Source organism: Dendrobium catenatum, unplaced genomic scaffold, assembly GCF_001605985.2.
Source record: "Dendrobium catenatum unplaced genomic scaffold, ASM160598v2 fragScaff_scaffold_689, whole genome shotgun sequence".
Lineage (NCBI taxonomy): Eukaryota > Viridiplantae > Streptophyta > Magnoliopsida > Asparagales > Orchidaceae > Dendrobium > Dendrobium catenatum.
The window spans coordinates 400,459-462,629 of record NW_021319151.1 but is presented as its reverse complement, the minus strand read 5'-3'; the positions used below and the strand labels follow the sequence as shown (position 1 = coordinate 462,629).

Genomic DNA, 62,171 nt, shown 5'->3' with positions numbered 1-62,171 from the left:
TGGAAATGTACTACCGTCCGACTTTTCGTACCCGCCTTGTTAGATTGAGTATCCGGGACGGGTCGTGACATCAAGTTCCTACAAAGAAGCTATGCAACAACAACAACATCAAGCTTTTATCCCATTATGTGGGGTCGGCTACTACATGAATCTTTTTTCTCCAATATGTCTTGCTAAGAGTTAAATTCTTATTTAAATCTAATAAACAATTTCATTTCTAATATTTTATAAGTAAAATTTTATAGGTCTACCTCTACCTTTCTTAACATAAGTCAAATTCAATACATCTACTTTCCTAACCGGGTCATTGGAAGGCTATCATTTTATGTGGCCAAACCATCTAAGGCGATTCTCTCTAATCTTATCTTCCACAAGAGCTACTCCAACCTTTTTCACGTATATGCTCATTTCGTATCCTATCTTTAAGAGTAAAGCCACTCATTCACCTGAGCATCCTCATCTCTGTAACACTTAACTTAATATTATGCTTCTATAAAAAACTATGCCGGAAAAAAAGAATGAAGAAATCTATGAATGAGGTGATCAAATCCATAAAAAGGAATAATATAGAGGAGCTTCTCACACTTCAAAAGACCATGAAGCCATTGATATAAAGTGAGTTTTCAAAATAAAAAAAAAATGCTAATGGAGAAATGGAAACATATAAGGAAAGATTGGTAGCTAAAGACGATAAGTAACAAGTTAGCGTTGATTTTGATAAGGTATTTGATCCTGTTATCCGTATGTAAAACAGTAGATTGATTATCTATTGCAACTCAAAATAGATGGAATATTTTTCAAATGGAAGTAAAATTTGCTTTCTTGAATGATTTTCTTGAAGTCTGCATAAAAACCTAAGGAAGATGTACAAGATGAGCATGAAGAAAAAGTGCTTCAGTTGAAGAAGGCACTTTATGGCTTTAAGCAAGTGGCTGGATCTTAGAATAGTCGCATTAATTCTTGTTTCAAAATTAATGGTTTCATTCAATGTTCTTATGAGCATGCTTTATATGTAAAAGAGAAAGTTGGAGATCTATTGCAAATTATGTGACTAATCTTATTTTCACAAGAAGGGATGGCCAAATGTTTGGTGAGTTCATGCAAGACATGACTCAAGACTTCATGATTAGAGACATGGGACTCATAATTACTTACTCTGCATGGAAGTAAAACAAGTGTAAGAAGGTATTGTTGTGGCACAAGAAGCTTATGTAATATTAGTTCTCCAAAAATTAAAGATAGATTATTGCAATCCAATCAGCAACCTCTTTGATTGTGGAGTGAAGTTATCAAAATATGATAAACATGTAACGGTGGATCCTACTCTCAATAAAAACTTGATTAAAATCTTAAGGTACTTGACATGCACATGACCGAATATTCTTTAAGAAGTTGGAGAAGTTGCATATGTACAGAGGATCCAAAGGCAACACATATGAAGACTGTCGAGAGGATTTTTTTCAATATCCAAGGTACTATTTCTAATATAGACTCTTATATACTTCAAATAATTTTCAATTTTATGAGTTTTCCGATATCAATTAGGAAGGACATCTGAATATGAACAAAGCAATTTATTATTAATCATTCAACTTGTAATGCAGAATATGTTGCGGCATCATGCATATATAATATAATTTGATTATGGAGATTACTCGAAGCATATTTGTCTTCCTCAACTTAAAAATACAAAGATCAACATTGACAAAAATTTGACAATCACATTACCCAAGAATCCAATTCATCATAACAGAAGCACAACCGCTAAACTAGTCTTGCAATCATTTCACAGAATCGAATGCAGTAAAAGCTCTCTGCTCCAAATGGCATGTTTAACTAAATATCATTAATTTAAAAGAATGGAAATGAGAAACAAGGAGAGTTAAGCATCATCATTTAAATAAAAGAAAGTCATAAGCTTTAAAGATGTATCTAACTTACAGGCAGAATGATCAAATCGTAAGTATGCTCAGAAGCATCACCAATAGACTTGTCTGCAACAATATTAGTATTTTGAGACGCTACAACCTGTATGCATTTCTCAACAGATGCAACGACCACGTCCACCTTAGCACGCCTTAAAATATCTACCAACATTACTACTTCCATCTCTTCAGAACCATTGGCAATTGGAACAAGAACCTGCTTAGAAGCTATCAGTCAGTAAATTTACATAAATGCAAGTTAATATAAACCCTCAATTAATCAACACAGCTCCTACCCTTACAACACTGCAATTGACAGATGACTCAATCTTCTCATCACAAGGAATCTTTTTTATTTGATAAACACAGCCCATTTCTCATCGCAAGGAATAAAACAGCTTCTCATCACAAGGAATATAATAGCCAGGCTAGTGGGAGTGAGAATTCTTCAATTGCTAAGGGCATTGCACGCTTCAACCAACTAATTGAACTCTTCAATTGCTAAGGACATTGCACGCTCCAACCAACTCATCCCAGCTGTGCAAATCAATTTGGCGGGATGGTACCAAGGCCATTAAGGGAAAACAAAATGCCATATCATTTCCATCCAAAGTGGAATACATGACGAATGAACATGATTAAATCACGTACTATCACAGGAACTGAAAAAGATCCTAATCCGGGCTACGTGGGAAGTAACCCCCCTCCCATTAAAACAAATTCCAACCAGTTCATGTTAGTCTTGATAATTATAATTATTACATGCCCTCCTAAAAAAACTTATAAATAGTGCTCCCACTACCAAATCATCATATTTATCAAAATTATCATTAGCCTCATTCCAACTATTTGGGTTTCAAAGTTACGAATCCTTCTTCATCATTCATTTCTACCAAGTGGTCCTTATAACTTGATGTCAAACTTCATTTACAACATCAAACCAAGTTAAAGAGTGCTCCCCCTCCCCAATCATAATATCGGTCAAAATTATAATTAGCCTCTTTCGAACTATTTGGGGTTCAAATTTATGAATCTTTCTTCATCGTTCATTTCTACCAAGTGATGATCCATGTGGTTACAACTTGATGCCAAACTTCATTTACAATATCAAAACAAGTTAAATTCGGTCTACCCTTTTTTTCCTCTGCTTTTCACATTGATTATATCTCCCCACCTCACCACTACATATTCTACTCTCCAGCCTGTTGAAATCACAAAAGCCTCATAATGTCATCCTCATTAGGTGCTACTCTCATAGCCTCTCTAATACAATCAATTCACAATCTATACTTTGAAGATTATAACACAACCACATAACATTTTAATTTCTATTGCAGCCGAGTTAGATGATCAACATAGTCGAGTTGAGTTTGACTTTTCATAAAATAATTAACTGCTTTCAATGTTTTCAAAGCGCAAAACATAATACAATACGCAAGGGCTCCTTTTTGCATCAATGTGCAAAACACAAAGCAAAGTGGCACTTTTATTAACTAGAGCGCATGTAATTTATATATAATGTATATAAATCATATCGAATAATAATTTTCAACAAATTTAATAATACATTCAAAAATAATTGTTGATATATCATCAAAAAATTATCTTGATCTGGCACGAATCTTGAGGAAAAATCAAGTTGGAAACTTTCGAAATTAAATTTGAGATCATATGAACTCCGATTTCAACAAACTTACAGTCGAACTGAATGCTCATAAATACAAACCCAACGACACCAAATTCGGCTCAATCCGAGCCCAACTGGGTCCAAATCAAAGACCCGAAGCGCTTTTGGAAGGTTCAAACCATAATTTGAATTACCAAACAAACTCCAAATGTAACATGCTTATAGTCGGATCAAGCGGCTCAACGAGGCAAATCCAACGAGCCCAATAACGTTGAATTCTGATATCATTAAGGCATTCAAATATCCAGTAAACAGTCCTCGATCAAGGGAATCAACAACGATCGTCCATTCAAACCCCTCCCAACCTACCATTGATCTTCCTCTTATTTACTGGTCATGTCACTCTAAAAAAATTATAAATAGACCACTCTTTCCTCATGGAAAGGGACTCAAGTGAAGAACCAAGAAAGCGAGGAAGCAAGGAAGAGAAGGAAGACAAGAAAAAAGAGAAACTAGAGTTCTCTTGTCACCAGACTGCTCGATGACCACCGCTGAACTTTCTCCCGACCACTAACTATTGTCAAACTTCTGCCCGGCCACCAACTGACACCGGACTTCCACCCGACCACTGACGGACGTCAAACTTCTGCACATCCACCAACTAACACCAAACTTCCACCCGACTTCCAATTCTTACTGGACCTCCATCACTAGACAAAGGTCTTCCTGACCACTGTAACCCGCCGACTACAGTCATTCAAACCTCCATCACCAGACAACGGTCTTTCTGACCACTATCGTCTGCCGACTATAGTCCTTCCGACATTCATCGCCAGACAACGATCTTTACTACCTTCGTCTCCGCCGACTACAATCCTTCCGACCTCCGTCTCCTGACATCGATCTTTCCGACCTCCGTCACCCGAATACGATCTTTTCGACCTCGGTCGCCAACCAACTATGATTTCAATATTGTGATTTCATATAATATTGCATTTAAATTATTATTTAATTTTCATAACTTTATAAATCTCATAGCTCATCAGTTATTTTATACTGACTTTTGTTACATGAAAAGATAAAGAGAAAGTGGTGACCGATTAGACAAGTGTTGGAAACTTTAGCTTTATGTTTAGAAGTGTTTATGATGTCTTTTTATAAGGTATGCAGGATGTTAAATGTGATGAAACATTATGTTTTTCTTAGTGGCTCTGTAAATATTGTGTAGTGTAGTTGGAATTATTAGATGCTTCCGTACATTCATTAGATGTAATTGTCTGTGGATATTTTATGCAACAATTAAAATGACATAAAAGTATCATATGTTGAGAATGAATGTTAAGTTGTTTTGTGGCATTCTACATTACGGGTAAGAGGTATCATGAGGTGTTACAGAGGAACTCTCAATTCATGATAAGACAAGCATCTAAGACCAGACCGATATTTTGTAATAGCCTCTACTATGTGATTAAAAATTTCCAGCTTCGTTGCAGTGAAAGTGATGCCGACTTGATAGAATCACGCAGCTATGTACTATATAGTTTTATCCCTTATTGCCTTATCTAAGGTTTTTTTATTTATCTTATGTTTTTCCATTTTTTCAATTTCTTTTCCAGGTTCCTGATACAGAATAAACCATAGGTCACAATTTTTTTTCTTTTTTTTATAAGCCATCAGTTTCTCTCTTACACATTGAGATACCTCTTATACTGAATCACATTACTCTTATTAGATCCTCCACATGACCAAAAAGATGCTCCTTGGCTTGAGATATACCTCAATTTGTCTCTTTACCATAATAAATGCATACATGGCAAAGAGTAATTGAATCGAATTTTAACTTCATATACTTCCAAGTTGGATCATTCTTGGATTTGGATTGGCCATGCCTAAATTTCATAACATATATAGTTAAGATCAGTGATCTGGTTTGTACTTGTGGTTGGATTTGACCATGCCTATGGAAAGGCAGGTCCCACTAAATTTATGCAAATATAAATAATTAAAAATTATTTGAAACATATGCATCCTCTAGGTCTCCATTGCCAGTTATAAATAAAACCAAACAAAATACTAATAATATGTTTAAAATTTTACTTGAAATTTTGAAAATAATATTTAATTAAGTTAAAAAAGTAATCTCATAATATTTAAAAGAATATTTATTTCGAGCTATTATATAAGGTGGTTAGAAGATCGCAACTGCTATAGATTGAGAAGAAAAAGTTGAGACGAAGGAGATCGTGTTTGTGTGAGATTGTGAATTCGTGTGAGGTTGTGGCTGCTGGTCAAGGGATCAAAGGGCGAAGATCAGGCGGTTGAAGGTGAAGGTCTAGTGGGAAAATAAGCTCGAAGTTGTTGGTTGAAGGGTCAAGGATGAATGATCAAATCACTAGTCGGTGGCTTGGCTATGAAATAGACACAACTTACATAAAAATCAAATAGGTGTGCAATTGAACCGAGTCAAGCTGATTAAAAATCCATTAACCTAAGTCGCAGCCATCAAAAGCGTTGCTCTTTACGCAAGCTTCATATATGCTTTAGTGTGTGATGGAATAAAACGTCACTTAGTTAACTCACGCCAAACAAGTGATGCAAAGCAAGCAAACCTCGCATTATAGCGCTTTGATTGTAAAGCACATTTTAAACAAGCTTGAGTACTTGTATGTCAGTGACATTTGACTCATTGCCAGCTGCATAATGAAGAATAATATGGCATTACAGCTAAAACACATTTAGAAAAACCTCTCTACAATACAAAGGTAAGAATATCATCCAAGACTCCATTAGCAGATAGCCTCATGCTTAGATACGCCATTTTTATGGTTATAAAATAATAAAGAACCTCATTTTTTTCTTGTCCCCTTCATGAAATTTATGGTAGCATCCTAGGATATTTTATTGGAACTTGAAAGATTAAAAAAATATTATTCAACAAAATTTAAGCATTTGTAACCGTTCAAGTCTAATTGTAAAATAACACCACCAGTTTGGAATGGAGAGCATTTTTTTTTAATATTCATAAAACAATCAGCATAAACTTCAAGTGCATTTGATTAGTAGTGATTGCAAAAAAATTAAGCACATAGTAAACTTAAAGAGTAATTCTGTCCAGTCTAAAAAGTGGTGAGTTTCTTGTTGAGCAGCAATCAGGGAAAAAAATCATAGAAAAACCTTGCTCTTTCACATTACAAGGGAATCACACCCTTTAAACTGCAGGGATACTACCAAGAAGATCAGACCCAGCCTAATTTTTATAAAAAGTGTGAATGAAAATCCAAGTGATTACGTTTTATAATAAATATGATCTTGGAATCTTAGTTTGACTTGAATATGAATATAACACACATTTTATTATATACCATTTAAGAAACTTCTGGTACAAATAAAGAGTAATATTATAATAGAACCAAGGCCATGCCAATTGACAACTCATTATCTAGAATTTGATAATTTTTGTTAATATCTAGTAGCAATAGTAAAATAAGGAATAATGATTAATTCTTATTTCAAAAGTTATAAAAAATTTATTTTCATTCTCAAAAAAAAAAAAGTTATAAAAATCAATTATATTGGAAAGAAAATACGGGTGGCAATTGCTTGTCTAATTGGTTAAAGCGCCATCTATGTTGAACTTTTTTTTTTCTTGTGGTAGATCAAAAACCAAGCAATGAAGTGATTCAATAAATTGTAATAGAGATAAAGATCAATAGCTTTCATTTGTTTCTTAGGAGCAAACATTCAAAGAATTATCATTTTTAAGATTGTTTTCGACCCACCAACTCTTTGTGTAAGACCTCATACCCACCTGTCTCTCATATCTCTCTCTCTGAATCTCTATTTCCCCCATGCTCCTTACATTTTTGTTTCTTCCTACCACAGCCTCCTTCAACGCTATTCCAAGCAGCTGCATACTCTCGATCTCCATACCATTCTCAGTCCTAAACTCCACCCGTCAGATTTCTTCTCAATCGTAGCCTCCCCTAAGTCTACCCATTCTTTTCCACTTCCTGACAGAACGATCAATCAAGTTCAATTACAAGTTGCAACAAGAATCAAAACCTTTTTTCCCTCTGCCATCTCTCCTCTGGAGTCAATAATATTTTAAAAGTTGAGAAGGCACTGCTACTAACCGAAAAAGCACCACATTCTCAAAACAAACATCAAAATGTGTGATGTATTATTTAGAAAGTTAATAAACACCCCTTGATGGTTAGCTAGCTATAGTAATGCAAATACATGGATTCTAGTACTCTATTGAAGTTAAAACAACTTACACGAGGAGTTTGATCAAATGACCAATCAATCTTATTGAATTCTTTCTTTAAATGACGGCCTCCGCCCAATCTCATCATCTAGCAAAAAGGAGAAAGAAAATTATATAGACATTTTTTTATCAAAAAGCTAGAAAAATGCCCTGATAATGAATAAAAATAGAGAGAAAAGATGCAAGAGGAGATTACAAGCAATGAAAAATGTACAAAACACTGACCTTCTATTAACTAATCAGCATGAAAAATAAAAGTCAAAATCAAAAAGTACAAGTAGCAGAAGGAGCTTGAATATCCACTTGAAAAACAAATTTTCATTTGTATAGATGAGAATAGAGTATATGTGTGAGATCCTTTCCTTGAGGAAGAAGCACTTCCACCGGATCTTGAGAGAGGAGGAGGGAGAGAGGAAAGGGGAGGAGTGAGCCAAAAACTCTGTCAACTTTATTTCTTCTTGGCCTTTACCCTAATACAATCTATAGCCTATTAATAGGCACAAAAGCAACATAGCAAGCAACACTATTGGTCATACATGCCAAACAAGAAACCTACATAAAAGCAAACCTAAATCTAGGAACAAATATCTAACAATCTCTACCTTGGTCCTAGATTTTATAAAACAAAAGATAATCACTGTTCATAAAGATCAGCCAAAGAACAACCCTGTCGATCTCCTCCGCCAAAAGCGTCCACCGACAGTTAAAAGATTTCTCAAGAACCGATCAATCAACTTCTTGAGTTTCTAGCTCCACCTCCCGACAGATCTTCACATGTCGCACTGCATCCAACGCAGCCAATCCCGAGCACCCCTAGCCCGACATAGGCGCCCTGTGCATCCACCTGCACCCAGCGCCTCAATGCCCGCACCCTGCGCCTCCAGCCAGCATCCAACGCTTTCAGCCCCGCGCCCGCGCCTTGCACCCATGTGGTCTGTCACCAACCACATCGTGCACGTATCCACCCGTGCAGCGAGCCCTGCGCCTTCACCTACGCTCCGCCCGTCACAAGACCACGCTCCGCACTGCAGCGTTCGGCCAGCACCCTGCGTGTCTTTCACCAGTGCCCCACGCTCCTATTCGGACTCCTCGTGCACCGCACGACCTCGCACCTCAAAGCGCCCCGCACTTTCAACACTGCTCCTCAAGAACAGCCGACACTACCTCAGTGTCTCCCGGACTCCACCTGAAGTCCAAAACTCCACCTCAAATCTTGACCAATCTTTAATCAATAAATGAAAGATCATGCTTCCAAACAGTTCCGACATCCACTACTTGTACTTTCGCCCGCTCACCTCTGTCCGGGCACCTCTATTCGCATGCGTCTGGCCTATTACGGCACCAAGCCACGCCTGAGGCTCCACCTTAAACAAGAACCAGTCGGCAAGAACTATATATCAAAGCCGATATGATCTGGAGGTTTTAAGAATTCTGGTTTGGGGACTTTTCTCGGCTTGCATTAAACACCTTCAGTTCTCCAGCAAGCCAAGCCTCTTTTGCATTTGGCCTGATCTTGCAAACGGAGAAGGGAAGATCACTATTCTACCACACGAGACCAAGCCCAAACCTCTGCCGTGCAATCCTTGCACATGACCCAAGCCTTCCGCCTCCGATTTCTTCTGCCACCGGTAACCCCGCCGAACCAAGTCCGGCCAAGCCCCGATCTGGCTCTGGTAGCCTCCGAATCAGGCAAACCAACCTCCGTCCGATCCGTCTGCGGCAACCCAGCTCTCGTGGATCATCCGCCTACTTGCCTCACGCACACCAGACCACGTGGCCTCCTTCAGGCGAGCCGAAGTCGCCTCCTTCCGTTTCTTTAGACAAGAAACCTTCTCTCCTCCACCTCGAGATCGCCACCACCGTGGCTCTAATACCAGATGTAAGATCCTTTCCTTGAGGAAGAAGCACTTCCTCTTGATCTTGAGAGAGGAAGAGGAGGGAGAGAGGAGAAGAAGAGAGAGAGAGATGCAAATGCAGAAAACTTTATTTTTATTTTTTTTGGCCACTTATTACAACCTAAAAATCCCTATTTAAAGACTCCTACAAGCTATACAAATAGCTACACTATAAGTCATGCATGCCAAACAAGAAACCTACACAAAAGCAAACCTAAATCTAGGAACAAATATCTAACAATATGAAATATACACTTAAAGGAAAATCAACTGAGTTCAATAGAGCATTGTTCACCCACTCAGTTTCCTAGCTTCCTTCAGAGTTGGATATTCTACCCCATCTCCTGCACATTTAATGCCACTAAGTTTCCCGATAAGAACTCTGAAAACATGAAAATTGACCACTTCCTATTAAGATAAGCCCTCCCATCTGTCAGAATGAAGTCATCGCATTTATTAAAGCAGCCGTTGCCTTCTCTATACCCCCATTCCATCACTATATTCCTCACTGAAAAGCTCAGGTTATAAATCAGTTTACAGGAAATAATTTTTTTCTTAGTTAATACAGACTTTTCAATAAAAATCAGCTAGTACCAAGCGCTACTTAGGAATTAAATGTGGCATGCTAAGATAAGCAATTCTAAGTAATACAAGAAAACATCCACAAGCATGAGATAATGCTAAATAAGCTAGTTTCCAAGTAAAAAAGTATGAATGATTTCAAATATACATGTGTGGAACATATGTTGAGAAATATTGCGTGCAATGTCATAACAAAGACATACCAACAATTCTCCAACATCTGCTGCAGATTTATCGCCAAAAAGTTGCTGCACAAATGACAGTGCAAACTCAAAAGTCGTTCCTGGACCACGACTTGTGGTGAGCTCTCCTGAAACTTGGAGGTTTGATTGGACTGCCCAAAAGGTAGGAAGCTTGCTCATAAATGCTGGATGGCAAGTCATCTAGTAACGCAAGCACATCTTATTTGATATCTCCTCTATAGAAATAAAGAATAAGTACAGATCTGCAATGTATATGGTACCGAAAGAAAACAACGAATTACCTTCTTTCTCTTCATTAAACCCCATGACATAAGAACAACAGCTGGAGCAGCACATATAGCACCATACAATTTCTTATCCTCGGCTTGCTTGGTTATGATCCTTCGGAGAACTTGGCAATCCCTTAACCGTGCAGAACCTGGCATCCCTCCCTAAAAATAGCATTGTAGAATACATTTAATGATTTCTGTAAAATGTCTACGTCTGCAAGTTCACATAAGGGACCACATTATAACTATAGCACCCTTGAGGAAAATGTAGTACAATAACGATGAGAGAAGTTTCTGAAAGAAGTTCAGTATTCATCAAGTAGGTAGTTAGGTTTACGGGTTGTTTGGTTGCTTGAAAAAAGAATATAATATAAAAGAAATGCAGTGTGAAAGGAATACTTTGGACTTGTTTGGATGAATGTAAAGGGTTTAATGTGGCATTACTTTTTTTTGTTTGATTTAAAGTAAAGCGCTTGCCTATGATGCACGGACACAGACACGGACACGACGCGACACGGATACGGGACACGGCTTTTTTTGAAAATATAGGACACGGGTACGGCTCGGACACGGCAATACATTTTTTTATATAGTGTATATATATTAATGTAATATCATATTAAAAATGACAAACCCGGTAGCGGTGGCGGTGGCGGCGGCTGAAGGAGGTGGGAGGCCGTGGTGGTTGTTGGAGGCGGTGCTCGACTATGGCTGTTGGTCGGCAAAGGTGGCAAGCAAGTGGTGGCAATGCCCTTGAATTTGAGGTGTATTTGAAAATTGCCCAAATCAGAAGAATTCCAAATACACTAAAAATGAACAAGAATGAATTACACTGCATTTGTTTTACTTTACCTTGAATTTATTTTCATCCAATAAAACACCTAAATTATTAAATCCCTGCATTTGGATTGATGTACACCCTAAATGCAAAAAACCAAACAGCACCTTAATAGTAAGGATTAAAAATTTTAACTAAGATCAACGGATAAAAATCTGTAGTTTGACAAAAATTAAAATGTAGAAGCTGCAATGACCCATTGCTCTTGCATCAAGTGACTTTTTCCTTATAAAGCGGGATGAAATATCAAGCTGATGAGATCAACACAAGAAGTTTAAAATCCATTTAGTTTGAATTGCTAGCTTCAACAATTTAAATTTCTGACAAATATAAGTAAGCTTGCTGACGTTAGGTTTGGGGCCTTTAGGCTTGGTAAAATTGGGTCAAAGACCTGAGCTTAGTGAGGCAATTTAGACTCAAAAATGGGCTTTGATTCTTTCAGGCTAAATCAATCCAATTAAGATAAACATAAATTTCTTCAGCTTGATCAAAATCATGAGCATCGCTTGACCAAATTCCGCTTATAAACATAATTAGATGGGGTTAGGTCAAGTCAGATGGGGTTAGGTCAAGTCAATTTATAATTTCAAGTGAAATTAGTAGCTCAAGCCTAAAAAATAAAGAAGATCGCATTAAGTTCTGAAAATCCTAACTTGGCCCTGTCTAACTATATAAATACTCGTTGAAGTTAGAACCCGGATCAATTTTTCAAATGGCATATTGGATTTTAAGTATTTTTTAGGACAGTAACTCAAGCTTCTTCTAAGGTCTTGGGATCTAGTACTTTGGCTTAGCCAAGAAAGACTCCTTCAACTTGCCATTTGAGCTATTGAGCTTTTTAAAACTTGTTCTCAAAGGGAAAGGTCACCACTAACTTTAGAGTCTGCAGCTTAGCTAGTTCATTAAGATTTTGGGCTCACAACTGAACATTATACCTCCGGACCTACCTCCGTCATAGATTACTTTTAGATGGAGAAGCCATAATATGATGTCTTCATGGAGGAAAAGGCATGAATTTAAGAGTTGTGTATATAATAGATAGCACAAACAGGAATTACAAGTGTGTGTTTTACATAAAATTGGGCTATGTACTCACATATACTATCACTAAGTACAAAGTTGTATGGCTAACTAAAATATGTGTTTATATGAAATTGGGCAATATAATTCACATATGCTTTTTTAAAAGTGTCTAGCAAGTTACTTCACATATATTGCTTTTTAATGCAGCACCTTCCTAGGCAATACTGCTGTAATATCCAGAATTTTTAGGTATGACAATTTAATTTAAATTAATTAAGTAATTACATTCTAAATTTTATTTAAAAGTTTAAGGTTAAATGGATGTTAAATTAGTATTGACATTTAATTACTAATAGTTAAATAATAACATTACTGCTAAGTATTATGGTTTATATTAAGTGAAATCAAGCAAAGCAAAGTAGGCATCTTTTGGCTTCACCCTTTCACGTTAATAGCAATCTAACAGAGAAGGGTTCAGTTATCTTCCCAGAGTGAGAAACAGAAGACTAAAGCGGCCCTTTGGAAGCAAGTAATGCTGGGCTTGTGAGTTCCGTGTGAGTGGGCGTAGCAAAGGACGGTGGAGATCTAGGGAGCGGCTCTGCTAGAGTGGAAGTTTGCTTCAGCATTTGAAGTAGATAATTCCAGTATCTGTTTTGCTTTCCCGGAGGACATCAAACCGAAATCCTATAGTGAGTGTCAGCCAGTGCATAGAGAGAAAGTTGGCTACATTGCTTTAAAGAAATTATTACAGAATTCCAAACAGAATTCGGCTATATTGCTTTAAAGAAATTCGGCTTCAAGCAGAAGATTATGTAACAGCTTGCAGGTGTAGTTAATAATCAAATTCTTATAATGAATTGTACTTTGATTTGAGTATACAAACTAGTGGAAGGATCAATGAATTAGTGTGGTTTCTTGGAGCAGTGGAAAGAAAGAGTAGAAGAAAAGAATAATAGAAAGGAAGAAGACAATTTAAGTGAGAAGAAAGCAAGGTAATCTACTTTGTTAATATGCATAGTTGTTGTATGAAATTCCAATTAGTAGTAAAAAAAATTCTTAAAGATGTTATAATTTATGGTGTCCTAGATTAATTTGATCATATGCAAAGAGAAAGCTTCGAGTGACTTACAATCATAAAAGGGTACGATATAGAGAATTGGAGGAGACATTTCGGCAAAGAGGTAAGTAATGCAAGTATTTTTTTTTAAGAATTATATGTTATCATTAGACATGTACAATGATTTTAAGGACACTTTGGAAAAGTAGTCATGAAAATAGATTATTCGATATTATGCATGTTTGATCAGCCTTTTGTGAAATGCCTAGAAAAGGAATATATCTACAAGTTTTCAAGTATGATTAACCACTTACATAAATTAATTATGTGAGTTTAAATCAAAGTTTATTCTCTTCATTTAAATATTTTCCTTATTGATAATATTTTGGAAAGAGATCATATTCTTTAATTATTATATGTATATTCATAGTATATAGATGATGATATGAATGATTATGGAAGCATGTGAAAAATATGAAATATGAAAATATAAAATGCATTGAATATCAATTAAAATAAAATTTGACTATATATGATGTATGACTTACAAATATAGTTAGAACAAATGGATTTTCAAATATGAGACTACATTGTAAGTGGAGCAAAATAGACCCCAAAGAAATGAGACCTACATAGCATGTGAAGCAAAAGATACCTCTAAAGAGGCAAAAGGGACTCTATATAATTCAATAGCGATAATGTTAGGTTTACCTAGGCTCTATTGAATACGTTTATGAAAGAGTAGTCAAATCTTTTAATAAATAAAATTGATATACAATATGAATTTAAGGAAAAATAAAGGTTAATGTCAAATGAGATTTTATGAAATTTTCTCAAGTAGTTTAACTTTTATTTATGTTTTAATGTTCTGAATTTTTATCATACAAGTTTAAATGTTATTTAAAGTTGCATAGCTTATTGAGCCTCATAGCTCACCAGTATGTTCTTGCTGGTTGTTATTACAGGAAAATGAAAAGAAAAGATCGGGGCCGACTAATTGCAAGTACTTAAATGTTTCATATTAGTTTTAATTCTGTTTGTAAGACTAAGTTTAAGATATATAAATATTCTAATGAAGTATTTCTTTGGATTTCTGTAGTGGTTTTGTAAATATCTCATGTTGAAATTTAAAGTTATTAGTTTCTTTCATTTGATGAGATGAATGAGGACTGTTGGATGTTTTATAACGATTTTCAAATGTTCAGAAGTATCGTATGATCAAATGATAAAATGTTTATGTTAATAATACTCCATGTACTGTTAAAGGGTACTATGGGGTGTTACAACTACATTACTGCTATAATGATATTTTTTTAGTTAGAAGTTAAAACAACAAACAAATAGTTTCTCTGTGAAGTACCTTGATAGCTACTTCTCGAAAATTATTTTTAGTGACGTGTATAGCTAGTTACTATTGCAATGATGAAATTTTAATTTTTGAAATAACAAAATAAATTGCTTTTTGACCTAGCTAGGTACTTCACATATATTGTTTTTTGACCTAGCTAGCTATAATAAAAGTTTGAAAATTAAAACCTCATGTACTAACTTTTCTGTGAAACACCAAGCTTGATGCTTCACATATTGCCTTTATTCATAGACCTAGCTAGGTACTATTGCTGCAAATAAATTTTTTTAAGTACCTAGCAAGGCATTTTCGCATATATTATTTGTTTATGAAATACCTAGATAGGTATTGTTTTTTTAGTGGAGTTTAAATGCTTAAAATCATAAATAAGCAGCTAGGGACTTTACCTTTTTTTCTAACTATCTATCTATTCAATCCAATTTCATTTCCTAATTCTCAAATAGAAAATGAGTACGAAATCGCATACGTTCATTTAGCACAACAACAACACTATATTAAAGAATTCATGTCATGATTATTCGACAAGTTTTATATTAGTTGTTAACTACCTATCATAATCATCCATATTTCTCATCCAGGATTTGGGACCTGACAACGGCAGTGTTTAGCACAAATTTAATTTCAAATAATATAAATTATTCCATAATATAATATATGGATGCAATAACAATTGTTTCATAATAAGATACATGAAAGCTATGTTTATATATATATATATATATATATATATATATATATATATATATATGGAGAAACACACAAGAGGGTGCTAGAAGTATGCAAATTTCTTCGCATATGAAAAGTCCTCTTCAAAATCAAAACCACCATTACTAATGGCTGAAAATAGAAGTCATGCCAATCCACCAATTATTATTGAGTTTCTCAAGTTGTGCCGAAGTTCAAGTAAAACCAAAAAAATATTATATGTGATATGCTTATGAAAATTTTGCATGATCGGCACAACTCTCGAGGTAAAATTTAAATTAGATACTTCTTGAATAAATTCAAGATCATCTGAACTCCGATTCAGCAAACTTATAGTCAAACTGAACGTCTTCATAAGATAAACCCAACTATACCAAGAGTGGTTCAATCCGAGCCTAAATGAGACTAAATCAACCACTTGATGCATAATTGAAAATTTCTAGCATTAAATGGACAATCAAATGATCTCTAAATTTGGCACACACATAGTTGAATCGAGCAATTCGACAAGACGAATATAACGAGCCCAATATCACTTAATTCTAATATAATTAAGGCATAATTGTTGAGAAAATGGTTTATGATTAAACGAATCAATATGGATCGTAAGATGCTTTTTAGATTATAACCTAATATACTAAAATACCCATAACAAAAATGGCCATAAAAGTAAGGTTATGAAAAACAAACCGAACAAGAACTGGAATATAGAGAGGTTCAAGGTTCAATGATTCAACCAAAGTCGAACCGGATCACGTAATAAATATCAATTATTTAAACGTCATCTAAATAATATAATAATTATGTAATATTATAATTGGTGGCTAAAAAATAAATAATATTCATACATAAATAATATATTCTATAATTTTAAATTTAAATATATTTTACCTTTGAATTTAAATTTACACTGGTTCACCGATTAATCAGTTGAACAGCTGGTTTAACTGGTTCACTGCGACATCAATTTTGGAAATGAATCGGACCAACTAACAGACGGTTCACAGTTCAATCGGTTGAACCGACCGTTCCTGTCCAATTTTTAAAACATTGATAAATAGGGTTTATTCTCTTCAAATGAAGGGGGTTCAAGAGTTAAGATAAGAAAAGAGCTAGCTCTCGCTGCTGTTGACGACCACCACCAATTCTCTCTGTCGATGACGACCATCGCCAACAATCACCGGCATCATCTTCAGATTTCTATCAAGATATAACATTTGGTTGGGTTTTAATTGTCTACTTCTTGATGTTATACTTCTATAAGCCCTACAAAAAGGAAATCAAATATTTTATTCTCAAATAGTCCTCTTTTACTTCAACAGTGAGGAAGAAAGGATTCTTGTATTTCTTGTTATATAATGTATTTTTCAATTGGGGGCAATGCCCCATGATTTTTTTCTGTTTGGGTTTTTCATGTAAAAAAATTTATCAGTGTGCCAAATATTTATCAAAAGCTAAAACATATATCTTTTACTCCACCACCGTAAATTTTCTAGAATGTATCAATATTAATTCATTTACACAGCTCGGCCCGTTGTTGGCCTTTCACACATAGAGCTACGAACAACCTTAAGAGTTAATAACTTCATGAAAACTAAAATCATTTTTAACTCAACCTAATTGAGCCTTAGCTGCATGCTTCCAAAATAAAACATAAAAAGGGGATTTACATACATTCCACTTTATATCATGTTATTTACATATTTAACAACTAAAATTTTAATATTTCATGCCTACCACTCATGGAACAAATATGGGTGCAAGGAATGAAATATTAAAATTTATAGGATGGTATGGGTGATAGTAATAAAATATAAGAGTGATATATTTGCTATTAAAATTATCTATGGGTTATCTGCATGAAATACTAAAGTTTTTTTTTGTGATAGATATATAAATAGCATGATATAAAGTGATATGTATGTAAATCCCCCTATAAAAAATGAGAACATTCAATAGAAAACATATGGAAAACATAGCGCTATCTGACTCCTCAGATTCCAATTTGATAATAACCATTCTGCCATAATCCCCTAAAAATAGTAATAGAAACTACTAACCGGTAAAGCCACGAGATCAAACATTTCGTTAGCGCACGCAGAGATAGACGTATCGGCCACCAGCTTAGTGCCCGAGGAGCCCTCAATCTGAAGCTCCGGCTCGACGGAGGCCACGATAACGTCCGCTCCGGCGCGGCGAAGGACATCCACCAATATAACTGCCTCCATCTCCTCCGTCCCTAACCCTATCGGAACCAAAACCTAAAGAATAAGAAGAAAGAGTTCAGGGAAATATAATTCAAGGAATCAGATGAAAATGATAAAACTGAAGCTAACCTTCTTCTTGGAAGTAGAATGTATGAGTGGCGTAGCCAGTGTTGTGCTCCGGGAGGCGCGCCTGGAGGCCTGTGTGGTCTTCCGAGTTCGCCCGGGCGGCGGAGCACAGCACAGGGACCGGCATATGGTAGCCGCCATTTCATCAGCGGAGTTGATAGCTATGAATAATTAATTACATATTTATATCAGAGATATTTTATGCAAGCCTGCAAGGTTTTAAGAGATTTGATTTGAGTTTTCGCATATAAAATAACTCTCTATAACACATTTTATATGACGGCTGTATTGCTGTAAGAATATGCTTGGTTAATACAATAATCTCTAAGGTAAGGTTATATCTGTGATGATTTTTTATTATTTTTTAAAATAATTTTTAAAAAAAAATATTAAAAAACTACTTTAAGAAATGATAAAAAAATCGTCCCAAACGAAATCTAAATCAGGAGAAAATATATTTTTATTAATCAATGAGAAATTAAATTCATCAAATTCAAAATCATTGAAAACCAGAGTGAGATCAGATTACTTACAATGATCAAACAATAGGGGAAAATGACAAAAATATGACTTTTTCTCTATTCCCTCTCTTTTCTTCTACTCCCTTTTCCTCTCTTTTTCTTAAGCAAGCCAAACAAAAATGGGGGAGGACCGGCCCGGTCAGGTCGCAGGGTCAAGGGGCAGCGCCCTGCGGGGGTTTCCGGGGGCAACGCCCCCGGAACAAATTTTGATTTACTATTTCTCTTTGTATTTTGTTCATCATTCCCTAACAATAATACATCTACGCAATGTATTTAATTATATTAGGAGCAATTGCCTAAATATCATAGTATTTAACATTTTTAGGGGGGCAAATTGCTTAAAGCCCTTGTAATAAATACTAAAAATATTCTAAATAAGTGCATAATAATAAAAAAAATTTTTTTGAGGGGGGGCAATTGCCCCCCTACCCAAATAGGGGTTCCGCCCCTGGTCTTCTTCCACTAATGGAACATCTAATTTCTGCGAACACATAAACGAGATAAGAAATATTAGGAAACTATTTTATAACAGCTTATTTTTGTATTCTGATTTTCTCAGGACAAGATAACAACCTCGGAAAGCCTGCTAATCGGCAATTGCATGGCAAAGTCGGTCAAGAACTTTTTCATCGGGGCCGTCGCCTCTTCCGCTGTAGTTTACAGAGGTAGTGAATCCGTGATCTATATTATGTGAATCATGCCTTTCATCTTTCTGAAATTTGTAACTTGTGAGATTCTTGCTTATTTGCAAAAAAAAAAACAAAAAAGAAAAAAGAAAGAAGTGGTCGGGTAGTGATTAGTTTACATAAGAAATGAATTGAGTATGCTTTTTTTTTTTTTTTTAATGGGGTTGTTTTTCCTTTTTCAGCAATGAATTATCATGGTGTTTCTTGTTTTTGTTTACTCTCAATTGGGGACACCTGATAAACTGTACTAATGACTTTAACATAATGTCCTTTTATGATTTCTTGGCACGTGAACGGTCTCGATTTATTTAGAGGGTCTGAGTGAATCGGTGCAATCAATGAACTATACTATGCATGATCATATATTTGTGTTTTCTTGTTCATCAAACCAAACAAGTTGTGCACAGCTATGAAGCTCCATTAAGAGGAGACAATCATGTGACATTGCTCTGTTTACTGGTGTTCGTGAACTGGCTTGCTTGTTTTTCCACTAGTTGTTTGTGTTGGATAAAAAGCTAGAAGTTCATTTAGTAGATTCTACATACTTGTTAATTTTCTAATAAGTGATTATAACTTCATTTGTGCTTTAGATTTTGGCAAGTGCTTTTATGAGTTTGAGCTCTTTCACTTATGAAGTTTTTGTGTTTGTTTGTATAATTAGATTTAGTGAACACCCTTCCCTCTCAGCCTTCTAACAATTATCTAAATATCCGAACTACAGGATGAAATTTATTGAACAAGAAATGCTATAAAGGATAGGTTATATGCATGTGCTTACAAAAAGGAAACATGTTGTGTGTCCTACTAGGGCATCATTACTGGGTCTAAATCACAATGATTATTGGTCTTAATACAAGTGAATTTTCACAGATATCAACTATTTTTCTTCGAGTATGTAGTTATTCCCATTAAACTATCTAGGTTGTTTCTTAAGAAGTTTCTTGTTTTAACAAATATTATGGTTTTCAAAGTATCATTGAGAATCTTAGTGTCAATGTCTCTTAAATTATCTTTTTTTTTCCATTAATTATTACTTGTCACCCTAGTAAAACTAATGATAATTTGATTATTTTGGTCATAATTTTGTACCCATAGCTTCAGACAGATGGTAATTCTAATGAAATATATGGGTGATAAAAGATTCTAATAAAAGTATGATTGAATCAGTAAAAATGTTTTCGTCTTTTTTTGCTCTAAACCTTAAAGATTTGAATAATCCATCCAAATGGAGAAGAAGATGAAGGTAGTAAGAGGAACATATTACAGACATAAGCACCATATCAAGATTATTGAACTATAAGGTTTCTTGGATATTTCTTGATAGTTCTAGTGAGATAAAAATTCTGTCAAATGCCTGAAAATAAACCCAAATTCAGTGGGCTAAATCATCACCATGGATAGAAATCACCCGGTTAACAGACATGCTTGAAATTTCATACTTAAATACTTTCACTTGTGAACCACTTTACATTGAAAACCACTTTATTTTATAAAATTTTATATGTTCTTATGTTTGTATTAGAAATTCTCGTTAGGGTTGCTAAACCATGTGCTATTATTGGTACAACTCATTAACGTTGACTGTATTTTTTTTTTTTTTTGGTGGAATAAAAATGTGAGGTCATGGTTTTTTATTCCCATACAAGCTTGCAATAGAATTTTACTTATTCTTGATATAATTTAAAATAGTGTATTTAATTTCTTGTTTAGTTGCTTCTGCTTTTTGCACGTTATTCTTAAAATCTATGTTCAATTTCAGTTTCATCTTCTACCATATAATTTTTTTAGCTTTCTTGATGAATCATGCTATTTTGATACCTGCAGCAACTAGGAGACTTGGGCGTTGGTACAGCTTCTACCTTTCAGCAGGTAGTAGAGAAAATGCATTTTATCCCTTTTAGACAAGAATATAATTACTGAAGTGAAGAATATAAATGAATACAATCAAGAAAGTTTCACAAATTAAAGTTTTTATACATTTTTGTTGATACATGTGTGTATGCTTGTTTCTAAGGATAATAGACTTTCATATGCTTTGCACTTGTATAGTTGCATGTATGGATGGATGCTATGCATCTGTAGGATTGTTGGATGGAAATAAACTGAGCAGGCGGTGGTTCCTGCTAGGCAAATCTAAGCTAGCAACATTCTCAAAATCCTTCACCATTCATAAATTAGTTAGATCTTCTGTCCAACCTTTGGACTGGGTATTTCAGTCCTATTCACGAATGAATCTGATTTCACCATCCTTTGTCTGTAGAATATTCCGTTATCATATGATTGCTTATTTTATATTCTTCTCTCTCTCTCTCTCTACCCTTTCTCTATCTCCAACCTCTCTCTCCCAGAGGCAGAACCTCTCATAGCTAAGGGTGTGCAATGGCCCACCCTCAAAATTGTAAATTTATTAAACAAGAAAGGCTATTTTCAGATATAAAAGCCGACAAATTTATGGGATTTAGCAGAAGCACGTGAAAGGGGAGTACCTTTGCGGCGAGCTCGTGTCGTGACTTTGATTTAAGAGAAATAATGTCGTAGGAGGCTAGAAGCTTCTTTAGCGACTCTTTCAAAACCTACTAGACATGAAGTCAAAGTAGCACAAAGTACGAAGAAGAAGAAATGGCGACGAGGAAAAAGCAAACCTATGCATGCGACAAGGAGAAAGAGCATAGACAGGCCAAAGAGAAGAGAAATTATTAAAAAAAAAACAATGGAAGTGCATAGTACGTTACACTTGAGCAATTTAGTTTTTCCTCCTATAAATATTTTTATTTTACTTTATTTTTTTACAGACTACAATATTATATACAAAAAAACCAGCCAATCAGATAATAAGAAAATTAAATTTCTCATGTAATGAGAAGTTAAATAATTTTTTTACTATATTTTATTAGTGTAATTCCATTTCATAAAAGTAAAAAAGATATCTTTTATTTATTTATTTTAGCAACAACGGTAAAGATGAGCCCTTTCAGCTGTAAAATTTTGCTTAGAATTATGCATTTTTTTTTAAATTAATCGATTTATAAATAAAATCTTCCAGCCTTTGAAAAGAAGCTAGTTATGCCCTTGCTCTCTCCCACCCTCACTCCCTCATTATACACTCATCATTGGCACTCTAGCTACAACAACATCAAAACTTTTATCCCACTACGTGGGGGGTTGGGGTTGGCTGCATGAATCATTTTTCTCTATTGTGTCCTATTAAGAGTTCATCTTTGATACTTAGGTTGTTGTGAATAAAACATGCGCCTCTTCTTTTTTTGGAATTATTTGCTTGAAGCATGACTAGGGCTGAGCTTTAAACTTTAATAAGTATTAGATTTTTTTAATAAAATTTTAAATTGTTAACAAACATAGTATTAAAGTTCTAGCATATGCATTTCGACTAGTTTGAATGGAATAGGTGAGTTAGGGGAAGATATTAAATTCATACTGGTATGCATATTCCTGTTAATTGAACTTGAAGGTTTGCAACTTGCTTTAGATTGATTCAAATTTGGCTTACTCTTTTTCAGTCCATTATATTTTGTAGTAGTTCTAGCTATTTAAATTTTAAGTTTATCTTGAGATAAATTAGTTATTTGAGATCTCTTTTTAGTATGATATTTTTAGTTATGACCTTGACATGCAAGGCAAGACTGACCATTAAAATTTTTTAAGTTGGTGAGATACAGGATTTCATGTGAGTTCACCATTATTCGATCATGCATTGGTTATTAGAAATATATTTATGAAGCATAATTTGGATTGCAAGGGAACTGATTTGTGATTTTTATGGTTTAATTACCTTCCCTTCAATTATAACTTTGATACATTTAGCAACAACTGTAAAGATGAGCCCTTTCAGCTGTAAAATTTTGCTCAGAATTATGCATTTTTTTAAATTAATCGATTTATAAATAAAATCTTCCAGCCTTTGAAAAGAAGCTAGTTATGCCCTTGCTCTCTCCCACTCTCACTCCCTCATTGTACACTCATCATTGGTACTCTAGCTACAACAACATCAAAACTTTTATCCCACTACGTGGGGGGTAGGGGTTGGCTGCATGAATCATTTTTCTCTATTGTGTCCTATATAGAGCATATAGAGCATATATTCTTAATTTTTTTATTAATATGCTCGATCTATAATTATCATTAACTTCTGGAAACTAAGCCTCAACTGTTTTCTGTGCTAGCAATTAGGTTCAATAGATTTACTATTGTGTTTGAGGGGATCATGAACAAGTAAACGCGAGAATGAAGTTATTAATACTAATATCTTTCTCTTAGGAGGAGAAAGTTCATTTCGTAAAATCCATAGCATATAAACACAAACTTTGAGTGACGAACTTTTGCCCTCTGAGAAAGAGAAATGTCATTCTACATCTATGTTTGATTTTAAGCATAAAGTCTTCTATGAAAAAATTATTTACTATTTTCTTGCACATCATCATGACTACAGATTTATATAAACCAAACTAAATGGAGTGACAACTCATGTATCGAAGTTGAATAGTTAGGAAAACACTAATGATAATTATGATTATGATGACAATGATCTTTTACATGGAATCTTCAAATATGAAGATGTGTTTTATACCAACACCACATAATACTTAACGCATTTCAATATTAAGTTCCTTTGGATTGCTTTTCATATTACATTTAATTGGTTCATTATACTTCCATTAGTTTGAAGGTGTAATCGTGTAAGCTTCAAATATCGTGAGTCACATTTCATGAAGTCCAATACCTAAATGATTGTTTTGTTATTTTCATGCTTAAGCGATCACTGTTAGCCTAGAAAAATACCAAATTAAGGAATTTTTTTTATATTTAGTTAGTGGAGTATGTTTATTTGATTTTATTTTAGAGCATTGTACTCATTCCTCTTTTTATAATAGAGGGTCTTATAGTGGATAAGAGATAAGTAGTGCTTTCTCCCGCTAACATGATTTTTGAGTAGGTTTAGTCTAACTCTAGTTGTCTTTATCTCTTTTCTTTGATCAACTAGCCCTCCCTTCTCCCTTCTTTAGCCCCCCTGCCTTGCCCACGCCTTAGCCTTACCAATGCCCTCACTTCACCAACTTCTCCCCTATGTTATTACCTTACCCGCATATTGCTACGTGCAACCTCCCTTGCAAATCCATCCCTCAAATTCTCTCTCTCTCTCTCTCTCTCTCACACACACACACACACACACAATGTTGTCTTCCAAACCCTTTCTCTATAACTCATAATCCTTCACCATCAATATGAATATCAAATTCAATGATATAAATTGTCTTATGTAGTATAGAGGTTTTCACTTTCTTGTAAGTTCTCACGACAATTTTCATCATCTTAATATTTCTCCTTTAGACCATCCTGACACCATCAAGTTTGCAAAGTGTAATCTTTCACCTATAATGTTTTTAGCTGATTGTTCAACAATCTTGAACTTTCCATTGCCTCCATGCTTTAATACTTTGCTAAGACATAAGATATTTTCTTCATTCCACCTACTTTCAAGAAAATAATCTGTCGTGTCTACACTTTCTATTCTAAGATATTTTCTCTTCCCCCAAAATGAGATGCAGATCTTGCAATATTGCAGCATGTTGAAAGGAAAATGGGATGAGTTGTTTTGTAATACCTATTGCTGAAAAGTATATCTGATGGCTCTGTTGCTCCTCGTGGAGCCTTTTTAGAAAAGAGTTAACTTTCATGTGCTTTATTCTCCAAACTATGAATTGGAGATGAATAATTTATTGCTTCCTATTATGTTATTTCTTAGTGCACTAGTTTAGTTTACGAGTAGGAGCATATTGTGATAATATATTTTCTACTTTGATATTTCCTATTTTAAAGAGTAAATTACATTAACTGTCCTTCATATTGCTGGTTGGATTAAGTGTGATAAATTGATAATATATATACCTTTTGACTGATAGAAAATGCTATTAAATGCAATATAATTCTTCCTTATTTTCTCTTTGTTCTGACATGGTGCCATAAACAGTTGCTTTACTGAAAGGAGATGGTAGATGACTACATGCATGCTCTTATTGGGCTAAGAATGGGGATAAAGTTGGTTCATCTTCCTCTTCATGGTGCCTCACTAAACCCCTTTGTATCCATGGATCACTCCCCTTTTTTAGGTTACTTTCTACAAATTGAATGAAAGGAATTTCCTTCCATGGTCATTTTGGTCCAAATGGCTTTATGAGGGAAAGAAAAAAATTAATAACTTTATAGTATCATAAGAAACCTGAACCAACATTATTCCCTTCGCACAACTTGGGACACTAGCAACGCATTAGCAATGTCTTGGCTCATCAACTCAATGGAAGAGCATGTTGGTTCTCTATATTTGGTTCACAACACTATGAAGACTATTTGGGAGAATTTCTAGATGATTTATTCAAAATTTGAATGTTCTACAATTTCTGTGAACTAAGAGATTTGGAACGGAGTTTAAAGCAAGGAATCATGGGAAATGTTAAATACTACGTTTCTATCAAAATCTGTAAAGAACTAGATGGATGTGAGCCCAATGATTAGCTTGGAGAAAGATTCAAACAATATACAAAACTAGTTGAAAAAAAAAGGTAGAATCTTCGATTTCCTTGCTAGCCTCAACAAAAATTTTGATGGAGAATGCTTGTAATTCACCCAATACTATAGATTGAAGAGGTATTTGCTGAAGTATGAAGCAAGGAGAGCAGATGGAGAAATATACTTATAAACAAAAAATAAATTAAAAAATCCATGCACATCAAAGTTTCCCCCCTTGCTGCTAAAGGTTCGGAGCAGGTTGAAGTAACAAATCATTCTAATGATTCTAGATGTGCGAAAAGAGGAACCTGTGGCGTGATTTTTGTTAAAAAAACCAACGACATGAATGATATATGTTGGAAACTACATGGTAAATCAATAAATTGTGACCATCCACAGAAATTTGAAAATCATCAGTCCACGCCTACCAAACCAATACAAAAAAAGCTCAAATAAAAAAATCTGGAGATAGTATTGGTGGGATTACTTTAAACAAAGAGCAACTTTATTTCATGTATAAGTTGCTCACTAAAGAAAAGGCAACCAACACCCCTTTAATAGCCTAGTGAGATGATTTTCTGATTGCTTACTACACAAAGGAAAAATAAGAATCCTGAATAATTGATTTAAGAGTTTAAAATCATATGATAGGTTTTGCTCATCTATTCTCTTAATATACTCCCACTTATGGCAAACTAAATAAAATTTTTTTGATGGGTCCATATCTCCAATTCCTGAGATTGCCACTATTAGAATTAACTCTGCATGGAAGGATCTTTATCTTCTAATTGAAGGCCATGGGTTTACATTTAGAAATTGAGGTGAACATGCTTCTCCTCCGAAGAGGAGAAAATATTTCCCATATATCAGTTACTGTATCAGTTGCTGCGTTCAAAGAAGCACTTTGGTATTCAAATTTACATGAAAAGGGAATGAAGTTTATAATTACTATTATTACCTACTGATGCTGTGATGCACCAATCGCATGAGATTATTATACTTGGATTAGTTGGCTTCATACGCACGTGTGCATGCATTTCTGTGTGTGAATGTTAGTTTCTTTGCATCCGTCACAAAACCTAATAGCAATTATTATCCCTTCAGATTCATGGGGCTCGGTTATTTGGCATTTTCATCACTAAAATAGTAAAATTAGTCACTTTTGCCTTGGTTCTGTTGAGTTTACCATTTTTTTTATCTGCATTTTACAGGTTCAGGCCTGCTCATTGGAAGGATGGTGATTGATAGGTCTGCAAATGCATGCCTTGAACAAATATTAAGTATTGAAGGTAGTAGGATGCAAAGAGAATTAGCAAATATGTAAGTTCTCATTCTTAAGTTTATTTTTTGAGTAAATTATTTTTTTGTCTGTAAGTATCTTTTTACATGGATGTGAACAGAAATTCATTGCTGCCCATATTTTGCATGTTTTAACATGCAACTTCATGATAGTATATTATGGAAGCATAGAGAAAGCCCATCAAGAATGCAGATGGTACTCAAGTATTTTTATCCAGAGGTAGTATTTACTGATCAAAAACCTGATACGCCCCTCATAAGGTGGAGGGCAAGGAATGTCTATGAAGATGAAACCACTTCCCAAAGAATTGAAGACAATGGCGACTGCAGCGATGATGTAGATGCCAAAGCGCTGTCCCCTGGTCAATCTAAGGTAAACTTAAAATCTTGGAATTATTATGACTTTATATACCTCATAATAGTAGAAATTTGAGAAATATGACCTATTTTTCATTTTTTGGAGAAAATATGCCAAAATGTTTTTTTTATGACCAAAATACCTGCGCTCTAAATTGCGGACTACTATCTTAAGTTATTCGAGACTAAAACTGATTTGAATAATATTCGAGCAAAGTTCAAACAAGCTTTGACTAAGATTGAGATAAAATAATAGAAAAAAATGATCTATATTCGAACACTGTTCAAACCATATTTGAATCGTGTTATGATTTCAAGAAGTTTCATACATATTTTAGGGAGGTTCAAACATGTTCAAACACGACTTTCAGAAGTGTTAGATCCAATAGAGTATAATCCAATACCTAAATTACTTCACAATGAGAAGCATAATATCTATATCACTTCACTATATGTATTTTGATCATGGTACAAAGAATAGTCGAACATTGTTTGTTTAGATCACGGTTTGTTATTGGATTATATGCTAGATTGATAGAAAGAGTGTAATCAAAACAACCATGACACAATAGAGTGTATTTGACAAATTCAAATCGTCCTTAGTAGAATTCTATAAATCTGTATGTAAATTTATCCATATTCTATAAACTAAATTATAAATTCCTCCACATCATCCAATAATGTGTAAATTCTATAAACTAGTTTAATAAAAGAATAAATGTTAATGAAAAATAAATATTGACTTCAAAATGATAATTGGACTCGTGGCTCTACATTGTGGACTAAATTTACACTTAAATGTCCCCTAAAAAATTGCATGTGATCATGTTGAAAATATTTTTATTTAAAGCCACATATATCAACTGTTGTATTGCATGCATTCTACGGTTGCCATTGCAAATAAGACAGAGCAATCATCAGACTGTATGTGCAAGAACTAGCCAAATTAATTTTTTTTTTTAATTTTGATAGGAAGTGCTTGTATTCACAAGCAACCTATCCAAAATCGGCGAACCAACAACAGCCAAATGGCTGTCCACAGCAGGAAAACAGCAGATTTCTGCTGTTTACAGCAGGAAAACAGCACTTGTTCGGGAAAATACGAGAGAAAACTCAAGAAAAGACTTGTATTCCACTTAGACGATGAATAAAAGAGCAAGATACAATTGATCCTCAATTCTAGAGGAGGATCGATCTCTCCCAAATCTCTAGACGCCGCTAGAGCCCAAAGAAACCTAAATCTACGAGATCTCAAATTTCAGCCAAATTCAAGATGCTCAAAACCTAGGAAAATCTACTATTTAATGCATACAATTCAAAAGGAATTTCCTAAACAATCCCTACAATCAATTTCCCTCCTAAAATCCATTCAAAAACCTTCCAAAAACCGTCCCGCAAAGCGTGCGTCACGCGCGGCTCCCGCCCAGGCGGAAGCTTTCTCCGCCTGTTTTCGCGATTCTGCCCCGTGAACCGGTCCCGCCTGGACCGGCTGGACCGGTCCAGTGGACCGGTCTAACAAATTTTAAATGGATTTCCTTATTGTAGTCACTGGGATTTTATTTGTGTTGGGCATTCTTTCTGTCTAAGGAGATTTAGAGAACACAAGTGGCTATCTTTTATCAAATAAGCTTGAGCAATAAAGCAACATAGGAAGCAAATGTCAAATGAAATAATCATTCCCTCTTTGCAAGGTTTGAAATGTGCTGCAAGAGGGATCATAATCATACCACATCATGGACTTTGTAGGTAGTGAGATCTCACATATAATTCAATTATTCAATGAACTTTATTCTAATTTAATAAAGAGTTTATTCTAATTTAATAAATAGTATATAAGTTTTGAGTCAGCCCATGAATTTAGGTACTATTGTTCATCTCTTATGGCATACGCAAGTGCTACATCAGGCCACCTAAAGGACTCTTTTCTTTCGAGCTTTTGGAAAATGGAGATGGCTGATTTACAATATTGATTAAATGATTTATCCAACAAAATTATGCCAAAGTCATAGAATTTTAGGTGCCGCCAAATTTGCTCCCATATTATGTAACATAAATAATTAATATGCTACCAAAAAATGAAGTTGATAAAAATGTTACTTAAATGGTAATAGCATATTTTTAATAAGTTAAAAGAATCCTCACATTGCTATCTAATCATGGAATTGGGGTATTCAACTCTCAAAATCTCGATGCGATTCCATTGCCCATTCCTATCTCGTTCTCTTTTGAGTTGGCCGCCATAACATCCAAGACTTTTAAGATGACAATTGCTCATTATTAATCAGGTGTAGATGATTAATGGCATATGGATGCTTGGGTTTGTACCATTTCTTTGATGGATTTGTGAAATACCCAATAAGCTATTGATTATTTTGCACTATTCTTTTAAACTCTATAAGCTGTGCATCATTCTTTTTTTTTTTTTTTTTTTAATTTTTAAATTATAACAGATGGCTTACTACCTCCTTATCTGTATGTAATGGCAAGGGGTTGTTCTCTTGACTTCTCGCTCTCCTTACCTGACATAATTAAAAAAAGTTGGTATCCTACCTCTAGGGATGTAAATGAGCCGAACCAGCTCGTTAGCTGGCTCGTACTCAACTCGTTAATGAGCTCGAGAGTCGAGCTTATCGAGCCACAAGCTTAAGCTCGAATATTAAACGAGGCTCGAGTTTGAGCTTGTTAACACTCAATTCCTCAGCTTGTGAGCCGGCTCTAATTAATTAATTATGTAAAATTTAAGTTAACATGAAAATTTTTATATTAAAAAAATATACAACATTTAATTATTTACTTTACAATAGTTGAACGAATTTTTTAAAAACTTTCTAAATCGTTGTGCTTTTTTTATTTTTTTTCTAGAAAAGGTTGTTTTCTAAGTTAATTAAAGAAACATAGCATTTTGAGACCAGCAATGTCCTTTTTTTGGGGTAAATCTAGCTGTCCTTCTTCCTCGAGCTCCACAGCCAGCACTTCCCGACGACGAAGCAAAAGCTCTCTGCCTTTGTTCTCCACAGTCAACGCTGAAGCAAAACTTCAGCTTCGATTTCATCTCGAGCCGAGCTCTCGAACCTAAGAGAAAATGGACGAGTCAAGCTCGAGCTTGTTCTTTTGGCGAGCTCGAGCTCGAGTTCGAGTGGCTCTTTGGAGGGGTGAGCCCAGCTCGAGTTTGCTTTTACTCGAGCTCGACTCGTTTACTCCCCTACCTAGCTCCTCCACCTAATCGAACTTCTGCTCCACTTCCTTTTTCTCTTGCACCTCATCAAATGTTGGGTCAATGGTTGAGACCTTCTCATTTTTTTCCTCCTCTCTCCCTTTTCTCGATGTGCATATGTAAAAACTCTATACAAGATTGGTTAGAGTATCCAATTTATGCTTCAATGTTATTTATTTATTTTTTAACCTTATTCAATTGTTCTCCAAACTTATCTGGCCATTTTTAACTCCAGAATAATGGTAAAAAGTTGCGTCATCCCTTTATGAGACGAAATGAATTGACTTGCAGCTGATTGTACTTTGATTCCTCCCAAGCTTTCTTATCAAGAATAGGGATGCTCTATTTTTTCTATATTATCCTAATTATGATAGGTTGAGAGGGAGTGTGTATAGAGGACTTATAGAAGTCCTCATCAATTTTAGGCACTGACTTAAGATGGTCAACTCCCTCTAAAATTTAAGTTAGTATCAAGGAGCAATTTTAATATTCCCAAACTACAAAAACATAAGCAACGGTAAAAAATAAAAAAATTAATATGATATTTTTTATCATTTTCCATAAAAAGTCATTGCTTGTGAGCGCCTTGTTGTTCTTCCAACTCAACCTCCTTGCTACCCTCTCCCTAAGAAACTTAACATCTCTTCTCTTGTCCTGGAATATCTTCATAAGCCTAATATTGTGGTGATACTACATATCCAACTATCATGCACTAGGCTGGGGTTTTCTTCTCTATTACATGTCCCTCATAGTGCACAGTGTCCCTCTTAAGCCTCATAGTACATCATGTCTTTCTTAAGCTCTCATAGTATTTTCTCCCATGACTTCCTATCCCATGATTATTAATATCATTATCTTCAACCATGAGAATCATTTCCGTGAGGACATCACTATTCTTGTCATGATTCAGGTCACTCTACAAAGAAGCATAACCTAAGATTTCATCGATTATCTTTGTCAGTTCACTTTATGAAGTATTTTCAAGGTTTATGTTCTTAAAATTTTTGCACGCTCTAAAGTAGTTTTCAAACAACCTGCTGCTTCTTTCATCCTCTTGAATTCATCCTTAGCTGAGAACTCTTCAAAATTCAACTTAGTCATTAGAGCAAACTTTGTAGTCCTATTCTTTCGTCTATTTTTGAACAATTTTGACTACTCACAATTTTTATTATCGTCAACCATCATCAATAATAATTGATAAATGAGGGCACTAGAAAATTGCATCTCACGAGTTCTGAAGTGCCTAAAAGGAGATCCCTCAGCTTTGGCAAGGAGGTCATTAGTCTCAAATTTTTCATTCAATTTCTCCATTACCCTTTCGACTTTATACATAACCAGAACACTATAATGCCTCTGAATTGGTAGGATTAGATCAAACATGTGTATGCATAATATAACAACTCAACGAATCAATCTTAAAAGAGGTGATGCATGCAAAAATAAATAAATTAGAACCATATTCGATAATTAGTGAACAATATTGGTTCATGATCAAACTAACTTCAACAATGATTGAACCATTATAATCGATCAAAATGATTGATCTATTCGATGAGACTTTGCAACATCCTCAACTCACAATTTACCAATATTCAAATAAACTTCAATGCATTACAACTCTATTTGAACTTATTCAAAACCATATTCGAACACTTAAATATTATTCGATCTTTCTTGAAAAAGAATTTAACATGTTCGATGAAGGGTCGATGATAGGTTCGAGTAAATGTTCAAATAAGATTTGACTAAGTTTGAATTAGGCTTCGAGTAGAAAGATATAGCCACCATGAATTTTTGCCACATGCCTAAGATATATGCTTTGCAATCGCCAAAAATATAAAAGATGATCGGAAGAGAAATGGTCGCAAATCTCTTATGATCAAAAAGTTATGGAATTTTTTAGTAAGAGTTTCGATTCTATTTGTTAAACTACAAGAATATTTTGGTCCGTAGTGTATTTTTAGGTATATTTCTCCAATAAATTAAATTGATGACATATTTCTTCAAATTTTGTTATTATGAGGCACATAAAATAATTTTTTTTACGGTTATTTGCTTGATATTTGCATCATATTTGAATCCCAAATAATTTACAAAAGTTTTAAAGTAAATTGAATATAAGAAGACTGATATAAGATGATGAAATAAATTATCAAATAAGAAGAGTTAGACCATCTTTAAATGAGTTTATCAACTCTTAGTGAGCTACTTATTGTACAACAAGTGAGCATGTTCATGTATATGTGGAGTTTATAAAAAATATTGTTTGAGTTTCTCCAATTATTTATATGTAAAAAAACATAAATGAGTGTTATATAAATGAATATTGAGCTGTTTATCAATTGCATTATTTCCCTCAATTTTCATTTGCATTTCATTGTTGATGATCTTCATTTAAATATAATGCAGAGCAAACTGGGTCCTGTAAATACATTCCATGGCAACCTGGGTGAAGATTTGCTTACAGATCCACTAGATTGCATCGTCTTCGGTAATCAAGAATCGAGCGAGGAGATTCATCATGCCGACGGCGCCAAAATCCGGCGAAGTCAGCGACGTGCTCAAAGGACCGGTCGCCGGCACCACCGAGACCATGAAACATATTCTCATTCAACAAAAGGCTAGCTGAAATTGCCTACAGACCTGAATAATCTGACTATGCTGAACCAGATTTCTTTTCTAGATTACCCTTTTAATCTGAATAGCTGTTTGTCCATTGCCTCTTCATGACCATCTCATATTTTGATTGGCAAATTTATTACATTTGTTGGTCAAGAAGCAATATAGTGAATTCATGTTTGTCTAAAACTAGTTTAGTAGTTGGAATCTTAAACCTATACAATATCTTTTTAGCAGTAAAGCCTTGTATGTGGAAACTTTTTTATGGTATATTCTAAAATCTGGAAAAACTGGATGAAGAATTTTAATTTAAGTGTCTCATTATTCTGTGCGGATGCGGAACATAATTTATTGTCTGGAGATCAATCAGAATGTGCCACGTCAGCAGTACCGAGCAGCGATACCGAGCAGTACCGAGCAGGGGGTGATGTGATGCATTCTGGTTGGTCTCTGGACGGTGTTCAGTGTCTGCATAGAATAATTTCTCATGTTTGGGATAGCTGCAATTTTTCATGAAGTTGGTTATGAAGTTGCAATGGAGGAAATAGCTTTAGGCTTCATTTGTGGTAGCTTTCTTTCTGCGTCTTAAAGTAATATTCTTCTATAAAAATTTGTAGTTCAAGAAATTTTTATAATAAAAATTTTCAATTACATTTGAAATGGATAGAAAACTACTAAAATCTAAAAGTTGGATGCTCTTGAATTTAATTTCATAAATTTTTATAGAAATAATACATCAAAATTCGTGCTGGTCAAATAAATTTTTTGAGAATATATGTAAATATCTATTTTTTCTAATATTACAACAATTATATTAAAATAAAGACTGATGAATAAAATAAATGTATAAAAATGAACTCAAATGTAAGAGAATTTGCATGAAAAATTATTCGGTGCGGATATCGTACCAAGGAGAATTAGAGCGTGTCATATTACTTTTTTATTGTGTACCGGTGTGTATCAAGGTGATATGACACGTCAGATTCTATTCGGGACGGTCCGATGTCCGCACATAATAATCTATCAATATAACTTAAACTATAAGATTTATAATAATAAAAATAATAATTATTATTAAAATAATTACGTGCCGTGTGAAAAATCTTAATGGCATCAACAATAAAAATGCACATTTTATGAATTAAAATAAATATCAGTGGCATTTGCGTAAATCTCTTATATAAAAAAAAAAAAATAAGGCGCAACTGCGCCTATGCCAATCTACAACGCTATCCGCTCCAGCTCCCATTCCAGATTTTCCTGTTAGGGCTCCGCCGATCTGGTAACCAGTGAGGTTAGGGTTTCCGGCGATCTTATTCTTTTCAATTGTTTTGTAAGATTCAGCTCATTTAGTTGGTTTTTAATCTCAGGACTACGATTGAGCTTTGAAATTTGAAGATTTGTGTGTGTGTGTGTGTTTAATTTTCTAGGGTTTCAGGAGGCAGACATGAGGGTTCATCCGGCTCCGAAGAAGAGGAGCATAACGTTCAGGTATGGAGCTAACGCGAGCTTCTCTGCAGCTGAGGCGATTCTTAGCCGGCAGAAGAAGCTCCGTCGCCTCCCCCACATATTTAGCAAGGTTCTCGAGCTTCCCTTCAGAGCGGATGCCCATGTTTCTGTCGCGGAGGATCCCGATTGTTTCCGATTTGTGGCTTCTGTCGTTTCCGGGTTCGACGGCGGCGTGCGCGCTCACGCGATACAGATCTACCCTGGGGTTATGAAGGTTGTGATAAGGGAATCGGAAATGGATGGTGGCGATGATCCCGTTTTTGTCGACGATCTGGATGTGGAAGATCTCGAACTAGACCGGTGGAGGTTCCGGCTACCGCCGGAGACCCGGCCAGCGCTCGCCACGGCGGAGTATGTTGATGGAGAGCTCATCGTTATTGTTCCAAAGGGACCGGATTCTGATGGTGCTGAAGGTGAGGTGGATGATGGATTGGGAGGCGATTTTATCGACAGCGACATTAATCGGCTTGTTCTTGTACAGTAACCCTCTATCCCTCTCACCAATCTCCTTCTTTTTCTTCACACGCTCTCTCCCTCCCTACCTACGTTTCACGATTTGTCGCGATCATCTGGCCACGAATTGGAACTTTTATGTAATCGTACCTTAACTGGATCGAAAATTAAACCCTCTTTATTGTATATAAAATAAGGGTATTAAATTTTGAGCTTGCTTTTCTGCCAATTGGATTCAATTCAGAAGAAACATGCTTTAAAACCCTAACTCATTAGAATTCGTTGCTCTTCTCGTTTCGCTGAGCAAAATTGCTTATTTTAATCGAATTTGAAGTATGAGGTAGGCTCATTTCCATCGATTTAGATCCTCTGCTCCCTTTTTTTATTCTTATTGGAGTTTGAATGCTACTTTTAGATCTATATTCGGTTCTCACAATTGCTGTGGGGGTAATTTACCTGGCCAAATTATCCTTTTTTTAAGGTTGCATGCCACTCAATTTTCACCAGATTATTTCTACTTCTTGTGCTTCCTCTTTTTTATTTGAATTGCATCAGTACAGCGGGCATCTTTATATAGAAATTTATCTGTTTTCTTTTTTTTTATTATTGAATAGCATCTGTCATTGTGGATTAAGCAGCAGGACTTCCTTTTTAAGTAGAAAGCCTTCTATCTTCATTACAATTATGTCAGATGCAAAATGTATTCTGATGAACTTCAAAGCTATTGGATTAGTGCTCTTGAGCTCATCTTGATGCACTAATCTAATTTAAGGCTTTGTTTGGAACGACTTTCTTATTGTTTCTTAAAGCGGTTTTCTAGTTCTAGTACAAAAATTTTGTACTAGAAAGCCAGTTTAAGAGGCAGGAAGAAAGCCATCCCAAACGAAGCCTCCCTACAAAATGTTATGCAACTTATTCTTTATTTCAGCTAAAATTATGACATGCGGTGGCTAGACGTCGTTCGGAGCCAAATCAGGATGCGCCACGTCATTTTTTTTTGTTGTGTACCGTTATGTATTGGGTGACGTGGCTCATCCTGATTCGCTTCCGGTCTGGTGATCTGTTTCATTCAATGTTATCTTAGTATTGCATCCTTATCTAACAAGGTCAATGATTTTAATTTTTTTAATTCATTTATTTTTTATTGTTGGACAACTTGACATTTAAATGTTCTTTGATTTGTTCAACATCTAGATGAAACATTTGAATCTTATATAGCTATTATACTATATGTACAAACTTTAGTTAGTAATCCTGGCCATTCAAACTGGATTGGACTGTCAATGTGCAAGTACTCTTGATGTTATAAAAATAGGATATGAATGCCATTTATAAAATTGTTTATGTAAAGATGTTGATTTGCACTATGGTTTGCACAAAAGATGAGTTAGGGAACCATTTGTGGAGAAAGTTTGGGTCATCATTTCCTTATGTGAGTAAGACATTATAAGTAAAATATAAAGATTTATTTGTCAAACATGCAAATATAGAAAGATTTCATGGCATGTATGTAAATTCACCTTTTTATTTAAGATGATGGTATAATGTATAATTAATCAATGACAATATATGTTGCACTTGTTTCATACGATGTTTAAAATTGCGTATTCGGGTATTGGGGCATTTTTCATTCGTGAGGCGAGACGTAAGTCTCAAGGTGTTTGGAGGCGTAAGCCTCAAAATCAAAAGATTACGTAAACATAAAATTATAAATTTTTTATATACTAATGAGTGAATAATATAAAACATAAAAAAATATAAGATATGAAGTGAAATCAAACTATCCCAATAATAAGACAACATGAAATATAGTTCAACTCAAAATTCTATCTTTCTTAAATTCTAGTATTCTTTTCATTAACATAATTCAAATTTTTAAAAATAAATAGCAATGACGTATCACATAAGAACTCATAAGTCATCAGTACTATCATCACTAAGGAGTTTTTCATTTGAATCATCATTATGATGAATTGCTCTCTCCCCTTTCTCCTCTCCTATAGAGTGCAATGTCGGGCATTTACTTCTTGATTTATATAAGTTTTAACATAAATAGTGTGAGTCGTAAGCCTCATGCCAGTGAGGCGAGGTGGGCCTTATTAATAATATATATATATATATATATATATATATATATATATAAACAAATTATTTAGGATATTTTGTCAAATTTGGGTGATGACACTAATCCTTTTGGAAGTTTTTGATAAGATTGAGATTTCATTTGGGATGATTTTTTTATTGCTTCTTAAAACAATTTTTTAGTATGAAAATTAAAAATTTTATACTAAAAAGTTTTTTAAAGAAGTAATAAGAAAGCCGTCCCAAACGAAGCCTGAGTTTAATTACACAAAAATAAGAGTTCAGCTGCACCATTTATCAACGATACTTCTTGATTAAAACCACAACTTATCTTGATGGTTTATATTGACATTTTATTTATATTTATGGATAAACATAAATTCAAAAAAATAAATCTAATTTAATACAAAATAGGCTTGGATCAACATTGATAACATACAAGAATTTGAGTACTAAAGGTTGACTTCATTTCTTCTAATAGTAAATCAAACATTAATTTGAATAAAAAAAACATTAATTTGAATAAATTTAATAAGAAGTATGGTTTCTTGATGAATATACTTGATTTTTTTTTTTTCTAATATAACTTGTATGAGGTGAAAGATATTTTTACAGAAGGATGTAAAGCTTCTATTAATCAAGTCTCTGTAAATTCAACATAATCCATGTTTTATTCGAACCAGTAAATAGGTATTTATTGTGTATCTGTTGTATATTTATTACATATTGATGGTGTATCAATGGTGCATCATTGGATTGTAAAGAAATTTATTTATATGCATTCAGAATTGAATTTGTAATAAAAATATTTATTAAAAGGAAGGGCATCTCCAACCGAAAAACTCATTTTCTACTCAAAAATGCAGTAAAACTCCAAAATGCAGTAACTTGCTTCCAATCGAACTTTATTTTCTAACATTAAAAAAGAATAGTCATAGTATATTCTTTTTCTTATTTTATTTTTTTATTTTTTAATCATATATTTATATTTATCAATGTTAAACCTATTATAATTTTAAAAATTATGTTTCTTTTCTAAAAAAAAAAAGTTGGGATATTAATATGTTCTAAAAACAATATTCCTAGTAAAAATTATGTTCCTTTTATCGAACTTCATTTTTTAAGTATTGAAGTACTCAATGTCTTTTAAATATGTATGATGAGAAATTTATCATAATTTTTATGTTAATGTTTATCTTTAAAAAAATAATTACATAAAAAATATTTATAATTTTTGGAAAATTATGTATTTCTAAATTATTATTTCTTAATTATTTATAATATAAATTTATACTTAAACATTTAAAATTACAAATCAATTATATAAAAAAAAATATATGGCAGATGAATAGTGCGACGCCAATATTGTGTTCATCAGCGACTAAATACCGGCAAAAATCGAGTTCGGTTGCGAGGTCTGAGGCTCTCCATTCGACTGTTTGCAGAACGGCTGGAGCTCTAATACATATTCAATACACATTCAAAATTGATCTTATAATAAAAAATATTTATTTTAAGTAGTACACACTCAATACATACTAAATATACATTAAATTCACACTCAATATGTATTTGTTGTGTATTTACGGCATATTTGTTGTGTATTTGTTGAATAATGGCTATGTATTTGCTATTTTTTTGTTGCGTAGTTCTGCATATGGATGTTGCATCTTCTATACATACAATGGACAAGTTCAAAAAACATTACAAAATGAATGAAAAATCATATAAATCATTCATATTTTTGAATCCTAATTTTAAAAATTTGAAGGCAAAAATTGTTCTGTTGTAATTGCTTCTACAACATTTTTCTACTAAGCTCAATAAAACATATATTTACATGAAATATAGTAAAATTTATGAGAAGTTTAAATTGATAAATTTAAATCTACAGCATATCATTTTCTTGAAAAATGAATGTTCTCCAAATAAGTCTTTATTTCATCATCTGTTTCTTATTTTTCTTTTAAGCATCAAAAGTTTTATTCATCGAAAACTCTTATTTTTATTGAGCATATGCAATAATTTTAAACTTTATTTTCTTATAATTCTATTTTTAAATTATTTTATGATATATTGTCTCTGAAATATTTATAATAACTAATGTCGATAGTTCTAACTTAAAAAAAAAAAAAAATGGTGGCTTCTACCTTACGCCACCAGCTTTATCTCTTTGAAGGCCTAAAGATCTCCATTTCTTTCCAAATGCTTTTTGTTATTTCATTATCATTCCTTATCCATTTTTGTCATTTTACAATTATTTTATTTTATCATCTTATTACTTATCATTTGTTCCAGTTAGGAAGATAAGGATGTTGTCCTTTTTTTTATTAAATAATGTCGGCCAAATATGAGTGGATTTTCTATTAGGTATAAAAAAATGATATGATTTTTTTGACCAAATATGAAATTGATTAAAAAAATTTAGATTCGGATTGATTTGTTTAATAAACAGGTTAAATTTGAGTCATATAGTCAGATCTAATTAAATTTTGGGTTGATTTATCAATTTAATTTTGACCTCTTTAATATATTTTTTAATTTTTTTATTTATCAATATAATACTTTTATTTTTTTCTTAATTAGCTTAAAATTTATGATTAATAAATGTTCAGATTGCTAGCGAATTAGATTTGAGTCAGATTAATTTTACATTGTACAAAAAATTGACCTATTTACTCGTTTTTTCATTGGGCCCTAAGATTTTTAAATAATTTAATGGTCACTTTCGTTACCAAAGGAATATTTGCCTGACACATTGTCTTATATAACTTTGTATTATTTTTTATAATATCTTAAATTATGTGACTGTCTTTATGATGCATAGAGTGAATTTTCTAAATCAACAAGCAATAAAAACATTAATTTTAAAATATATTTTCTTATATAGTAGATTTAATAAATTTTTTAAAAAGAAAATCAACAAATAAATTAGGACTAATACAAAGTTCATTAGGATTGAATTCACACTTAAATGAAAACTTCTCTTAAAGTTTTATTTTGAATTTATTTTATTTTGTGCCAAATATCTAAACAATAATAATAATACTCATTTAGGCTTTGTTTAAAACGACTTTATAAATTTTTTAATAAAAAATTCTTTTTTTTTTTGAAATAGGAAGAAAGCTGTCCCAAACAAAGCCTAATCTAATCTTAAATGGAGATAGATTAGGTATAAAATTTCTTGATTTAAAAGGCTATAAATTGGTTGAGCTTAGGAGCTTAACATGGTTTAAGCCTTATTTAATACCCAAGCAAAGTTTTTAAATTGCATATTATATATTTTGAAATTTTTTTAATTAATTTAAAGATTTTTATCCTCTAAAACCTTTCCATGCGATGTTCGGAGATGCTAACAATCTCCCATAAAAACTTATAGCAAAAATTAAATTCTGAATCTATTAAAAAATAATTACTCTTGATTAACAGTTAAATATGATTGCTATGTTAAGAAGAAATGTAATTTAATAAATATGAATTTTAACCCACATAAAAATCTTAATGATATCCTTAATTAATTTCAAGATAAATTTTTTTAGCACATGATCATTAATTATTAGTAAAAATAAATATAAATGTATTTCGTAAATAGAAAATAAATAATAATATAATCTTCCAAACTTATAGATAGTTTTATTTTAAAATTTTATTTAAATCAGTCTAACAAAAATCATTTTCCCCACAAAAGCATTAAATGCATCAATGCAATGCCAAATATGTTCGAAATAAAAAAAAATTAGAACTAAATAAATGTATTTTTGAAAAATAAATGCCAATTGGGATATCAGAATATTACAAAAAGAGAAAAAAAAAAAAAGTAATATAAAACTTACATTCACAGAGAGCTTCTGGTAATTGTAGCAAACTAAGCAATACTGATTTCGTAAACAATGAAAAATAACACACAAAAAATATAAAGTTTAGACAAATTTACCCATTTGAGGGCTATAATTTATTACCATAATAAATTATAACAATAACTATAATATAATATGAAATTAGCATATTCTCTTTAGAAAGAAAAATTAAGATGACAAAATAAATACAATAAAATGTCCATAATAAAACAGCTCGCAAATGAACCCCCGAACCCTTTCGAACAATCATAATAACCTTGCAACAATCATAGACCCTCGACTAAGGCTTCATTTGGGACAGCTTTAGACCACTCATTTTTTCTAAGTTTTAAGAAATTTTTATACTAAAAAGTAGCTTTACAAAGCAATTAAAAAGCCATCCCAAACGAAGCCTAAATCTACGTAATATATTTTCTTCATAAGGCGAAAATATGACTCCACAACTCAACATAAAATAACAAGCACATATTAATATAATCAAAACCAAATCCATCTTTATTCCAAACTCTAATTCAAACATAAAAGCCTACTTGCCGTGCATAAAAAAACTAATGTCTAAAATGCGGCCGACCGGCCTAAGCCTAGGGTGACAGATTCTTAGCTCCCAATCAAGAGGTCATTAATTCAAGATCTAACATAGTAGGTGTGTACATGATTACTAGATTAAAGAGGGATGTCTAGTTTGCTCTACTTGTTGACTATAAGCAAGAAACATGCTCAAGTAAATACAAACTAAACTTCAAAATGTTCTTCATATTCCAAAAGAAAAATATAAAAAATACTAAGTACATTCAACCAATCTATATGTATAGTAACAAAAATAACAGTATGAAAATGTAACTTGAATGAAGGATGAGAGTTGAAAGTTTCAGACCAAAACTAGATTTCGTCATCTTCCACTATCAGAAAGCTAAAACTCAACAGAGAAGTGTGGAGCAGAAATGGGAATATAAACTGTGTTGTTCAATACCCCCAGCGAAAAATAATGGTTTTGAAGCCCTAAAACAACTTAAATATCTCTAGGAAAAATAACAGGCTGCATTTATGACGGCGTTCTTACCGCTTTTTAAAGCAACTTTTTAGTGCAAAAATTTCTAATTCTAAAGATTTTTTTACTAGAAAGCTGCTTTAAAAAGCAGTAAGAAAATTATCCCAAACGAAGTCTTAGAGGAGACTTGGACCCTAATTGTCTTGACAAAAGCTAACATTTGTGCAAAACATAGTTATAACCTGAGTTTCACACAAGGCCTACAGCTCGAAATCAAACAGCTTCATACCAAGTAGAGTTGCTTAATGATAAACTTAAAAGCTTCTGTTGAATAAAGCAGACAGTCCTGGAGAAAAATAAACATTCTATTCTTAGGGGTGTCAATATCTGACGACCTGAAAACTCGACTCGAACCCAACCCGAAAATTCCGGGTTTTATGGTCAACCCGTTTTTGAAACAAGTCGGGTTCGGGTTCAACAAACAGACACGTTCAAAAATCAGGTCGGGTTCGGGTTGACCCGGAAATCCATAAAAGGGTCTTCCCACGTCGAGTACCCACGTTGTCCGACGACACATCGAGTCGCATCTCTTCACGTGAGTCACCCCGCCAGTGCCGCGCCGACACATCTTCACGTGACATGAAGTAGGGTTTTGAATGGGTTGTTAAAAGCTTATTCGCCTCCTTCGACGACATTCCTTCATGTCGAATCGGAAGTCCCGACAATTCGCCGTTCATCAAAACTGGAAGTAGCGACGAGAGCTCACTATCTTCCTCCCTTTAGCGACAATTCGCTGTAAATCCGTGTCGGGTCAATCCATAAACCCGACAGGACGGATCCGGGTTGAACAAACCAACCTGTTTGCAAAAATGGGTTAGGTTCAAGTCAACCCAAACAGGGTCGAATCAGTTCCGGGTTCGACCGAACCCGACCCACAACCCGAAATTGGCACCCCTATCTATTCTTATCTATATTCATGGAGGCTGACAGTCCATTTAATCTTGGTAGGTGCACTGGCCTGTCACAGATTAATCACTCGGTAAGGATCAAAGGGATAGTAAACTGCAATTTCTTGGCTGATTTGATAGAAAATACTTACGGGTTGCCTACTGATTCTATGGAATAAAAATATAAAATTAGTAGGGGAAAAAAAGATGTATTATTTAAATTTCCTTTCATATTAGGAAATACAGTATTCCTTCCTTGTTAAACCTCTATATATTGGGTCAAGTTTCAGCCGAACAGAAGCAGAGTACTCTATTCTGCGTGTTTGTTTTTTCAGGAAAACACCAATTTCAATGGTAGTTGGGGGAAGAAGCCGATTTCCTATTATCAGCCGCATATTAGATCAGCTTTTTCTAGTGCTACCATTGATTAGACGTCGGATATCAGTTTCTAATAATATTACTCTATCTTCTCAGTCGCCTACCTCTATTCCTGTTCAGTTCGGAATTCGTTGATTTGTGTTCTAAGACATCTCATATATAGTATATCTTCCACTTCCTTTTTCTTATGTTGTATCGGAGGCATGTTCTGTTTAAGTGGATTTATTATTTTGTGCGGAGTCCGGATGTGTCCGGAGACCAATAAAAATGCGCCAAGTCACCCCAAAATGTACCGCGCTCGGTACCGATCGTAACCGGACGGTTCTCCGGTTCGGTGCCCGCACAGAATAATTTCTCCTTTAAGTGAGGGTCAACACTTACATGGATGGCCCTAACTAGATCTAGCATAGAAGAGAAGATAAATTCTCCCTTCACCCACACCATCCGAGAGTCCATGGAGCCGGTTACCTCTTAAAATTACTTGATAGAAACTAAATGGGAAGAACTATTTACAATGGTCTCTTTATGTCCAAATGTGATAAAAGAGCAATGATATGATACCTAAAAAATGATCAAACCTTCCTTTCCAACATGACATACAAAAAATGTTCTAGTAATTTCTAGAATAATTAATTCTAAGGAAGAACACATTAGATCACATTCGAAGGCCAACATGAAGTGTTTGATTATAAAATTCTCCCTAAACCCTAAATATGTAGAAAGAGAGATAATGTTTGCTGTGACATATGGAAAAAGATAAATCACACAAGACAAAATGTTGAAAACTTCAAGGAAATCAAACATATCAGATCAATACTGAAAATCAAAGAAAAAAACACCCACTCTTATCAAACTAGAAGTGAAGGGTTAAAAATGAGAAATGAGGGAAACTTTGGTAACCTTTTCTTAAATAAAGAACAATTGGACCTCCTATATAAATTGCTCACAAAGATTATATATTTACCATAATAATTTTATATGTTCATATCATTGTTATAGGAGATCATGATTTGAAAACTAGCAAATAAGAATCTACCTAACCCAGGTATTTTCTCGAAATGAAAATCTTTAGGAAAAAATCTGAACTCGACACTCCAATATATCCTAACAATAAATTGAGTAATGGTAGCACCAATCCTCCAGTTTTTAAAAGGAAGATATCAAAAGTTGGTAAGAAAACTCATTTAATTCATTAATACCAGACTTGACATAGCATTTATTGTCAATATAGTAAGTTTATGTAAGCCCCTCACAAATAACACATGAATGCCATTACTAGGACACTTAAATACACAAAATTAAGGATGTCCCGAGGACTTTCTATAGGAAAGGAGAATCTAAAATTATATAAGCATATACTAATGCTGATTTGGTTAGGTCTCTACTTTTATGTAATACAGCTTCCATTCCTAGGAAAGAAGCATTCTTTTCTTACTTGGAATTATGTGGGTCGGTGGTTCTTCATTATCCTTGACTTGTGAGCTGGTGTGTCCTTCTAATGGTGGAAATACTTGATAGTTGAAATTGCAGTCTCCCTAGATGGAATTTTTATTATGTGCGGAGTCGGGACGTCGTCCAGAGACCAACAAAAATACGCCACATCACGTCAAAAGTGTACCGCGCTCGGTATCGAGCGTGGTACCGACACTCGGTACCAAGCGGTAGCGGATGGTTCTCCCATCCGGTGTCCGCACAGAATAATCTCTCCCCTAGATGGCACGACATGTGTGATATTTTCTAGACAAAAGCATAACACAAACCTAATAAGGGGTGTCAAAATTTGACCCGACCCGAAACCGAACTGGAAAATTCCGGGTTCGGATCAACCCATTTGCTATACAGGTCGGGTTCAGGTTTGAGTTTTCGACCCGTTTGTAAAACAGGGTCAGTTTCGAGTTGACCCGACAACTCGAAACCAACCTGTTCTAACCTGTCTAAACCAAACTAATTATCCATTAGAGTTAATTAAATCATCTAATATTAAAAATTGATGATGAGGGTTTGCTACTTTGCTATCACTCGGGCCATGTCAGTCAAATCAAATGTCAATCATCATGTCAGGGTCTTGTCAGTAATCACACTGAGCCTTTAATTTGAGGTCAGGCCAGCCATTTGCTGCGTAGGACCAAATGCAAGCCCCTCCCGCTCCCGGCTCCCGCAGACGGTAGACCGCAATCTGCTCTTCGCCGCCTTGCTCGCCTCCTCTTGTCGCCGGGAGCTCGTCTGCCTCCGTCTCTCGCCACATCCGGACGTCGAGACGTACACACGACGTCGCAGCTCACGGCTCAACCGATCAGGCCTGTTTTTAATCCAAACGGATCCGCGTGTTAGGTCGGGTCAACCCGGTAGCCCGCGCAGGTTGAATCCGAGTTGAAATATCTAACCAGTTTGCTAATAAAATGGGTCGGGTTCGGGTTGACCCGTTTAGATCCGCTCAACTCGGGTTCGACCCAAACTAACACCACTAACCTTGGTGGTTGGATACTTGGATTGTAACTGTGAATTGCTCACTTGGCAAACATCAAAGGCCTAGATGGCAAGACAACCATGGTATTTTCCCTTAAATGCAATCTCCCTAGATAGCAAGACAGGTGTGTTATTTTCTAGACAGCAGTAGGACGCATCCCTGATGGCTAGATCCTTGGATTGTAGCCATGAATTGTTTACTTGGCAAACATCAAAGACCCAGTGGGCTACAATTTATTGGTTGCTTTGATAGACAACAACTATGCGCAATCTATTGAATCTATCAAATAAATTTAGCAGGTTTTAAAAGTAAAAACTGTTGCATAATTTGTATATTATTTACTATTAGGAAATGCATTATTTCTTCTTTGTTTGACCGTAATAGATCTCTATATATTGGGACAAATTTTGGCTAAATAGAAGTATAGTGTATCCCTCTACTTATTTCTTCCTTCTTCACTGAAGAAACTGAATAATAATTATTTAGTTGAACTCAAGACTATACTATCATACTAAAATACTGCTGTTGATTAATTGAATGCATTCACAGCAGATAAGAATACCAACACAATGATACTATCAAGCAACTCAAAAACACTGTAGGTGCTCCTTTTTATGACAATAAAGACGAGTAACAATGGACATATCCCTCAAATGGAGATATATTAAAGGTCACCTTCTGTTGGAAAGATGTACCTTCACTAATGAGGCTACCAGAGCTCTAAATGCAGCAATATCTCTGTGGTTAATCAGAGAGTCTGATTCTAGCATTGAAACCCATGGCATTACAGAAAGATGGCATAACCACCTGAAGGCATTTTCAATGAACAAATCATAAATTGTGAAGACTGTTCTGGAGAGAATCCTGAATTGGTGAAAAATAGGAGGAATTTACAGCCATAACAGCAGCAGCTTTTATCAAATAGTTATCAACCATGACAAGCAAAGCTAAGAAAAAAGACACAACGGCAACCTAAACAACAATAAATTATTCTAAAAAGAAATGCATAGAAATAGATCAACACAGACCAAAGTGATAAAATTCTTCATAGCATACAAATTCACTAAGAATTGCAATTTCAAATAACATTCAAAACCACAAGCCATAAGCACCTAAAATGGCTCGAAATGTAAAAACAGCCAAAGATAAATTAACTCCGGTACATATATCTTCTTCCCATGTGGGAAAGGCAAATATTACCCAAGCTAAGTTCCGCAGCTTATCATAACCTTAAAGAGTATACATTGTAAAAGTGCTAAATCAGTCAAAATCTAATTCTTTCCGACTTTTGATGACCGCTTTTTTCCTCATATCAAATTCAACCTTGTCAAGATCCATGCTAGTTGCCAGATACCCATAAAAGATCCTACTCTTCTCACCAGTCTTCTTGTCCACCTTAACTAAGTCTGGGTTTTTTTCTTCATTATTGCCAGACTGAGAAGCTTGCACACGAGCCCAACCTCTACGTCCACGGTTGTCTTTCTCAAAAAATTCTGCCAAGTTCTCAGCCTCTTTTAGACCAACTTCAGTATTTGAAAACTTAACTGCCGTAAACCCCAAATGGCCTTCCTTCCCATATACAGACTTTGCCTTACCGCCACCAAAGCCAAGTTCTGGAAGGGAGAGTAGGGGAGAAAACATGACTAATATAAAAAGAAGCTGTAATTTTATATGCATGTGCTGCCCTAAAGCTATGTGCTTTGTACTACTGAACTACTATAATATTCTATTCTTCTTGAACAATCGTGAAAGTGGTGTGCCATCTGTGAAATAGGCATGTAATTATGAACTTCCCACGAAAATAAAGGAAATAATGGCTGAACTAGGGCAGTCGCCTCATCTGTTCAGATCTAAGAGGCATGATCTATCATATAAGAATTTGAAACAATTACCTACAGAATTAAGGATAAGTCTTACCATGTGCAATACATTCACCCAAGGCTACGGGAACTGCATGCAGTACTTTCTAACAACTATATTAAACCTCCAAAAAATAGTACTTAGCAAGTGTTGATCAAAAGAAAATCGGATGGTTCATATCATATAACAAAGGTGGAGCACAGCTTCCGTTTTCTTTTATTGTAAACCTAATAACTATGAATGATAAGAAATGTTGTAGAGGAGTCTGCAATTTATGAAATACACGGAAAAGGAACAAAAATGGTTGGAATAAAAACTGACATGACAAGAACCTCAAGTAAAAGCACAGACTTAAATGTGAAGCAACAATGATGATGTCATTACCCAATTTGTTCCATAATTCATGAATACAAAATATGAGAAACTAATACATGAATTAAGTGTAAGGATTCCCATGTGCATATGAGCAGTAATGTCCAAAGAAACATGTAAGACAATATTGAACCAGTGAATTCAGAAGAAAAGAAAGCACAGTTCAGTGGGATCTTTATAATGGAGTAAACATCTGTTAAATGACGTCAAATGATGGACACAATATGAAGATATGTAAAACAATTTAATATAAGGAGAAGAAAATTTAATGCTATGGTTCAAGTAACCAGCATTCTCATTGGAAAAGTGAGAAAGGCAAGAACACCATAAAGGCTTTCCTCTTGCAGAATGACCTATTGTGAAGGTTTCAATAACAATGGGCGTATTACAATTTCACAAGAACATTCATACAACTCAAAGTAAAGAAATAGATGTAGAATGTCGTGAGCATTTAGGAGTTGAATATATTAAGGAAACAATGGGCAAAGGCACGATGGCTGATCTTATAGTGAGCTCGAGTTAAAACTGATAAAATTTTTGAAGTTGCTTAGTGATATGAAATGCATTATCATGAGGCTCAAAATTTGACTGGCAAGAGTATCGAGAAAGATACAAACCAACATTTCTCAAAAAGTATGATCAAAATGGAAAAGAGAAAAGATTTGCCAACAACAATTGGCAATCCTAATCAGAAAATATAAATGGTTGCAAAAGGTTCTAAAAGATGAATATCATTCAAGATGCATTAAGAAATTTCTAACATCTGAAGGGCAAAAGAAGATCAACGACAAAAAATCAAGCAAAATCAAGGAATCAGAATCAACATTGACAATAGGATTAGACAACAACTTCTGTCAGATCAATGGATCATGATCTAAATAAGTGTACACACTAACCATTAGTCCTAGACATGTAGAGCGAGGGAATAAACTAGCCAACCTTAATGCTTATAACATGAAACAGACGGACTAAGCCAAAATACTAAGGCCAAGTAATATTTACCTGCATTAAATAGATGCATATCCATACATTCAAATGCATCTGAAAAAAATGAATAAGTACTAATTAAGTTATACCTTTTAGTTTGACATCCATCTCTTTGTTACCCAAACCCTCCGTACGACGATCCTTCTTCTTTCCTGTGCTTGTATTATGTATTATAACTGTTGGTGGCCATAAAATAAGATCTTCCCTATTTGCTCTTGCTTCATCAGCAGTTAAAGATTGATACTCTTTGGAGATATCAGGTACCTTTGCATGGTTCCAGCCCAACATAACGCACAAAGCTTTGTGTAACCCAAGATGCTCAATTCGCAAATCAGAATTTTGAGAATGGTATGCATGCATGACAAGTCCATGAACATCTGTAAAATCTTTACTACCCCTGTAATGAGCAAACCAAGTGCACTGAATAACAGGGTAATCAAAGTTTCCAAGTAAAAGAAGGGGAGAATCTTAAAACCACCAAAGGAATAACTGCCCTACTCTAGCAATATTTAGTGCAAAACCTATCAGATAAAAGCTTCCTAAGAAGTTTTTTTTTTTTTTTGATCAAAATGCATATCGCATTAGAAACTAGAAAAGAACAAATACAAACTACTCATGTGATAGAATCCTATCACAATCCTCCTTTAACAAATCAAAGAATAAAGGAGGAACCTTATTGCAATCTAACACATCCCAAAAAAAATCACCTTCTAATGCATGGTTAGCACAAAAATTAGCCAACTCATTACAATTCCTAAGAAGTTATTGCAAGAGTCTAATTAGCCTGCTTTCCTACGACCAAAAAATAGCTTGTACAAGCCCCCCTTCAACTATTAGCAGGCTAAACCTTATGAGAGGGACTTGAGAGGCAAAAAAATTTCAACTAAGGTATATATGATAAAGAACCCTAAACACACTGTCCCAAAAAAGAATTTTTTATATATGGTGATTTATACTAACAATTCTAAATTCACTCAACGTCAGCTGTCTCAAAGATGCTTTATATTTTATTAAGTTTGTAGATTGAATATGTTGAACGCTTGGCCTTAGTGGATTATATTGCATGCCAGTAAAACGACCAGCAATAATCAAATTGTTGGCCTCAAGGCGAAGCATTCAATCACTAATGCAGTCAATTGATTGTGGCCTAGCATTATAGCAGGTAATTCCCATAAAGCTGACAATTAAAATATCTATTAAAAACCAGCATGGCACCAACCACCACTGGACAAAATACAGAAACAATCAATTGTAGCTTCATAATCAACACATTTTTCATCATTGAAATTATCGTAGTTTGGCTTTAATAATGCTTCTTTAGCATTCAAACATGTTGAGCGTCAAATTTGGTGAAAATCCTACTTCAACCAGTACGTCATAAGTTTAGACAACTCACCACTTCACTATAAATTAAAGCTAAATGTCTCTTGCCTTTGAAGATCTATATTACATGATAAGTTTTAACTCACCCTGGTTCAATCATAGCTCGTGATAGCAAGTAAAGTTCTATGAAGCATGGAGACCAAATCATAGCTAGCTAACTAGAACAATCTTAGTGGCAAGTTCATAGATAGATTGATAGAAAAGATGAGAGAGAAAGAGACGGGTTGATGCATATACACATATTTACATAAATGTAAGTATCTATATTTATGAGAGACTATATATATATATATATATATATATATATAAGAGAGAATATATATATATATATATATATATATATATATATATATATATGAGAGCATGCTTTCAGTATGTACAAAAAATACGGTTGAATAAGCATCTGCCTATAATTATGCGGTGTATATATAACATAATTACATTATAGAGACAAATGCATCCCACCATTCATGCTAATGTCCTTGCATGGACACGGGAAATATGATGATTAAATTATATATGTCTGTCCCGCTATGATGCAAAAAAAAAAATGATGTGATGCACAAAGAGAACCAATTTTAAGTCGAAATAAATGGCTTGTTCGAACTCAATTCAATACTACCCATCACTTTGATGTTTTTGTTTGTCACTGTTCTAGCTCTACCTGGCATTAATTTCTTAGCTTGTTTTGTTCTTTAAGTATAACACTAATGCTCTGTTTTGCTATTTATATTCTCAACTGCTTGCATTATGTTGGTTATTATGTTGAGCTTGTTAAATTCTTGGCTCGATGTTAATGGTTTAAGTCATGCACTCAATGGCCAATTTTGCAAGCTCGTTGACTCCATGCTTGATTGCTCAAGGCAAAAGATAAAAGTTATCATGAAGAAGCTCGCGCCAAAAATTTAGCTCCATTTAAATTCATTACCTCAACGTATTTAATTAGAGATTTGATATTGCAATTTATATGTAATCAAAGCAACCATAAAAAAGATTGAAAAATATGATGAGGAATTTAGTTTATTTTTGGATTTTTGCCTCTCCATTTTTCCTAAAACAACAACAACAAGCCTTTATCCCACTATGTGGGGTCGGCTACATGAATATTTTTTTCTCCATTGTGTCCTGTTAAGAGTCAAATTCTCATCTAAACTAATAAAGAAATATCATTTCTAATATTTTCTAACCAAGTCTTTTTAGGTCTACCTCTATCTTTCTAAACATAAGTCAAATCTAATACATCTACTTTCCTAACCAAGTCATCAGAAGGCCGCCGTTTTATGTGACCAAACCATCTAAGGCAACTCTCTCTAATCTTATCTTCCACTATAGCTACTCCAACCATTTCCCGTATATGCTCATTTTGTATCATCTCTAAGAGTAAAACCACCCATCCACCTGAGCATCCTCATCTCTGCAACACTTAACTTAATATTATACTTCTCTTTTAATGGCCAACTTTTTGCACCATAAAGCATTGTAGGTCTCACTACCATCTTATAGAATTTTCCCATAAGTTTGAGAGGGACTTTTCTATCACCATTTTTCCTTATTAGTTAAAATTACTTTTAATCTATATATGATTACCCAATATTTGGTGAATTATTGATTTTTTATAATTATTATAAGAATATCTTTTATTTTGATTGTGTGGCAATTAGTATGCCCATTAATTTCTAGACTGACAATATTTTCTTGGTATGTGCTTTATTATTATTCATGAGATTACTTAATCATGAAGGAGATTCAACTTGAATATTTGTTCAAATACATGTTTCAAATATTTGTATAGGTTCTAAGAAGTATGCATCAAACTTCTTTTTAATTAAATGTTTAAATTGCTTGCTATTTCCATAAAGATATAGAATGCTCCTCGTATTTCATTTTAACCTACCATGATTTAAATTTTTACTAATGAAATACTGTCATGAAGGTTGCAAATATTTCAATATCATATAAAGTTTATCCAAATTCTGGCGTGCAATGCAATCAGTTGTTACATGTGCCATTTGAAGAGCACTATGATTGGGCTTTGCGCTTAAGTATAGAAAACCCGTAGCTCTTGATTGTTGACAGCAGCACCAAGGCCTTAATCACATAACAATAAACAGTAATAACCTTATAATAGCAATAATACTATGAATGTACCATGCATCTAGACTAGTAATCCATCCAGTAATTTTGAAATTTTAAAAGTAAAAAGGGCCAATTGTATATCCAATATTTTATTTGGTAACGTAATTGATGGGCGAAGAATAAATGTTTTATATGTAAATAGTTTCTTATAACTACAAGCAAGCATGAGGGTGTATGAATTTAATAGAATATTGTTGAAGCCTTCAACATGGCCCAAAACCACATAACCAATCAAGACAACCAACTAAAACAGGGTTCCATTTTTACACCATATAATGTGGTTAAGCATTCAAGCTCGGTAGCCTAGCCACACTTTCTACATTTCATTGATAGGCACGTGCAGGCCTTAACTCAACAAATCTAAGTCAAGAAGAACCAGTACAAAACTAGTTCTTCAACTCCCAAGTTTCACAGGGAGTAATATGCTCCACAAAATGCACGCCTCAATAACTAAAAATCTACTTGATTGAGAAAACAAGATATGATGAAGCTCCAAAGAAGCAACCTCACCGATTAAACTCCTACCTCCACAGGATAGTAAGACTATAAGATGCTCCATACAAAAGCAGATAAATGCTTCAGGGGGAAGATCTTGAGCAAAGAATACCATACAAAAGAAAGACCAAAAACAAACCCATCACATGACAAACTATGACTAAATGTTTATTTGGTCTTTCCAGTTCATATAGTATTCTTTGCTCAAAAACTATTGAGTGAAATTGTAACGAAATAACCGTTCCAAACCTGACTAGCTCAAATCCAATCATCAACTTGATCTCAACTCCATAAAACTTTGTAGAATTACACAGTAAACAATTAGGAGGTTTATTGGCAATTCCTAAAGCATCAATGAAACAAGTTCTTGGAAATTAACTAAAAGACAAAACAGACATAATAACCAAGGACAATGAAAAAATCACAACAATTTATAGAAGAAACTCAATACAAACTAAATATATTAACAGAAAGTCATGCAAAGAGTACAAACATGCAATGGATAATGAACCAATGTTGGAATTAAATAATAGCGAAAAATCATAGGCAATTAAAGAAATAAAAAAATTGACAAGTTGAATAGAAAAAATCATCATTAAAAATGCCTGGTAAAAACCTACATGAATAAAGGTTAGCAACTAACATACATTCAGAAGTAAGAAATAGCAGGATCAGCTAAAGGTAGGAAAATCTGGAAATTTAAACTGTTCATGAAATCTCCACAAAATAAAGTCAACACTAATTCCACAAACATACCCCAATAAAGAAAAAAAATTATGGTCCTATTAAAGTTATTTCTTATTTGTAAAAAAGTAGAAAATAACATGAAAAAAGTGAGAAACATGAGAAAGAATATGGATGAAGACCAATCTCAGATTACAACAACAACATCAAGCCTTTATCCCACTACGTAGGTTCGGCTACATGAATCCTTTTACTCCATTGTGTCTTGTTAAGAGTCAACTTCTCAATTAAATCTAATAAAGAAATGTCATTTCTGATAGACCAATCTCAAGACTGAACACAAAAAAATAAGAGAAGCAGCTGCCTACAAAGACTAAAAGACTAGCTAATAGACTTGGTAACATTCTAATCCCGAGCCAATTCAACCCCACACGATTGGCTCAAAGTCATTTAATTCAATCTTGAGCTCAAGCAAATCTGAATTAGGTTGATTTGATTGAGTCATAATTTGAGCACAACCTAGCATCTTGGCTTCTTAACTTAGACTGGAGTTCTATTCAGGCCAAAATACATAAAATCTTGATTAATTTTCAATATTCTCAGATAAATTCTTCAATAAACTTTATATATGTGCACAAGCAGCCATAATTATAGATATATACTTTTATGATCCAATCTAGAGCTAGCTCAATTTGATCCAAGCTCGGCTCAATTCATGTTCAATCTTAAGATGAGCTTGCCTTTTTAGTTGGCTCGATGATTTCAATTCAAGCCAAAAATCAATTCAGTTTTCAAGTGATTCTAGATCGTTGAGTCAAAATCCTAACCCTAATAGCTAAACATCTATCTATCACTAGATAGGATTAGATAAGAAATAATCATTCACTTCCTAATCTTGCAAGTTGAAGGAAAAGCATCATTGGCATTGGAAAAAAGACCAACATATACAAGGCCTAACATAAAAGTGCTTGATAGGGGTGGGAATCATGTATAAGAAAAAAAAAAAATTGACCTAAACAAGATAGTCCTTATTTATGCTATGCCTTGCTTCATTCCAAATATAGTTTTGAAAGCACGTGACTTACATGCTTATTAGAAGTGTGATATGAAACACTTGAAGATTTCAAGTAAATCCTATCAAATTCAGAAAATCAGCAAGAAACTCTTCCAAACTCCAAAAGAAAACCAGAAAAACAGTAATTTTATTGCAATAATCAAATAGATCGGAAGAAAACAACAAGATACAGCTGATCCTCTATTCGAGAGGAGGATCGATCTCTCCCAATCTCTAAACGAATCTAGAGCCCAAAACTTAAACCTAAGAGATCCCAAAATCAACCAAATTTAAGATGCCCTAACCCTAGGAAAATAAACTATTTAATGCATACAAATCAAAAGGAAATCCCTAAGCAGTCCCTACATTCAATTTTCCCTCACAATTCCCTCAAAATACCTTCCAAATGGGCTCCCATGAACCTGGAGGCTTGATCGGCATATGCAAAAGGCAGAGAAGTTCCGCCTCATTTGCGCTTGGGTCGGGTCTCGCATGGACCGGCTGGACCGGTCTAACAATACTTTCCTCCCAAAGATCCACCTTGTTCTCAAGGTAGAGATACGATCGTGTTCCCGTGTAGGTGGCCATCTTTGAAGGCTGAAAAACCTTACCAAATTGTTAAATCAAGGGCTGCACTGAAAGAGAAACATCCCCTCCCTCCTCCATCCTTATCACATCCAGCTTGTGTAGTCCCACCAGATAATCTTCCACTACCACTTATATGCTCCTAACCATGGTCTTAAGTGATACCCTGGCTTTGGATAGCCCTGCATCTCCCCTTATAACCAACTTTCTCCCATCCACCATAAGTTCCAACTTGAGTGCTCCCCAATTGTCCTTAATTTCCCCCAAGGTTTGCAACCAATTCATCCCCAGGATCACATCAGTACTTCCTAACTTTAGTGAGAGAAAATTCTCCCTTACTTGAATCCTCTGGATGGTCAACACCACTCTTCTACAGATCCCTTGACCTTTCTCCACCTTCCTTGTACCCAATCATCACCCCATAATAACTGGTATCCACCAAGTTCACTCCCAATTGGTTGACGACTTAAGTGGAAATGAAATTATGGGTAGCCCCATTGTCAATCAATACTACCACCTCGATGCATGTTATTTCCCCCTTCACCTTTATCGTATGATTCGAAGTGAATGCTACTACTGAATTCAGGGAGACCTCCGCCACATCCAGATGCAGCTTGTCATCCATCTCTCTCTCACCTCCCTTAGTTTTCTCATCATCACCCTAAAGAGTTCGATCTCTACACCTGTACCCTATAGTATACTTCTCATCACACCGAAAACATAAACCCTTTACCCTCTTCTCCTGCATCTCCTTCTTTGTCAGACTCATGAAATTTTTCCCACTCTCTCCTCCTACTGGCTTTTCCTTGGTGGTCTCATGAATTCCTCCTAATGCCGAACGCTTGGGTGCTAAATGAGTAGTCGTCAACATGTAAGTGCCTCATGAGCTGCTACTCCTGGCTCTCTTCTCTAGATTCTTCTGATTTTCCACCAGGTGGGCTAATTTCATGGCCTCTCCCAAGTCACAATGCATCATGACTTTCAGTGCCACTCTAATCTCTGCCTTAAGCCCTTTCATGAAGTTACCCACCAAAGAAGACTCTGATAATCGCTCCACCCGACTGCACCAGTGTGAAAAACTACTCATAGAAATCTCCTCCCCCATCGGTTTGAAAACGTTCTAACAAACATTCCTTGAATGCTCCCCAGTTCCTTATAAGCCTCCTCTGGTCCCGACATTGATACCATGATAATACCTTCCCCTCTAGACATAGCCATGCTGCTGCCAATTTCTCATCATCCGTCAACCCATTGACGGCGAAATATCTCTCCACCTTATAGATCCATCCATAAGCGCCATCCCTTCAAAAATTGGCATCTTCAGCTTCCTCACCTTTTGATCTCCCCCTTTTCCCCTTATTCCTCTATAGTTTCCCCTTTCCCAAGTGCTTGGCCATCCCCAAGTCTTCTGATCTTCCCTTCCCCTTTCATTTTCCCCATTCGAATTCCCCACTACTTCCTTCAAATTCAGCACCTCAGCGACCATAATGTCCCTCCCGGTGTTCCCAATCAACACCTCTTTGCTCCGGCCCTCCATACCAATACCTTCCCCCTTTTTCCTCCATGATTTCTCCATTGCTTTCGCTCCTACGAACATCAAAATTCGTAGTTCTCCCCACTAGTCCCTTTGCCTTCGATGTCGCCATTTGAATTTGATTCTCGAAGATCTTTTTTATCATTAGATGGAGATCAAAAACTTTGTCTTCCATCGGCGAAACCTTGCCTTCCACGGATGAGAGTCGAACTTCCATTGTGGCTTTGATTTGGCTCATTTCTCTTTCAAATATTTCTTCCAACGCGTCAACTTTCTTGACCACCATAAAGAATTTTGGATATTAGATCCAAAATTCAGCAAAAATCTCGTTTTCCAATCCAAAAATCGCCGTTGAATTTCTGTAAAATTCAACCCACAAGGGTCCAGGAACAATGCTCTAATACTAGTTTGATAGGAAACACTCGAAGATTTCAAGTAAATCCTATCAATTTTGGAAAATCAGCAAGAAATTCTTCCAAACTCCAAAAGAAAACCAGAAAAATAGTAATTTTATTGCAAGAATCAAATAGATCGGAAGAAAATAACAAGATACAAGTGATCCTCTATTCGAGAGGAGGATTGATCTCTCCCAATCACTAGACGAATCTAGAGCCCAAAACCTAAACCTAAGAGATCCCAAAATTAGTCAAATTCAAGATGTCATAACCCTAAGAAAACAAACTATTTAATGCATACAAATCAAAAGGAAATCCCTAAATAGTCCCTACATTCAATTCCCCCCCCCCAATTCCATCAAAAAACCTTCCAGATGGGCTCCCGTGAACCTAGCAACTTGATCGGCATACACAGGAGGCGGAGAAGTTCCGCCTCATTTGCGCCTGGGCCGATCCTGCGTGGACCGGCTTAACAAAGTGCTACACCAAACCGACTAACTGACAAATATTTTTAAAAAAATGCTCTCCATACTAATATTATTTGTGGAGAAGAGGGAACTTTCCGCTAGCCTACAGATCAAAACCTCTAGCCACAACTTTCATGCAGTACGGCCTACCAATCTATTAAAATAAACTACCAAATGCCTAATTTGCATAAGCTAATAACAAAATAAAATAAAACAAGCTACAATGGGCTTAAAATAGACCAATTTTTAGGCTTTCTTAGGCACATATTTAATTTGGATCAAATTTCTGATATGATTTACTAGATTTATTTTATTAGGTTTTTTTTTTTAAATTTAATAGGTTTTTTTTATTTATTTTATTAGGTTGATTTATCATTTTAGATAATAACTTGAATATTTGTTAACTTTATATTGGATACTTGCATCTCTACAATAGGAATTGATGGCCATATCCACATCACTGAACACTGATATCGAAACAATGAATTTAATTTTAGGCTAATTGAGTCTTCTCCAGATTCAAGTTGTATATGTCGATTGCTCCAAGTTTTGCCCGTAGAGTTTTCATCTTACCATCTCCAAATTCACATTATGGGTCAATATACACTTCTCCTTGAAGCTACTACAAACTCTTCACTAAATAGTTTGTAGATCCCCTATATTCTTTGTTGTAAATACAATTTTCTTCCATTTATTTATTACATTGCACCTGCACTGTTGTCAGTGATCAAGGGGTCTTTGATTTGCACAGCAACAGCATCTTGTCATGTTGATACACTCTCCGCTTTAAAAGATTCTCTAAACTCTTATCAGCAAAGCTCCAGTAGCACAAAACAACAGTGTCCAAGGTGAGGAAAAGCGCTACCTGGAACTCTGTGCATGGGAACTGGCCCAAACTAACCCTTAGCCTCAACTGAAGTAAATTTACTAATGCCTGGGGTCAAAATATTTGTCAATCACCGCAAAATGCACAGTGCCTGCTCATTTCAATCTTGCCTGTGAATAAAATATAGTTAAGTTGTAGAGCAAAATTTTGCAGTGGTATAAACCATCCCAAGCAGACCAAACACAAGCTAAATCACAATGCAAATAGAACATAACAGGTACATTCAATACTTACACAAACTACAAATGCCAGAAAATATAGCAGTAGGTTGATCCTCAACCCACACAATCGGTGGCTGCAAACCCAAGCTTATTCATTTAAGCTGAACCGAGGTTTCAAATTGAAACCATGAGAATTCAGCGTAACGGAGATCACGTCACGTTATCATAGATATCATTGCATGCACGCCCAAAAAATACCTATGAATTGAAATATGGAAAAAAAAAAAAGAACTAAAAAAAAATCAGCTCAAATCAATTTTTCTAATCAATATTTCTACCTAGTGTACGCATGCAGATCTCCAGCAAATCTACTTGGCCTGAAAAAATTTGGCTCCGACAAAATTCACAATTGATATTCATCAAGTTAGGATAAAAATTGTGCTATCTACAAAATAATCCATGAGTCCTAAAAATAGAATTGCTATGTCAATGCACAAGAGATCTCTCAACAATGGGTATAATCTCACCACCTAGAATAGCCTAAGGAACAAATTATATAGATTTATCTGGATAAGTGTTAGATATGAATTCACAATAAGAAGATCAAAAGAAAGGCAATACAAGGAAATGGTAACATATTTGATGCTATCAAATATTCTATATTTTATTTTATATTGAACATTAGTATGTTTTTTATGTTCTTTTCTTTTTTTAGCTATCCAATGATGGGAAAGCATCCAATGAACATGGTCGGTTGTGCTTGGGGATTAGTAGACCTTTGGTTTGCTGGCTCGATTGGTCCTTGGCTGCTGCTAGTTCACGGGTTGGCTTATGGTCCACAGTTTTGGGGCCTATGATGATATGTGGAGAAGGTTGGAGTTGAGCTCATTTTCTTAGTTGCTAGCTCATTAATGATGAGCTGAAGTTTAGTAGCTCATTAATGTTCTAAAGGTAAGCTCATAAGTTGGATTCAATTTTGAAATGGACTTGTCCCTTCTCCTTCCCTTTTCTTCTTTAAATTATTCCCTTGTCTCTTGGGAATCCGTGGCTGTTTTGGTGTTTCCTGTGCTAGATGAATTCCGTGCCATTGCTCCTTGGTTTTCCGGCTGACTGATGGTTTTCCGAGCTGGGGGGCTTTCTGTGTCTTTTGGCGCCTCAGTTCTGTGCGGGTCTCTTTGATTCCAGTGGCTGCTTCTTCGATTCCCTGGCTGGGCTATTTTTCCGTGAAAAGGTGGGGTAATTCCGTGACTTATGATGCTTGGGTCCTTGTGGAAATTCAAGGAAGTGACTATTTGCATTCCCCTTTCTTACCTATAAATATGAGATGTTTTGTGAAGGAGAAGTTGAATATTGAGAGCATTTTGCTATTGACCTGCGGGTTATTGGAAAAGCTTGCGACCTAGTTCCATCTCTTCTTCTTCTATCTATTTGGAAATCTTGCGAGCTCTTTCCACCCTTCGTCTCGGCTTCTAACCTCTTTCGCCTCTCCGCAAGTTCCACTCCATCTGTATCCTTCTTCTTGAGCTTTGGTGATGTTTGTTGGCTGATTTGGGACATTTGTTGGAAGAGTTTGGATCGATCGTGCAGTGGTGGACCATCGGTTTGCTAGCCCTAAGCACTTATTTTATTTAACCTACATTTCGATGCATGTGAGGAACTCGCTCTGACAGTTGTCTGAGGATAGCGTTGTTTTTATTTTCTTTGTTTCTTTGAAATCTCTTCTAATTTTCTTCGTCGGATTTTGGAAGTTATAGATGATTGCTACTATTTGAATCAAGTATGGTTAAGTTCTGTCCATTGTTCTCTTGTTTTGGCTTTTCTAACTAGTGTGCTTACATCAATATTCAATACATAAGATCAAATTAGACTTTTTTTTAAATTGAATTAATATGAACACTTCCTTAGACTTCAAACTTATACGTTGGTTCTAATGGTCTGCCAAAATTTTAAGCATACATATTTTTCTTGCACTTAATTTCCTAAAGTTATTGAAACAAGCCTTTAAACCAGGAAGCACATAATTTGACGCTTTAACTTCATAATAACTTATCACTAAACACTTTCAACGGTTTCCTTCTTCCTTCCCCATCTTATGATTCGATTTAAACACTAGGAAGTTTCTGTGTGTGTGACTGTGTGCGTGTGTTTTTCTTTCCTGTTGATAAGGGCAACAATACAAGGAACATGCTGAATGAGCAAAATAATGTACAGGAGAGTATGCTTAGTTTTAATTCAAGCGTTGTCCTGAATGCAGGTAACTTTCGAGTACAGAAAATCAAAAAATGGTTTTTTCATAACCACAAAATGGCCTATAGGTATAGCAACATAAAAAATGTACAAGAGAAGCGCCACCAACTATGTTAAATATAAAGCAAGAGTGCAATTATGAATCAAATCACCCAAAAAGAAACCAAGTACACTAGCAAAAGCAAGACATTCTTCCACAGAAAGCGATCACAAGCAAAACATAAAACACTTCTGTCATCATCAAAGAGCCAGATATATGTATAGATGCCTGAGCATGTACCAGATTTACTTCAAGTGTCAACTAGAACAACAATCTTAAACAACACACTATGATAACTGGGGATCAAGCATTCCAACAAAAAAATAATTAGAAAATACCAAATTGAACACATGATCCTTGTAGAAGTCGGCATAGAAAGTAAATGACTGCTTAGAAAACCAGTAAGGATTATTCATTGCTAATAAACCAATTAGGACTATTCTTTAATCTGATTTCTTAGGAGGAAAAAGTGACAGGAGGTTCATATTTAATCACATCATAAGATGCAATTATCAAATTATAACAACAAATTTAATAGATAGCTTATTATGGCACCAAGCGACCTTAACAGCCTCATATCCCCCATAAAGCCACAATTTGGAGGATGCTCACTCAAAACAAAGAACATTTATCCCTAAGTATGACACTCCAAAACAAAATTCTTAAGGACAAAATACATTAAAAATATGTGAAATATTCTGCAAAAGGGCATATGATAAGCAAACTTTCATGCAGAGTTAAGAACTAGTCACATTCCAAATATTTCCATCTCAAGCACCTTGCTGCTGCTACAAATTTCACGATGTTGTAGTAAAAGTAGATAAAAAAAATGTCAAGCAACCACATTTATGATTGCTTTGTAATCCAGATAACAAAAAACTTGGCTGCAACGA

The 62,171-nt window shown here is 34.6% G+C and overlaps 4 protein-coding genes across 6 annotated transcripts in view; 2 read left to right on the top strand and 2 right to left on the bottom strand.

The window, feature by feature from the left end:
• Window positions 1–1,941: 1,941 nt before the first annotated feature.
• On the bottom strand, window positions 1,942–18,285 carry LOC110105229 (protein DJ-1 homolog C; the record flags this gene model as incomplete). Its single annotated transcript, XM_020834629.2, is given in 6 exon segments — window positions 1,942–2,142; window positions 7,830–7,907; window positions 10,500–10,679; window positions 10,781–10,930; window positions 17,821–18,021; window positions 18,097–18,285. Coding segments are annotated over 6 exon segments (948 nt in total), but the record flags the coding sequence as incomplete, so codon positions are not given.
• An 843-nt stretch (window positions 18,286–19,128) lies between these two features.
• On the top strand, window positions 19,129–33,871 carry LOC110105213. The gene is made up of 5 exons (XM_020834608.2): window positions 19,129–19,279; window positions 21,125–21,169; window positions 27,034–27,142; window positions 27,275–27,494; window positions 33,102–33,871. The coding sequence occupies exons 1-5, from the start codon at window positions 19,216–19,218 to the stop codon at window positions 33,315–33,317; spliced, it is 654 nt and encodes a 217-aa protein (XP_020690267.1). The 5' UTR covers window positions 19,129–19,215; the 3' UTR covers window positions 33,318–33,871.
• Window positions 33,872–34,444: 573 nt separating this feature from the next.
• LOC110105210 lies at window positions 34,445–35,551 on the top strand. Of its 3 annotated transcripts, none has more exons than XM_020834602.2 (2): window positions 34,445–34,605; window positions 34,742–35,551. In XM_020834602.2, the coding sequence occupies exon 2, from the start codon at window positions 34,759–34,761 to the stop codon at window positions 35,302–35,304; it is 546 nt and encodes a 181-aa protein (XP_020690261.1). In that variant the 5' UTR covers window positions 34,445–34,605; window positions 34,742–34,758; the 3' UTR covers window positions 35,305–35,551. The 3 variants fall into 3 exon arrangements, with proteins under 3 accessions (XP_020690261.1, XP_020690264.1, XP_020690262.1); XM_020834605.2 differs by having other exon boundaries at window positions 34,478–34,605; window positions 34,750–35,551; XM_020834603.2 differs by having other exon boundaries at window positions 34,501–34,644.
• Window positions 35,552–47,024: 11,473 nt separating this feature from the next.
• LOC110105218 (protein SUPPRESSOR OF GENE SILENCING 3 homolog) overlaps window positions 47,025–62,171 on the bottom strand; it is a 22,069-nt gene continuing 6,922 nt past the window's right edge. The window contains exons 2-3 of the mRNA XM_020834618.2: window positions 49,301–49,608; window positions 47,025–47,605 (exon numbers count right to left, since the gene is read on the bottom strand). Of these exons, the coding sequence (XP_020690277.1) occupies window positions 47,253–47,605; window positions 49,301–49,608 (661 nt within the window). The 3' untranslated portion in view covers window positions 47,025–47,252. The remainder of the gene's footprint in view (window positions 47,606–49,300; window positions 49,609–62,171) is intronic.

What these genes read in the sequence shown, in the direction of transcription:
- LOC110105213 (XM_020834608.2), top strand. Translation starts at nt 19,216, where the DNA reads ATGGCAAAGTCGGTCAAGAACTTTTTCATCGGGGCCGTCGCCTCTTCC. An exon ending in TTCCGCTGTAGTTTACAGAG is followed by an intron (nt 19,280 to 21,124) that starts GTAGTGAATCCG and finishes TGATACCTGCAG; the next exon opens with CAACTAGGAGACTTGGGCGT. An exon ending in TGTCCCCTGGTCAATCTAAG is followed by an intron (nt 27,495 to 33,101) that starts GTAAACTTAAAA and finishes AATATAATGCAG; the next exon opens with AGCAAACTGGGTCCTGTAAA.
- LOC110105210 (XM_020834602.2), top strand. Translation starts at nt 34,759, where the DNA reads ATGAGGGTTCATCCGGCTCCGAAGAAGAGGAGCATAACGTTCAGGTAT.